A 72089-nucleotide genomic window follows, 5' to 3' on the forward strand; every position below is an offset into this window, starting at 1 on the left:
ATAACAGTAAAGTAAACCAAAATGGTTCCCATCAGATATCCTGCATTATGGTGTAATTGTGGTTCTCTACCCCAGTAAATGCCACATTGCAGCTTTGTGTAGAAGAGCTGACTCTCATTCAGATCACAGAATAATGTGTCTTAGCACCTGCACCCTAATGCACTGAAGCTCAGAGTTCAACACAAGAAGCCCTGTCTTCCATTTTCAGCTTATGTTTATTTGTATGATTCAACCTCCATCCATTTGTAAGAAGTGCAATTTCCTTTTAAAGTTTCCATATGTCTGTGGCACTTTGGATTATAGAATGCGTCTGTGTTAGTAAATCCAAAAGATTTTCATGTGCTGAGAATACATAAAAATCACTCCAAGTTCCAAATTGTCTCTCTCTAGGCTAATATGATATGGTTCATGTAGGACAACATAAACTTCCATGACAAAAGACATCCTTAGAAGTTATTTTCTTTTAATCATACAATCAAGGATGTCCTGACCATTACCTAATAACTTTGTGTAAAGGATTACCAATCTCCTCAAAGATCTGACCAACATGCTCCTTCCAAATACTCCAACATGTAACAAAAGGGACCTGTTCCATTATATCTCACCACATGCTCTTGACAGACTAAGCTTAAATTTGGTAGGATCACCCAAGCCCAAAGAGTTTAAACATATGAAACCATATCTTCAACAAGAAGTGAAATGCAAATTTGTAGTTTTATCAGCATATATAATCATCATTTTTAAATTTAGCACATACAGTATTCAGGTTGACTAATCATTATCTCAGTATAAACTAGATGAAATTTCTCCTGGAAGGCCAAAATGACTAAATCACCTCTTGCCGCCTTGACTATGGTGATGTGAGATGCTATCACCAATTTCTACATTTTAGATTAACCATCATGATATAAAGAGAATCTTTAGCCAAGTAATCTCTTGGATTGACCAACCTGACCTTCAACTACATGGATGGTTCTACTTCATTTTGGTTTTCCATATTAATTTATAATGTGCAATACTTAACAGGTTTGCTTCCTTCCACTGTTCACACAAGTAGTTAATTCTTGATAATATAACATGATGCCAGTAGTAAATATTTTAAATGAAAAGCATGAAATATTAGCCAAATACAGATCCAAAAAATAAAGCAGGCATTAAAGACATACCTTTCTACTACGGAGACTGCAACGTGGACCCTCAACTACGATTTGACTCCCTTCTATCTACCAAATGATTATGAGCAAGAAAAAATAAATAGAAATACCATGAAAATGTAAAATAGAAAAAAATAATGTCATATTCAGAAATGCAATCTCTACTGCTATGTCCTTTTCTTTGCTAAAACAGAAGGCCTTATAAGCATGAAACCAAGTATTAACGAAATTTCTTATATTTGAATATACGTTTGAACAATAAATGCACAGACATCTCCCTCAATGAGCAATCACACGCATGCCTATGCTACCCAGTTGCAGCAGGGCTGCAATTCGGGTATGGCACTTTAAGTTACTTGTTACTGGTTAACATACACATCAACATCACCCTGTAACCAGGAACTGAATATATTTTCGAATATGGAAAATAATAAGGTGGAATAGCAAGGTTTTAAAAGGATAAAGAAGTAGTTGAGCATAAGCCTCAAGGTGTGTTGAGGTGTCCCAACTATATTGAGATTGGCCATCATGAGTCCTGTTTCACCATTCAGTTCTGCTCAGAGCCATATCCATTGTCAAATTATGGGCACTTAAATCATTTCTTACTACTTCCACCCGAGTAGACACACTAAAAGATAATGCCAATACATGTGCAAATACAAATTAAATAAACATATAGAAACAAATGAAACATAATACAATATAAAGAAAAATGGAAACAGTAAATATTGATATATACAAATTGAATTTTTTTCGATAAGCATACAAATTGATAAATTATAAAACAATAATAGACAAGCAATAAAATGATAGGATATAAATTCATACATGCAAATTGAACAAGTATGTAGACACTGACAGATTATAATTTATAAAGAAAAACATAAATAAAAATAGAAGTATAGAAAATGACAAGATTTACAAGTTATACAGAAATAATTAACAAAAAATACATAATATACATTACAATTTAAAAAGGAAAATTACAAACTATAAGAGAAAATTGGTTTATATATTTATAAACACAGAGAAATGTTGAATAAATTATGTATAGCTATAGATACATAAACCAGTAAAACAACGACACAAATTGAAATACATTTGGACACTAGACATGTCTTTATGTAGTTGTTTGGCATTATTTAGTCAGTATTGTCAATTGACCAAAATAACCAATCCTATATATGTTGAGCTTTTAAAGAAATATAAAAAATTAGAAAAGACATCTAGGATCACTAACTTTGAGGCTTATGCCTCTTATAGGCTCATGCCTTGTGGCATGAGGCGTCCACCTTGTCTGAAAAGGGCCTAAGCCTCAAACAAGGACATTGAGGCTTAAGCCTCAAAGCAGCTTTTGTGTGCCTTGCTCAATGTGCACACACTGCACCTCAAGGTTTATGCCTTTTAAAACCATGTGGAGAAGATATCACTGCATCGTGAACATCCCACCATCCAGTGGTATAGTGCATGATGAACTCTACTATGCAGATCCCACCTAGATGGTAGGTTGTGCATGTTGCAGAATGTCCATGTTGCCCAAGTGCTCTCCTTCGGATATTCTAATAGAAAGTCTAACTATTTATGCAAGTTCTCCATACTTAAATAAATAAACCATATCTGTGATATGTTGAATACACAATCTGTTTACAATAGAATAATTCCATAGCCAATAATCAATTTACATACTTAAAAAAGGTAAATTGTCACCTTCTCAAAGGAGTGGATTCAAAACTTTTGAGAACCCACTGCTATTTTGATGCTTTTCAGCTAGCTTCCAACTAAGCTCATTAAATATTTAATAGCAGCTGTTGTAAATGAAATTAACACTGAACAAACCTTAAGTTTCAGCTTTAATTTGTCAAATTCTTCATCTGTCATAATTGGTTTTCCAGAAACATAAGCCATTGAAGCTTCCAAAAACTTCTGCTCATCTGAACCTGTAGTGCATATAAGCTAACAATGTCATGCAAAAGGAACTGTATGAAAATCTTCAACTATTAGTAGAAGAAATAACCTTACACAAGCAATTAGACTAAAAAACAGAATCATGATTAGATTTAGGCTCCATGAAATATAATTCATACTCAGCATGACAACGCTGCTTCCTTCCCACATTAGTTCTTCCTTGAGATTATCAAATTCCTCATTTGACATGGTAGCTTTTCCCTCGTAATAGAATGACTGAATTAGACAGAAAGAATAAAAGTTAATATTTCTTACATAGATGGATGTTAAAATAAATTTAGGAAGCATTATAATAAATAAATACAAGAAAGATTGAGCATCAATTTCAAACATTGTTGGCTAAGAGTGCTGACTGTGAGTTAGATTAAGTGTACAAGAAATTCTTCTCCTTTTGGAAATTACTTTGTTATTAAGAAAAAAAGGAATATCTTTTCAGTACTTGCAGTGCTTGAAGAAAGTCTTGTTCCATTTCCCCCAATGTCTTCTTTTCTTTTTTGTCTATGCTACAGTATGGCAAAATTTTACTGTCAACAACCTCATCTTCTGTGGCCTGGCCTGGAAAGAAATCCGGAGTCAGTGAATTAACTTCCATAAAATCCACCTAAAAGAATAGAAAAGATGCAAAGAAAATGAGGGCATGTGATGGAGCATACAAAGAAACCAAGAGACACAGAAGACCATCTACTAACTGTACAAGTTAGAAATAAAATGACTTTAAGATTCACTATACCGGTGCTACATCACTAAAACTAAAAAATGATAAGCAAGTTACATCCAATAATGTAACAATCTTAATTGGAAGATCCGGTACAGCTCTATGTGTGTATGTATAATACAGAAAATCAGAAATATATAACAGCTTTTAAGATGGAGACTGAAAAGAACTCTTCCAAGAAGCAGTATGGTATAGCACTTGTGGACTTAACTAACCAGATATGAAAACTTCCAGAATCTTTGGTTTGGATTGCACTTGGGGACCAATGGAGTAAGACAAGCTCACACTGGCGGAGTTATCTGAGCCTAGCCAGATACTATCACTTAATCACAAAATAGAAAGTGAATTTAATAACTGGCAGGCCAAACACTATCGATCCCTAAACATAATAAACAATAACTAATCAATGGAAAAAAGGCCACCACCCAATGTTGGTCTCAGTTATCTGTGATTCGGGAGGGGTGGATTGGATACAGAATTAACCATTGGCATTTTCTTGCACAAAGTGGCTGCTCAATCACCAATACTGGGGCTATAATAAAATTAAAAAAACCCTCTTCAGAAAGATAATGATATGCCTTAGAAGAAGGAGGTTGCCAATGTAAGAACCGTTAGCTGATTGTCATGGATCAATATTCCCTTGCCCCTCCATTATCATTATTTTTTAGTTTGTCTATGGATTTATCTTGATAGGTCATAACCACTGGTAGGGTAAGACTGATATTGGATTAATAGACAAATGGCTAAAATATCGTCAGTAGAAATCAAGGACGAGGTTTCTATGAATATCCAGGGGAAAACAAGGGCTTGTTGGCTAAATTAAGGTAGATATTTTAAGGCAGAAATTGCATGTGAAGTTTAACTTGGAGGAGTGATCCCTAGGAGGCATCCAATGATCTGAACGTTTTCCGATTGTTTTCTTTTTTCAAGTATCACACTACTTAAATTATCAAGCATCAAGATCGTTCCAGATAGAACTGCAATGACCTTGAATACATAACAGTGACAAGATTCAAATACACATCGGGAAGGGAAGTGACTCGTGTTAATGTTTTGAGTCCATAGCTACTAACCCCAGGTCATCAAGTTCTGTTGAGATTGGTGAGCGATACGTAAAATCCATATTTTCAATAGAACCAAGAAGCTAACCTTGCTGATCAGCGGCCTTAGGAGGAAGTATGAAAAGCCGGTGACGAGGCGACAACCGAAAGCTGGTAAATGGAATCGACGACCTATGATGCGCTGTGAACTGAGAAAAGTGATCTCGCGGAGAGGAAACGAAGGGTCGACGGAGCTGGGTAAAGAAGAGCCGAGGAGAAGTGAGAGTAAAGCCTAATGCGGTAACCATCTCTAACGACAACGACGATGAAAGAGTGGAGGAGGAGAGGAGGTAGTGGTGGTGGTGTGGAAGAAAAGAGTATTAGTAAGTAGTAGTACTGGATTTGGTGATTTGAGGCGGGAAAAGGGGTTAGATGGTGGCTGGGCTTCGACTGATGTGATGACTGCATTCTGGTGGGTTTGGGAGGGACTGGACACCGAAAGATAAGGCCCGGAGAATGTGTGGAGGGAAATTCTCAGTTAGCCGTTGGCCCCCCCACCTTCCCTTCCAGAGATCATCTCTCTACCTGTGGAAATCTGCCAAGTCACACTGTAGGATTTTCCTAAATGTATAATGTCCACGACAGCATTGGGTAATGGGCCCCTATGGACCTGGGCCTGACACTTGTCGTCGTATCACGATATCATCGTTGGACGATCCATGGACCATAGTGTCTCTTATATATGAAATCTCTGAATTGTTCAGACGCCGAATCATGGGCTTTGGACGAGTCACGCCACGCGATATCGTCGTCTAATATAATCTAGGCTGTAATCGGATCGGATTCGGACCGTGTTCCGTAAAGTTCGAATACCTAGGATTCGAATTCAAATCTTAATGGATTCAGGCCCCGTTTCGTTCGTGAGAATAGGGGTCTGGAATTGGAATCCGAATGGGCTATTTTGATTCTAACTGTTTGGTTGAATGGAATTAAAATTCTATTTTTATTCCTGTTGAAATGGCGCTCCTTACCCTCCCTTGAGAATGAAATCCCAATTCTACTGATTTTAATTTTCATTTACATTCTTGTTTGTACCAAATAGACTATAGAAATGGACCATTCCGATTCCAGAGGATTCCGATTCCGACTATGAACCAAATGAACTCTCAAATTTTATATAATTCCACTGTAATTTTTTAAAAATGCAAACTAAATTAAAAAGTTAATTACTTTTCAATTTTTATATATAATAAAGTAATCCAAATATAAATTTATATATAATATAATATAATATATAAATTTTAAATATAAATTCATTATCTTTTATAATTTTAAATATAATTATATAAATTTTATATATTAATCAATACCTATTATAATATAATTAGATTCAGATTTTAAATGTAATTTGTAAAAAGTTCAAGGATATGCTTGTACTACAGGTTGAATTGCCCAACAGAGTTTCAAATAGACTACTCATGTGAGAGTCGTTTAACAAGCTGAAAACTGAAAACTAATATGGGCTTTTCAGACTCTCACCAAATATGGCTTTAGGGGCTTTTATGTGGGGTCCACCTCTTAAAGCCAAAAGCCGTTGCCCGAAAACCCCAATTCAAATCTCCTACCCACATTATACTACAGCTGTACATTTAGAATGCCTACCCACACCCGAGAGGTGTTCTAAATGTACAATTGTGAGTACAGGTGGGTAGAGATTTTGTGAGTAGGAGATTCGGAACCCTGAAAACCCCTTCCAGATGGGCACTAAAATTAGCAAACCCTCCTACATAGGCCTCCCCTCCTTAAAAATAAAGGGGTTGTTTAAAAATAGATGAAGCAATAAAATAATAACTATCTCACTGGACTTCAGAAAAAAATAATAAGTTATTCGATTCAGCCACTTTAGCTATTAATAATTAAGCATGTGCATTACATGTGAAAAATTTTTTTATATTAATTACTTAAATTTTAGATATATTATAATTAAGATAAAAAATGAAAACTAACAAAAGTAAGAATATGATTAAAAATAAACTTAAATGCTTGTAGTAAATGTATACGCACATTGTATGTGAAAATTTTAAATTATAATAATAATTATTATTACTATTACTATTATTATTATTAGTTTTTTATTCCATTTTTTGCCATAAATAAAAATAAATTTTATTTTAACAAATATTTTTATTTATTATGATGAATATATAACATTGTAAATGTTCTCAAATGCGACAGAATTTTGTACTTTTTCATTGTTTGTGTTCTATCTTTTTTAAAATATTTATTATTCAATTATGGCATCATGAGTTTCTTTGAAAAATTGGCTCATTGACCTACCATCTAGGTAAGAAAATAACTTTACTTTCATCTATATCATATAAATAATTTTTACTTATCATACTTAATTTTTGTTCGACATAATTAATTAATTTCTTATATATTCTTTTGATTACTTGTACTTTTTTATTTTTTAAAGATTTATTATTTAACTATCATATCATTGGTTAATGCATTTGACCCAAACCACTAACCTACAACCCAAAAAGGAAAATAATTTGATTTCTAGGTACACTAAATTTTATATTACATTTTCATCATTGATAATGAATGCATAATAATAGAAATGTACCCAATATTTATTTTTATGAATATATAACATTAGGTATGTTCCCAAATTTTTTCTATTTTAATTTTTGTTATTATTTATATTTTCTATTTTTAAAAAAATTTATTATTTGACTATGACATCATTTCATTTATAGGTTGATTTTAACTTTGGCATTCCATTTTCAACATTAATAAAATTACTTCTTACATTTCATACGTATTTTTATTTAGTATAATGAAGATATATCCAATTCTTTTATTTTTTGTATTATATATTTTATATATTTTAATTTTTTTTTATTTAATTATGACATTATTTATTAACCCATTTGACCCAAAATGGTTGAATTGTTTACCCACCATTGGGAGGGAAGAAAATTATTTTGTTTTCAAATTATTTTTTCAAAATATTTATTTTCATAATATTAAAATTAATTTTGTGGATTTAATAAAAGAATATACCTTAACATGAGATTTAATGAGAGAGAATAGGAAAATAGTTTTATTTCTAATTGGTTTTAAATTTTACATTCCATTTCCCTCATTAATAAAATTATTTCTTATTTATCATACTTATTATTGTTTAACATGTTGAATATATGATGTTAAAAATGTTTTCAAATTTTTTAATTTCTATATTTTTTTTTCATTTTATCTATTTTATCTTTTTATTGTTTAATTGTGATAGCATGGATTGGCCCATTTGACTCGAAATGGTTTAATTTCCTACCACTGTCTAGATGAAAAAACTATTTTTTCAGGTAGATTATAAAAATATGTTTTTATGTTATTGGAATTATTAATTTATTATGTATGAATTTAATTAATAGAATTTAATGATGAGAAGAAATCAAAATGCCTTAAATATATGATTCAATGAAGGTGAATGCAAATTAATACCTTAAGTGTTTGATTTAATGAGAAGAAATTGAATATCTTATAATTGTATCTTTTCAACTCATTTAATATTATTAATCGATTAACCTTTTGCCCTCATTTTTATCAATAAATTTAAATATGGAAGGGTAAATTTTGTCCTAAAAAATTTCAGAAATATTACTGAGGCTATTCATGCGTTTTAAAGTAGTATAGATTATCAAAGGGCCCATAAATACAATTATTCCCATATAAAGTAGTATGGGTTCAATGCCTCACCTAGAGGTGCTTGGAATTGGAATGGTCAGTTATGATTCCTACTCTTTGTTTGGAAGGAAAGGGATTCTAATTCCCATACTTGGCAAGATGGGATTCCCCCAATGGCCAATCCAAACCCCCCCACCCCACCCCATTCTAGTCTTTTAAGAAGTCAAGAACTCATGACAAACCCCCCAAACCATAGTATTAAAATAATAGTACTATAATAAAAAATTAATAAATTAATAATAATAAACAAAAATATTATTTATTAAATATAATAATAATAAAGTACAAATAAAATATGAATACAATACAACTAAATTAATAATACAATAATAATAATACAATATTAATAAACAATTCATGAAATAAAAATAAAACATTAAAAATTAAATAATAAAATATTATGAAAGTGATAGTAAAGGCAAAGATATTATTTATTAGACAATAATCATAATAATAATAAAGTGCAAATCAAATATTATAATATTATAATTAAAGTAATAATAAAATACTAGCATCTTATTTATTGAATAATAACTAATTAATTTTAAATAATAAACACAAATAAAATATTATTGAAGTAATGATGAAGGGTGATTTGGCCCGACCTCATAATCAGGCGACACGTGTATGTGACTTAACATGAACAACTCGACATGAGCAGATCGGCACGTGGACATGACAACGTAGATGAAAACTCAGCAAGTATCAGCTCGCTATGGAGTGAGCTCGGGTACGATAATGTCCCAAGCTGAAGATACTTCGGGACGAATTCATCCCAGTTCGCGAATTAAAATGATCAAGTTCGCAGCAGTCTAGACCCAGGCAAGTGAGCCGCCTCAGAGACGGCTCACCTCGGGCAGAACCACCTCAGCACGTCACCAACAGTTCATCACAAGTAGCTTGCCACCAGGTAGCTCGCTACAAGGCTGCTCTTTATCAAGTAGCCCGGTGTCCCGCGAGAAGCTTCCTGTCTGACAATTGTACCTGCCAAACCCCGAAGGCTGCTCCCACGTCTCTTGTCTGACGGCGCAGTATCTGACAACTCTGAGGATTGCACTCATTGTCTCTCGTCTGGCGGCATCGTGCCTGCCAAACCCGGAGATTGTCTCCTGTCTGGCAGGACTGTACCCTACAATGGTCGCATTAACCCACCTGCTCCCCAGTCCTAACGATAACAGCCAATCACTCTGAGGCATTACCTAACAATAGATCGCCGTGGTAGAGATTTGGGATCAGCCCCTCCAAACCTGCCAGAATGTTAGTATATAAAGACTTCAACCCCCCAGGGGCCAAGGTATCACATATTCACCACTCTCTAGCTTTCTCATCTTCTTGCAAACTCGTTCTCTTCCAATTTGCAGCCGAGTACTAACTTAAGCATCGGAGTGTTCCCGCTGGGTAAGCAACCCTGGGTTCCTTCGTCTCTTTTCACGCTAGTATCTCCTGCCCGTTGCTAGCTAGAAGCACAGTCACTTCTAGCTAGGAGTGGTCGGATTGCGCATCATCAATTGGCGCCGTATGTGGGAACCGCTTCGAAAAGCCTTCTCTACCAAACTTTCACCAGCATTAATGGCGTCTTCTAGCAACGCCGGGCAGAACAACGAAATGAACACTTTTGGGGGGCACCTTCAGGCTCCCACCGTGCGTATCGGTCAGTTTACTATGCCTCTCAACACCTTCGGGGTCCCCACGCTGGACCTACCCCAGGTCGCCGAAGTAGTGAACGCCCCATTCCCTCCTGCGGTGAACACCACCTTTACAGAACCCTCCATGGTTCCTCCTGCCATGGGGCAAAACCAGTTGGGTGACCTAGTGCAGTGCGTGCAGGCCATTCAGGCCCAGATGCAGCAAGTCCAGTAGCTTCAACACCACCAACAACAAGTCCTATGACATTTCTATCAGCAGCAGTTCCCAACGCTGCAGCAAAGCCGGCAACCAGCTCAGTCGCGGTGCCCGATCACGTCGTAGAACCAGCAGCCACTCAATCGCCGCCGAAGTAGCCGCCCTCCTCGCAGAGGGGAAACCTCCCAAGCCTCATCTCGAAGCAGGAGAGAGCTAGTAGCTTCCACTGCCTCGCGGTTACAAGGCAGATCAGAAAGCGCTCGCCCCACCAAGGTCGGTCCATCCCAGCGCACTCAACCGGAAGCTTCGCTGACGGGCAACCGGTTTGAAGTCCTGGCCGCGAACTCTGAACGAGACCCCTCAGTTCACAAAAGCCAGTATCATCCGGATTCTCCCCAGGCCAAGACCTAGCCTGACAGTACCGAAGCAGACTCTGCCAAGAAGTAGCGAAGGCGACGTCCCAAGGCGCGCCGTGCGATAATCCCTGAACGACTCATGGAGCTCAGCCAACCCGAGCAAACCAAAGATAAGATGGGAGCAGGCCTAGGAGTCGCAAAGACCGCGCCTCTCCTCTCGGTACCATCTCCCCTCTCTCCAGACCTCTTAGCAACTCCTATGCCAAAAGACTTTAAAGTACCTCCTCTGGACAAGTACGACGGGTCGTTTGACCCGAGTGACCATGTGGACTCCTTCCAGTCCTAGATGCACCTCGCCAGATCCAGTGAAGCCTGCATGTGTGTCGCCTTCTCCACAACCTTCAGAGGAGTAGTGCGCACGTGGTATCAAAATCTCTCATTCGGAGCAATCCAGAGCTGGGCGCAATTCATACGAGCATTCACCTCGCACTTCGTTACCAACAAGAAATGTCCGAGGTCGCAGGAAAGCCTTCTTGGCATAGTCCAGAAAGAGGGAGAGTCCATCCGGAGCTATATCAAGCGCTTCAATGACACTTGCCTCTTGATCCTGAACTTGGACCCCGCGGTGAGACTCGCCGCAGCAAAGAGAGGAGTCACTCACCGGGAGTTCAAGTGGCACGTAGCGATGAACAAGCCCAAGGACATCACCGCTTTCCTCAAGCTCGCCGACCAATTCATCGAGACTGAAGAGGAAATGAACCAAAAGGCCGGAGCTCCAGCGGAGAAGAGGAGGGACGATGACAAGACGCACCATGGAAGCGATAAGAGGAAGAAGAGCAAGTCCCAGACCAGGGGAGACAGCAAGTCAGGATGGCACCCCCGAATTCCTCCAGTGGAAAGGACGAGCTACACCCCCCTCAACGCGAGGCGAGGGGAAATTTTAATGACGATTAAAGATGCTCCATTTGTAAGGTGGCCACCTCGGATGAAGGGGGACCCCGCCACCAGGAGTAAGAATGTATATTGTCATTTCCATAAGGATCACGGTCATAGCACAAAAAATTGTAAAAGCCTCCGCGACGAGATTGAAGAACTTATCCGTCGTGGATACTTAAAAAACTTTGTACAAAAGAGTAATAAAAGTCAAGCAAATCGATAAGGGGAGCAAAGGAGAGATGCTCCCGAGTCCAGTAGCAAACAGAATGAGCAGGGACCACCGCCTGAAGAAAGGCCAGTCCGTGAAGTGATCAACACAATTACTAGTGGATCCATCGTTGCGGGCTGCACCTCGGCAGCTGGTAAGACCTCGGTCCGCGAACTGGAGCGTGAAGGGCAGAATCCGCCGAAATGTCCACGGCCTGCGGACCCCATATCCTTTACTGAGGATGATGCACGAGGAGTCCAGTATCCCCACGATGACGCGCTGGTCATAAGGATGAAGATCAACGACTTTGAAGTTAGGCGCGTCTTGGTGGATTCAGGAAGCTCGGCCGACATCCTGTTCAGGAGCCCCTTTGACAAGCTGCAGCTCAAGGAGAGCGATCTCCAGCCCACAAGTACCCTCCTAGTGGGCTTCAGTGGAGAAGAGGTAAGGCCCCTTGGCCAGATCTCGTTGCCTGTGGAGATCGGAACATGGCCCAGCATTGCGAGGTTTGAGCACACCTTCCTAGTAGTTGTGACACCTTCCCCCTATAATGCCATCATAGGATGGCCCCGCCCTTAAAGGGAAGGCCAAGCTAGTGGAAAGTGTTGAGCTCGAACGGCCTGTAGAGTATCCTGAAGAGCGAGCTACACTAACCGAGGGAATGGCTCTCGTCCCGACTTCAGAAGAAGATCAGACCAGGACACTCCAGATCAGGGGAGCGGTCAGAGAACTCCTTGAACTCAACTGGTAAGTTTCCTACTAAAAAATTTAGACGTATTTGCATGGTCCGCAGCAGAAATGTCTGCCATAGACTCAAGAGTAATAACTCACAAGTTAAACACTGATCCCCTAGTTAGGCCCATTAGACAAAAGAAACGCAACCTCGCCCCAGAACGCTGGAGGATAGTCGACGAGGAGGTCGAGAAACTTCTTCTAGCTGACTTCATTAGGGAGGTCCATTACTCGAGCTGGGTGGCTAACCCCGTTCTGGTAAAGGAGGCCAAAGGTAAATGGCGCATGTAAGTCGACTATACCGACCTGAATCGGGCCTGCCCAAAGGACTGTTTTCCGCTCCCCAAGATTGATCGTCTAGTGGACGCGACCTCAGGGCATGAGTTGCTGAGTTTCTTGGATGCATACTCGGGCTACAACCAAATCAAGATGGACCCCGCCGATGAAGAAAAAATGGCTTTCGTTACCGAACTAGGCCTGTATTGCTATAAGGTCATGCCCTTCGGACTGAAAAATGCCGGGGCAACCTACCAAAGACTTGTGAATCGAATTTTTGAACCGTTGATTGGTGATAAAGTTGAATGTTATGTAGACGACATGGTCGTCAAAACCCAATTTTCGGACTGTTTAATAAGTGACTTGTAGCGTGTATTTGAAATCCTATGCAAGTATAATATGAAACTAAATCCTAACAAATGTGTCTTTGGTGTCACCTCAGGAAAATTTCTATGTTACATAGTTACCCAACGTGGCATCGAAGCTAACCCTGAAAAGATAAAGGCTATCTTGAACATGAAGCCCCCTTGCAAGCTAAAAGAGGTTCAAAGGTTGAATGGCCGCATGGCTGCCCTGAGCCGCTTCATGTCCAAGTCGACAAACCGCTGCCTACCCTTTTTCAAGGCAATCAAGAAAAGCAAAGACTTTGAATGGACTGAAGAATGCCAGTTCGCCTTCGACGAACTAAAGAAGTACCTAACCAACATCCTGGTTTTGACCCGACCCGAGGAGGGTGTTGTTTCAAAGCTGTACCTCTTCGCGAGCGATGAGGTGGTCAGCTCGGTACTGATAAAGTACGTAGATCGGGTCCAACGACCCATCTACTACGTGAGCAAAGTTTTGCAGGGAGACGAAACTAGGTACTCAAAGATCGAGAAGTTGGCATACGCGCTGATCACAGTAGCTCAAAAGCTTCGGCCATACTTTCAAGCCCACACAGTCATCGTTCTTACCAACCAATCCCTGAGGCAGGTCTTGCTCAAGCCTGAGGTATCCAAGAGACTGACAAAGTGGGCTATAGAACTAAGCGAGTACAACATCAGGTACGAGCCCCAAACAGCAATCAAGGTCCAAGCCTTGGCCGACTTCGTGGCAGAATGCACTTTCAACACTACAGCCTCTGAATCGATGGAGATTGAGCATGTGAAGGAAGCCTCAACCAGTGCGGAACCAGTCCCGATCATAACAAAGTCGACACGTCACCAATAGTTCATCACAAGTAGCTCGCCACCAGGAAGCTAGCTACAAGGCTGCTCGTTATCAAGTAGCCCGGTGTCCCGCGAGAAGCTTCCTGTCTGACAACCGTACCTACCAAACCCCGAAGGCTGCTCCCACGTCTCTTGTCTGACGGCGCAGTATCTGACAACTCTGAGGACTACACTCATTGTCTCTCGTCTGGCGGCGTCTTGCCTACCAACCCCGGAGGTTATCTCCTGCCTGGCGGGACCGTACACTACAACGATCGCATTAGCCCACCTGCTCCCCAGTCCTGACGATAACAGCCAATCACTCCGAGGCGTTACCTGACAACAGATCGCCGCGGCAAAGATTTGGGATCAGCCCCTCCAAACCTGCTAGAATGTTAGTATATAAAGACTTCAACCCCCCAGGGGCCAAGGTATCGCATATTCACCACTCTCTAGCTTTCTCATCTTCTTGCAAACTCGTTCTCTTCCAATTTGCAGCCGAGTACTAACTTAAGCATCGGAGTGTTTCTACCGGGTAAGCAACCCCGGGTTCCTTCGTCTCTTTTCATGCAGGTATCTCTTGCCCGTCGCCAGCTAGAAGCACAGTCACTTCCAGCTAGGAGTGGCCGGATTGTGCATCATCAAGTAACAATATAATAATATTATATTAATAAAAATTTATAAATTAATGATAAGTATTAAAATATTAACTATTAAATACTAATTTTTTACTTTAAAAGCTAACACTAATTTTTGAGACTTGTCATATGCAGCTATCTCTTGCCCGTCGCCAGCTAGAAGCACAGTCACTTCCAACTAGGAGTGGCCGGATTGTGCATCATCGAGTAACAATATAATAATATTATATTAATAAAAATTTATAAATTAATGATAAGTATTAAAATATTAACTATTAAATACTAAATTTTACTTTAAAACCTTACACTAATTTTTGAGACTTGTCATAGGCAGTGAATCTCACATATCAAAAAATACAGTTGCCCCATCTTGAGGGCCCCAAATATCCCTGAGAACTATGTATAACCAACAAGTTGCCCATTAAAGATTTGTTAAAAACAATTTTTTAAGTTTGGGATGATGCATCAACCTCCTAGTGGGCCCAAACTTTGGAGATGCCACTTCAATATATGAGCAATCTTGATTTGGCTTTAATTTGACTACATCATAAAACACGGATCATGACAAATTAAATAGGTCTCTTTCTAATTAAACTTAGTTAGTATGACTAATGACACAAAGCTTAAATATATAATAACTTATAGAAACATAACTAAACTTACACTTAGGGGGTGTTCATGCATGTTTTTATTTTTATTTGTTTTAGAGATTATATACTATCATAACAACAAAAACACAAAACAAAACAAAAACACATCTTGTTTTGAACAACAAAGTTAGTTTTGTTTAAAACAATACATGCTTTTTGAAACCATCACAATGATGTTTTTTCAAATCAAAACAAATTTGTAGTATTACATGTTGATGTAGGCACATCTGGGTGGGCCAATGGCGAGTCTACACGCATAAGGCAGCGAAGCACATAGCAGAACCAATCGGGTCGTGGGTAGAGCCGATGTCAGCACCTCGCACTGGACAAATAAGGGCGCATGCTAGGCTAGGCTTGGCAGGCCTCACGGAGCCAATCGCACGTCCTCACCTGGTGCTCCCAGATGATCGCCCCCTTGGTATGGACTGCATTCAGGTCGTCCATGGTCACCTGCCCCCTGGTGGCCTCAAGTATAAATAGGAGGCAACCCCCTCCAGATAAAAGGAGGAATACTCCAACTCTCTAGCTCACTCTTGAGATTACTTGCTTTCCTGTGACCTCATCTGTGTGTTTGCACCTTAGATCTCATTCATCTCGTACCCTCTTACTAACTTGATCATTGGAGTCCTCGCCTCAGGTCTTCACCCGAGGCTTCTGACATTTTCCTTCCCTATAGATCCGATATTGGGATCCTCATCCACCTCGAGTACCGGACATAGCAAATATCAGACCATGGGCCACGGATTTCCCTCATCTCGGACTCCACTCCTCGGCCATGCTTGTACTCGGACTTCTAGTACCTTGGGTCTACTTGGACTAGGGGTGAATTGACAGTGTTAACCTCGGCCAATCTGAGCATCAACAATTGGCATCGTCTGTGGGAACGTCGCTAAGACTTCCTTCAATCTATCTTACAATAAAGACTTCCTTCAACATGGTACGAAACACCAAGAATTCCCAAAACTTGGTCACCAACGAGCAATACCAAGCTGTCCTAGACCGATTGGACCACTTCACCCGACGTGTCGAGGAGGCATGCCCCCAAGTAGGAAGCCACCCTCAAGGTGGTCACCTTGCCCGGGCATCGGGCCAGTGGGGGCAGCGCGAGTTTGCGGACCCGCTAGCCCTCGGCTCCATTGACTCCCACCGGGCCAAGCTCTCCGAACTTGGTAGTAGCTGACGTGCGAGCCAACCCACTCGGCACACAAGACCTCCCAACTGAAGGGAGAACGAATCAGTACGGTCTTGCAACTGACGTCGAGGCCAAGGAAATCACAGCCGACAAGAAATAACACATCCACCTTGCACCTCGGACCTTCGAGACTACCTCGACAATAGACAGGCCAAAAGGAACTGAGACGTAGATAGCCCATCCCATCGCTGAGGAAAACGAGAGGAAGTTGAGGTACCTGCCAGCCAGTAGATTGCCAATATACATGCACAATTTGGTGCGGTGAAGGATGAACTTCGGCAAGTCAAGGAGAGCCGAGGTGACACCTCCATGCAACAACTCAAGGCCTCCTCCCCGAGTCGGCCCTCAAGTTTTCTGTCACCAAGATGCTACCCAGAACCAAGGCAGAATTTTTGAAGGCACAGACGTACATCACCACCGAGGAAACCTCAACTCAAACCCTCAACGTATACGTTCTCATCTCGATCAAGCGCCCTTTCATAGCATACAACTTTGGCCAAGGTTACACGCTCGAACTGGACCTCAGTCCAAGGAACACGACACTCGGAGGTCGTACGACTAGTCACCAAGTCCCCCACCTCGCTCGACAGCCTGGCCGCAGTATACAACCTTTGCCAAGGTTACACACCTGGAACAGATGACGACCCAAGTCATACAGCCCGCTGGAGGTCACACGCCTACTCATCTTTTCTGACAGGGAACCTATTGGAACTCGGTTGTAGCCGATGAGTCGACCCTTGATTTTGGCTTCAGCCTCAAAGAGACCCTCCAAACGATTGAGTCCTCATCCAGGCTCGAGAATTGGCACCGGCCCACCTGAGTGATTGAGCAGATGGGTTATTGAGTAATGAATTTTCACAACTTGTGACCTCCCGAAAGGGGGCATCGACCCCTACACAAGAAACAAGAAGAAATGCAACCGCAAAAAGGCACAAGATACACAACTTGGCGACCTCTTTAGCAGCAGGCAGCCACCTTGGCTCCATGACAGTGCAACAAGGGAAAGTGGATAGTAACCCTGACCGTCCCGACGGTTCAACTCGGCACGTGACCCCAATCACCTTGAAGGTCCACCTCGGTCTCACCTAAGGGAATAAGTGTGTCAGGCTAATTTCCTAAAGCGAACGTCTGACGAGCCACTTCAAGTTAATTTTTGTCTACTTGTGACCCTTTTAGACAAGCACAAAGTATACGGAAAAAATGCTCATCTCGTTTCACAATTCAGCTTACAAAATTTTTGGCCCTCAAGGTCGAGCACATTTATAACAGAGACAAAAAAAAAGAACTGAAGTCAGCTAGGCCTCGCCCTCAGTTGGAGAAATGGCAGGATCCTCAACGCTCGCGTCTGCAACCTCGGCCTTGTCCTCGGGGGTGAGAGAGTCAGGGAGCACCTGTAATTGCTCAAAGGGGAAGTCCGACACCATCTTCAAAAGAGCCTTCTTGGTGTTGCCAATCCCCTCTAAGTAGGCCACAGATCCATAGTGCACCAAGCACTATTGGTACTATGGCGTTTGCTACCAAACAGCGACAGCGTCCCGGTATTTTGCCTCAGCCTCAGCCTCTGACCTCCTCAACCGGTTCTCATCCCTGGTGTTGAGAGCCTTCTTGGCCCTTAAGTCATCCTCCAACATCTGTCAGAGTAGCTTCTCCTCCTTCAGCAACGTGAGGGTCTCATCTCGGCTGCTCTCCGCCGAAGTCACTCGCACCTAAAGGTGCTTATTCTTCTTCTCGAGCCAAGCCACACGCTCGAGAAGGAGGCGGACGCGGTCACCGAGGCTGACATAGTGACGGCAGACCTGCACTAAGCACAACATCAGTAAAGCCAATAGAATCTAGCAAGCAACAAGTCAAAAAGAGATGGAAACTCACCTCGGCCAAGAAGTCCATCCCCTTATCGACGATGGCAATGGGGTCCGTCTGCATCATGTCTAGGCAGTCCCCCGGAGGGACCATCCCCTTGACGAGGGCCCTGTTGATGCCCTTGGTATCAATGGAGTTCCCCTTGCGGACTTCCCGCTTTGGGTGGTAGAGATGGTTCAAGCGCTCCCCCCCCCTTGTAGGCTCGGAAGCGGAGGGAGGAGCAAATGAGGGCCTAGCGGCGGGCCCCTTCGCAGGCGGTCTCCTCGGAGCAGCAGGAGCCCCCTTCCTCGGCACACCGCCCTCGGTTGGGTTGTCTTTGTGCGTAGGCCTCTTCGTGGGAGGTGCTGGCGGCACCCCGACTGGTCTTTTCTGGATAGTCTTCCGTGGTCGATCTTCCTCGGCCTTCTTCCCTCTATCGCCCCTACCAGCGGGGGCCTGTGGACATGGGGTACCCTTGGTGGGTGCGAACAACCGCCTTTGCTACCTATTCGCTGACTGGCACACATGGCCTTCCTCGGGTAGACAAAATGATGCCTGGTGAACTAAAGCACCACCTCACTGCAACTCATTGGTCAGCCCAACTGTGTTGACTCAGCAGATGCGCTGTCCGATTCACCTGCATCCCATCCTCCCTATGGTGATGACTCAACAACCCGTTGAGGGCTCGGCTGCCAACTCACCGATTCGGGGACTTGCGACCAGTGTGACCCGTATCTGACTCCAGGAACCACTTCCTTCATGACCCACGACATTGCATAAAGAGACTCCCTCACAAAGCGACCAAATCACCAACTCGAGTACCCTTGCGCTTCCTCCTTGGCACCCTCAGCCGAAGTCGAGACCTCACGAGACGCACCCAACATTCATAAGACTAGGGGGCAACCTCCCTTTCGACCACCTCACGCCATGGCAAACTCGGAGCCAAAGCCAAGGGCCCCCCTGCAGGTACAGCCGACCTGAGGCCCTGCATGAGCCTCGGCCATCCTCGCATTTCAAAGGAAAGGCATATCGATGTCATCGCAAGCCACGATGCACACAGGTCCATCAATGCCCCCTAGTATGAGACAATGCACTCCCTTCGGCCGAAGTCGAGGCCCCTCCTATCTCGGACCCCCACCCCGGCCTCGGGAGTGGGGAGCAAATGATGTAGGCGCATCCAACTGGGTCAATGGTGAGCCTACACGCATCAAGCAGCGAAGCATAGAGCGGAAGGGTCGCAGGAAGAGTCGATGTCAGCATCTCATGTTGGACTAATCAGGGCGCATGCTAGGCTGGGCTTGGCAGGCCTCGCGGAGCCAATTGCGCGTCCTCACCTAGCGCTCCCAAATGATCGCGTCCTCTGTACGGACTGCATCCAAGCTGTTCAAGGTCACCTGCCCCTAGTGGCCTCAAGTATAAATAGGAGGCAACCCCCTCCAGGTAAAAGGAGGAATACTCCAACTCTCTAGCTCACTCTTGAGATTACTTGCTCTCTTGTGACCTCGTCCACCTCGTACCCTCTTACTAACTTGACCATTGGAGTCCTCGCCTTGAGTCTTCACCCAAGGCCTTTAACATTCTCCTTCCCTGTAGAACCGATACCGGGATCCTCATCCACCTCAGGTATCAGACAAAGTGGATATCGGACCACGGACCACGGATCTCCCTCATCTCGGACTCTACTCCTTGGCCACGCTTGTACTCGGACTTCTAGTACCTCGGGTCTACTTGGACTTGGGGGTGAATTGACAGTGTTGACCTCGACCAATTCGAGCATCAATAGATGTTATATGATTCATGAAACATGGTATTAAATAATCGAATGAAAACATGTTGTTTGAACCAGAAATTCAAGAACACATTTGTTTGTTTCAATTTTGGAAAAAAACATTTAAAATTAAAAACATATTTTTGTGTTTTTTGTTTTAAAAACCAATTTATTTTCAAAGAATATGATTTTGATTTATTTTTAAAGTTAACTAACAAAAAAAAAACAATTCACATTGGACAACACCTCTTGAATTTTAACTAATCAACCATCAAAATAAATCATTTGAATATTGTTTTATAACAAGTGAAACTGATGTGATTGTCCCTCTTTATAAACTGTTGTTCTTCTTAGTAAATCCTCTTTTATAAATATCAGAGATTCAAATGAAGTATTATACTATTAGGTGAGCTTTTATTGTTAATTTAACAGGAGCAATTCCAATGATACATGTCCATGTGATAGCCATAGTTCCCTCGTTCTCACCATTATTATTGTGGGAGAATGAGGGTGGAGTTTGGTCTTTTGAACAAAGATCGAGGAAGGATGGGAGTTGGAGTTTTTACAATCATTTCCACTTCCCCATCGGCCATCGCCACTTAAATCTTGAGGTTAAATGTTTTTAGCCCAATGTTGAGGTTAAATGTTTTACAATCATTTCCACTCCCAAAGCCACTTAAATCTTGAGGTTAAATGTTTTTAGCCCAATGTTTTGAATGTTTAAGGGAAAATTGGTATTATGAAAACTTTTGGAGTGAATTATTAATGGCTCTAAATGGTGCAATGACAAAGGTCTTATTTATGTTATGTGGAACTAGTTAATAATGCATATATAAGTTGTTTTTCAAAGTTCAAGGTGTATTAGTAGTTTCTCGAATGTACTAATTAACCCTAATTTAAATATAAGAATTAATGAGAGTGATTTGAATAAGGAAAACATTAGTTATTCAAATTACATTTTTATTCTTACAAGTAGAGAGGGATCAAATTCAAAAGTCAGGATATTTTAGTCAAATAAAAGTTTCACACTCTTATTCATACTTTTAATAGTAACTAGTAAGTGTGTCCATGCTTTGCACATGACAATTTTTTGATGATGAGGATGATAATAAATAATATATTTCCAATATTTTCTATAGTTTTTTTATATTTCTATGTCTATAAAGTTATTCTTATTTGTCACACTTAATTTTGGTTAATATGATAAATATACAATAATACAGATTTGCCCAAATGTTTTCTACAATTTGTTTTTGTATTTTTATACTTTTGTGTGTTTTCATCTTTTTAATACAATAATATAGATTTTCCCAAATGTTTTCTACAATTTGTTTTTTGTATTTTTATACTTTTGTGTGTTTTCATCTTTTTAATGTTTTTATTGTTTAATAAAATGTTGAACTACTTGTCAACAAACAAGAAAATAACTCCATTGTTGGGTTAATTTTATATTTATATTTTATTTTGGGCAAATTTCTTAAACTACCCTAAGGTTTAGGAAATTGACTAACTTACCCCTATTGTTTTAGTATTTTCTTAAAATACCCTTACTATTTTTGACAATTGACTAAAACTTCCTTACCATTAGTTTTTGTTAACAGAAGGATTAAAAAGACTATTTTTCCTATCATTCTTCTTTGAATTTTCAAAATTAAACTTTTGACACCTTTTTATGATTACCGAGGCTTATCTTCCTTGCCATCATTGTCTTAAAGTACTCCTCTAATTCTTCTTCGTCTTCCTCGGTCTGAGTAGAGGGCTACCTTGTACCTGTACTAGTTTCAATTTTCAAAGCCAACACAACATCGACCCCTTCTCTCTCTCTCTCTCTCTCTCTCTCTCTCTCTCTCTCTCTTTCTCTCGCCTCTGTTGCATCACCGCCACTGTTGCAATTTACAGTAGCGACAGACCCTGCCACATAGAGGTGTAAATGGATTGAATTCGAATCAGATCAGACAATATCTGAATTTGAATCCGATTAGAAAATCCAATATTCAAATTCGATTTCGTATCCGACGGATATTGAAAATTAATATTCGAATTTGAATCCTATTAAATATTTGAATATTTGATTCGATTCAAATTTGATTAATTAATTATTTTATATAATTAATAAATATATAAAATAAATATTTTATTGATATAAAGTATATAAATATATAAATTATTTATATAACTTAATTATTATATTACGCATCAACTATGCCTTTTGCCTTTTAAAACCTTGCTTTCTTGCACAGTAAAAGATCCAACAATGGAGTGGCTCATGCCCTTGCTCATAAGGGATTAACAAACCAGGGTGTTTTTGTTGGTGGTTGCCTTGATTGCTTCAGCAATTGGTGCAAGCAGACATTTAGTAGTATATGTCTTAGTCCTTGGTTGCCTAGCTTAGGCTTTTTTAGTGTTTTTTGTTGTTGTGGCTTCTTTCTTTGTTGGTTGTGTTTTGTATTACACACTTTTAATAGTAGTATATAGATTAAAGAAATTCAATTTTAACCGAAAACCAATTTCAATTTCAATTTCGATTTTCAGTTTCGGTTGGTTTATATGATTCGTTTTTTAACTGAATAAATCGATTGCTCACCCCTAATTATTCATTAGGTCATGGTTTTATTAATTAATTGACTAGGACCCAAAAAGTTCATTGGGTCAAAGCATAATCGATTCAACCATTCGAGTCGCAATTAATCACACAGAGCCACGAGTCTAACTTGAACTACTGTTGGAATCGGAATCGTCTCTGCGCCAAATTGTTACCCTCGCTTCATTTGGGAGAAACTGAGAAAGAAAAAAAACAAAAGAATCATCTAAGCAAAGTTTTAAAAACCAATCTGAAAATCAAACCGCTTTGGCCACTGATTTTTGAGTCAACAATTCGATCCTTCAGGTCAAGTGGGTCAAAATGGTGAAAGCAAATTTTAGGTGTTTATTGCATCTTGACCATTGAATTAGCATATTAGGTCATAAGGTTAGGAAGAAATATAAACAAAGAGAAGGAAGTTGTTATTCGCTGGGAAAGGAAAGGGAAGAAAGAAAAAAAAGAAGAAAGAAAGGAAGGAGAGGAGGAGGAGGTGGTGGTGATTCACCTGCGGTGGCGGTGTTGGCGACCGTAATAGACATCACAACAAGCCTACAAAGTGTTTCAGATGTGCGGTCTAAGATGTTTTTGTGAAACTTGCAAGTGTTCAGATATTTTTTAACAAAAAAAAACTTTTATTATTTTGTTTGTTCGACTTAAAAAAACGATAAAGATCCTCTACGGCTTTAACCAAATGCATTTCGTTACCAACTTACCATATCTTTCCGTAACATAGATTTTTTCTTGATTTATTATTAAAAAAGGTAAATTGCTGAAAACTGCTCTCAAGTTTTGGACCACTGTTAAAATTACCTTTAAAGTTTGATATTATTACCTTTCCTGAATTTTATTACATAGGTTTAGAAACTTTTTAAAAAAGACATTAAAATATCCAAAATACACATGTAGTTACTTTGTTCAAAATATTTATTTTCTAAGTTTTCTCTGCATAAAATGTACCCAAATCCTTTAGATCTCTTTTCTGAAATTAATTTATTTTCTAAATTTTCTCTCATATCAATTACTCAACTGTAAAGTTGTAACTTTAAGTTCTCTTTGTTTTAATAAAACTTATATTATTTTTTTTTCTTTAGAACCAACCTCAATAGTAATTATATAGATATTTTAGACATTTTCATTTAAATGATTCTAATAAAGGTGCATCTGTGTTAGAAAATTCAGAGGTTGTTATTACAATTACCAAACTTTAGGAGATGTTTAAGCAAAGATTCAAAACTTGAGGGGAGGTTTCAGAAATTTACCCTATTTTTTTCATCGTACTAAGGGTGTTCACGGGTCGGGTTGGGTTGGTTTGAGTCATTTTTTCAACCAATCCGATGTAGTCGGTTTACTCATTGACTAAATTGAAACCGATTGACCCTGAAGCAAAACCAACCCAAACATGAAGGGCCGGTTTATCGGTTTAGTCGGTTTTTATATATATTTTAAACTAAAATATCTATATCTAAATATCTATTTATATTTAAGTTTATTTCTTTTTAGTTTTTATGCAAAACAAAAATATATATTTAAATCGATTAACTTTTTATGCAAAATTGATTTTTTGTCAATATATATTTAAATTTATACACAACTGAACTAAATATTGTACCATTGTATTATATTTGTATTGGTTTTACGTTTTTAGTTTTTATTATAAATTACCATTTTTTTGAAAATTCAAACAAAACACAAATAAAATATATCAACATTTAACATATAGGGTAGGGACTAATTAATAATTACTTAGAAATATAGGATCGGTTCGATTCGATTTGGCTTATGAAAACCGAAACCAAACTAAATTATTGATTTATTTTTCATACAAACCAAAATCGACCAATTTGGGTTGGGCCGGGCCGGTTTGGTCGGTTTGATCGATGTGAACACCCCTAATCGTACCTTTTCATTATTTTATTTGCTAAAATAAAAAGTAATAAGTCATTCAGTTAATCCTGTTCAGCCGTTACCAAGTGGCTACTTTTTTTTTCTTTTCATTTCTTTTTGTTTTTGAACACTCTTCTGCACTTTTCTTTTTGTTCGGCGTCCTACATTTCCCTGCCCTTGCTTCCTATGCAATTCAGCTGTTACTTTCATTGAGAATTTCGATTCGCCTCCTTCGTCGCCATAGCAACTGCCATTTTTGGCGCCTCTGCTTTCGATATCTCCTTTTTCATTCTCACATTTTTCTTTTCTATTTCTCGTTTTTGAAAATTTCGATGTCTTCTGATGTCAACTAACGATTCCCATCACCTACTGCTAGGGTTGGACTACTAAAAAGAGAACATTTCGGTGCGGTTTCAAGAGATCTGTACTGTAATTCACCTGGGCTCCCTTTTGTGTAACATTCTTCAATGGTAATTATGAATTGAAGCTTTCTTCATTTTGATCTTTAGGTTTTGTGTTGACAATGGCTTTGAAGCGGGGTTCCTCCGGCGCCAGCTTCCAGTTCCAGAGAATCAGAGGCGGTGGTTCTTGCTTTCCAGTCGCAATTCTCCTCTTTTTTTCAGTTTTCGCGCCAATGCTTTTCCTTGTGGGACGAGGATTCCGCACGCCGATCCTCACTGGTTCGTCTAACTCTACTCTTGTTCTGCCATTTCCATTTTATAGATCTTGCAAAACGGGTTGCTCTTTCTATCTACTCTTGTTCGATCTTAGCTCACTTATGATTAATTTACCCCCTTCGACACTGGAAATTAGAAAACTAGAAGTCTACTTGTACGCATAGAAAAATGAAGCAATATTCTTCTAGTGCAAAGTGTTCCTTTCTCTAGGACTTCTAGTTGAAGCGACAAAGCAAACAGAGATGAAGGGATCTCTTATTTTTTATTACCAGTCACGAGTGTATGTGAAATTTTACATTTTTTTGCTACACATTCACATTCTACTTGTTCTTTAGAGTAACACTATATTGCTAATACGGAGAATTTGGTGCTGATTCTGCTGAAGGGAGGATTTTATTTTAAATGGGTGGAACGATGGATTGTAGAAAAAAAAGGAATATATCTTTATATAGGAAAACTACAAACATTTGTGAATACTAGGAGCTTTAGAGAAAGCCACGATGTTCTTACAAATCATTAAAGAAACTGTAGATGTTAAGTAATACCTTCAAAATGGCATTACTTATGATAAAACACAGATACAAGTACATACATGCATTACATGTATAAACATACAAAGTAGGCATCTCACGGTGTGAGGAATGTTTTTTTATACTTTCAGGCATGAGCCTTGAGATGCTTTCCTCGATCCTTTCATTGAGGCATTTTCCTTCAGCCTTGCCTTAAGGTGAGCCTCGAGGCATATGCCTCGTATGCTTTATAGAGTACTGGTTTATGAAGGACATTTTTGTTGCTTGAGTCATTTTTCTTTTATTATTATTGAAGTTTTGCTGAAACAAGCTAGAAATCCCATTAAGAAACGTGCCTCCTAATTGTTAACATCCCTATCAATTTTAGGCTTTTCCCCTCATTGGCTATTCAAACTTCAAAGCTGTGCCTAGGGTCCCTTGGGCCAACAGAAAACCTGTCTGGGCGTCATACTTTGTTACCAAAAGAATCTCCTTGGCTATTCTAAGCTAATACGAGGCAGAGACCCAACCATTGGCCCATAAACCATACAAAAACCTCACCTGATTGTTGTTGCCAGGTATAGACATGATGAACTTTCAACCCTTTTATTATGCCCTTTCATGCACTCAGCCCCTAGCATAATTGGGAAGGATTTATCTAACAATTAAAGTTGCTGGTCTGATATTAGTATTCACCTGTTTGCATAGCTTATTGCCTCCTTGATGTAACTTCTTAACCATTTACCTAGCAACTTGTTGATTGCTTTTTACAGGAGAGGACCTATTCAACCATGATCAACTTTTGTACACATCAGGGACCAATCATTCATGTCATATTATTTGTATTTTTCTTGGACCACCAATAGTCAATTTCTTTCCGCCCTTTTAACTGTCTTTGAAGTTCAAACCAGTAGTGAAATATATTAAAGACATATGGTAGATGGTTTGATTTGATTAAGATTGGGCCACCGGTAGGCAATTTCTGTCCATCCTTTTAAGTGTCTTTGAAGGTCAAACTAGTAGTAAAAATATATTAAGGACATATGGTAGATAGTTTGATTTGATAAAGTGTTTCAATATAATGTCAATTTACTCCATTTAGATAAATGACCTTTCCTAGAACTTTCTAGTTTTCTACTAAACCGTTCTCTGATCTGCTATTTTCTACTAAACTATTCTAGCACTAGACCCAAATAATATTGGATTTGTAATGACACCAAGTGGCAGATGTCAAAATCAAGAGGCCTCAAATCCCTATAAGCATCTCATTCTTTGGCTTAACTAGAGACTAGTTTGTCTTGGGTATGAAAGTGAACTTCACAAAGAGCAACTTGCTAGGTGTCATCAAAAGCAACTCCCTGAGGAAACTAGTTTTGAATTCAACCATTCAACATGAAAACTTGATCTTGTGGTTTCTTTGTATCCATTTTGGAGCACTAATTATAAGTGAAGTGGGTGGGGGGACTCCACTACAGTTGAACTAAAAACAATGGTTTTCGGAATACAAAAAACCAGGGAAATAGGTGTGAGAAAGTCGGTTGTTGAAGGCGACTCCAAAGTGATTATAAGCTGGCTAAAACATGATGGAAAGATTCCATGGATATTCAGAAATGAGATCAAGAAAATTAAGCACATCACAAAAGACATCCAGTTAATAGTTCAGTGGACTCCAAGAGTAGCAAATGGGCTTGCGGATCAGCTAGCAAAGCAAGGGGCTAACAGGGAACAATGTTTCTGGGCTCTATTGTAAGATTGTAAGGCAAATATTGGGTGGAATGTTATTGGGCATTTGGGGTAGCCGAGGCTACCCAATCTCTGTACTAATTCTCATATCTTTTCTTTAATAAATTTACTTTTACTGATAAAAAATAATAAAAGTGGGTGGCATCTGAATGTAGGCAAATTAGAAAAGACATTGTGGACATTCATCTTCCCTTTTTTATTTTCTTGCATCATTCACTTACCATAACATCTCAGGAATTAAGCATAGAACACCATTCATCATCTTCCCATATTCTTTCTCTTGAGCTAATACCAACAAGAATTTTGGTGGCCAAAGATAGATGGAATAACAAATTAGAAAAGACATTGTGGACATTCATCTTCCTTTTTTATTTTCTTACATCATTCCCTTTTTTATTTTCTGATGGAAAATGTAATTTTGGGGTAAGATGAAAGAATTAGATACTAGGGTGTCTGTTGTCATGTCATTAGCAATGTTTTAAAAACAGTCCGGGAATCAGAATTACTTTGGCCATTGGTTTGTGGGTCAATGGTTTGACTGTCCGGTCCGAATGGATCAGCCCGTTGCAATTAAAAAATAAAAAAAATGACCAAAAACTGTTGTTCAAGTCGGACGGGTTGATGGTTCGATCACCCAGGTCAATGGGTTGCTAACCAAGTCAACAATTTTTTGGCAAAATAATCGTTCAGGGGTGAAACGGAACCAGTTGCTTGACCACTTTTTGGGTTGAATGTTCCGAACTCTAGGTCAATGGTGGTTCAAAACCCGTGGTCATTAGTATTTCTTGGTCCATGGGTTAGAGATTATTTCTTAGCAAAGTGATGACTTAGGTTTGGTGACCCTTTTTCCCCCTTTTCTGTTCACTCTAATTATAGATTTTTTAGCATGTTGATATCAAGGGCAGAAGGGTTAGAGCTTATTTGAAGAAGATGGGGAGTGAGGAAGGATGAGACAGATATTACCCATCTACAATTTGCTGATGACATCATTTTATTTTACAAGGATAAGGGAGAGGTAGGAGCATGACCTCTCCAATTCTTGATTAAGTGTTTTAGACTGAAAGCCGATCTATAAAAAGCTGCATTGCAAGCATCAAGTTATGTTGAGTTACGCCTTGAATTCCAGTTTGCGCCCTGCTCCTTGATCTGACTTAAAGCTTAAGGGGAAGAACCCTATTGGGTGTATTTGTATTTGCCGCACATACAGAGAGCTTTGGGCATATTGGGTGCTAGGGTCTTGTGAGGCTACTCAATTCTGTACTTCATTTTTACTGATTTAGTAGATTTCTGCTCTTCCATCAAGACTTTTCTAAGAAACTTTAATCAACTAATTTGTGTGTTATGTTCTCCAGTAGTGCAGGGAATCCGGGCCCATCTGGTATTGGAGGGGTGTTTAGGGACAGTGAAGGCAAGATCATTGGTCTATATTCAGGTCCAATTTGGAATGGGTAATTCCCCAAGGGCTGAGGTTATGGCTGTCAAGGATTGCAAAAGGCAAAAGATCTGAATGTGAGAAAACTGATTGTAGAAGGTGGTTCAGAGTTAGTATTGGAGTGGTTGCGAAGGGAAGAAAATGGTTTCTGGACTTTCAATAACAAAAAAAAAAAAAAGAGATTCAAGTGAATGACTCAAGATATGGAAGTGCAGTTCAGTAGGGTTTAAAGGTCTGCAAATGATCTTGCTGATGTCTTAGCAAAACAAGGGGTGGGGAGAAAGTTTACTTCTCCCTATCTTGTAATTTTTAAATATTTCTAATGAAATTCTGTTATTGATAAAAAAAAAACTTGTAAGATCCTAAAACTAAAAATGAGAGAACCAAATCGGTATTTGTTGTCACATATTTGTTTTCTTTGTAAAGCTAGTGGTGAAGCTACATTTTATTTGCTAATCTTCTGTCCATTTATCTCTAAGGGAGTTCCCCCCCCCCCCCCCTTTTTGTTTTGTTTTTTGTCTTTCCGGTCGTAGGTGGACACCTCCTTTGGTCTATTTTGGAGGAGAGGAATGCAAGGATTTTTAAAGAAAAGACAAAACCGAAAACACACTGGTTGAAAATATTTGTGTAAAGGTAGCCCATTGTAGTTTCATCCTTGACTAGGCACATTTCCACTATCTGTTGCCCCACCCCCACTAAAAAATAAAATAAAAAAAAAGAAAAAAAAAACAATCAAATTATTGATTGATGCAGGTTGGGCTAGAGATGGTTGTGGGAACATCGTAGCCATATATTTTTTTTTTTTTTTGTATATGGAAACTCAAAAGGGCAGAATTATTAGAATTATTGCAGGGAATGAAACTTAGCAAATAAACTGCAGATGTATTGATGTAGAAGGCGACTCTAAGGTTGTACTGTCCAAAATAACAGCTTAGGGTCTTGACAACATTAGACATTGAGACATTTGGCGAGACAAGTGGGAGTGAGTTTTTGTTGGGTCCAGTGATCAACAAATAGTCTAGCTGACGAATTAGCTAAATAAGGGATGCAAAGGGAACAATTGTATTGGGGGTATATTCCCTTGGGTTCCTGATTGTTGTAAGCCAAAAAGGAGACAAAAAAAAAAACTTGAGCAGTAAAAACAGCTTATAAATTCATCCCTGGGCCAGATGCCCCCAAAATTAACTAATTTTTATTTACCCCATTTCTTGCTAAGGGTTTTAAACTTTGGAAATGTGATTTCTCTTGTGGTTCTTTGACAAGAAACAGAAAGATATTTAAAGTCAAGTAAAAGCCTTGATTATGTCGTTCTGTGAATGCTGCAACGTAATCCATTAGTTTTATGGTTTTGTCACTGAAGGGATTTAGGAATTTTAAACCAGAGGGACTTTATATTTTAGGCATCAGTGTAGATACTATGGAACACTATAAAGGCCTTATGGTAGCATTTCATCTTTTCTTGTGCATCTATAGATTCTATACTTGTATGTTGAATGAAAGCTTGTTCTTATCAGAAAAAATTCATAGATCTAGATGAGTCCTGCTGTGCTACCAAAAAGTATGATATATAAAAAAACCGATAATATGAGATTTTGTTTAGTTAAAGTGTTTTAGGTATGCCTTTTTGGTACCGTAGAAATTGCCTTAAAGGATATATAATTATCTATACACTTCATTCTGGTAACCTGCAAAACAAGAACAGGTTGTTGTGTCATATCTTCTTCAACCCACTAGCTAGCAGTACAGGCATAAAATCCTCTAGGTATCTGCACTTCAATCTTATCAACTTTTTCTCTAGCCTTTGAATAATTGGAATCCAGGCATTCTTTGGAGTTTGGAGCTTGGAGCCTTAGCTCCAATGCAAAGTACCAAATATGTAAATGGAATATTTTGCAATGACACATGATAAATAAACCATGTTCTTCTAGGGCTGCATTTTCCATCTTGCCAATGCCGATTGCTATTTTCTAATAATCTCTTCCAAATTAATCTTCAACCTTGAAACTGCTTAAAAGTTTTTTGGAATAACTCCAAGTTTGGAGCTTGATACCCATTACCACTTTCATACTGTAAATGTGAGATAGCTAGACCATGCAGCTTTCTGTTAATTTGTAATAAAGAACTTTTATTATAAATGATCAAAAAATGTACAATGTTCTCTTCTGCAAGTTCCTAGTGGGAAAACAGACCCCCCAAAAAATCAACACATTAAAGCCCAAACAACTATCCTAGAGGGCCAGTCCCCCAATACTCCATCCATGGTCATGCTATTTGCTAATGAGATAAGAATCTGGATTGGATATTTTTTATTCCCCAATTGAATTGTCTCATTTCAATCAATGGTGGTTTTGGTTTGATTAGAGGCATCTCACATGTCACATGTCTTGTGCTTAGAATGTATTGGCATGCCTATTTTATCCCTTTCAATTTTCCTAGCAAAACGACACCTCAAAACATGGTGGGTGCTTTTATCAATGTTGTTGTGTTCCTTTTTCACTTTTCCGTTGTACATTTTCCAGTTAAACTGATGGGAAATGACCATCTCTATCCATTATGCAGATGATAACAATGTTCAAAGTGGCTCTAGTATGCAGGTAGCTTTTTGAGCCTTTTCTGCTTCTTCTATTACATATGTTAGTTGGCCACAGTAATTTTTATTTTTTATATTTTCTGTTTCAACATTTTGGGTAAATGTGCAGAGCATTGATTGGAGAGAACAATCGGCTGTGCAAAATGTAAAATCCATTTTCTCGAAAGAGGCAAGTGGGAGTTCACAAATATCAAATGAAGTTTATTTCTATGATGCATAATCTGATTGTCCTTGCATTCACAATGGTGCCTGGTCAAAATGATTTTGTTAGATCTAGTAAGACTAACTAAATAGATATGACAGGTGATTGATACCATCAAAGCATACACAGATGACATGGGACTATGGAGTCTTGATTTCATTAGAAAAAACCATCAATCTTCTTCATGGAAAGTTGTTGGGTTGGAGAATTCTAGCCAGAACAATGCCACCTATATAGAGGTAAAGGCTGACTATCATTTTGCATATGTTTACAAGTGTTACCACTGGTTTCTATACATAGTTCCAGTTTTTTCATGCAAATCTTAGAATTGTCTGTTAATCTTTTGGTTGTTCTTATCTTCTGTTGCTGTCTTTAAAGCCAAACCAACCGGTTGTAGTTGTAGATCGAGAGACTCCACAAGTGAAGCAGGGAAGTGTTCCTATAGGTAGTTATTCTTTTATTGGTGATCATTTATTTGATCTTTTAGTTTGTTTAGTGATTCAAGCAGTTATTTTTAAGTAAGAATCTTCTATGGGTGCAGGTGACCGCTCTCAATTTGTTGATACACCTGCAAAATTAGCCCGCCGGGTAAATTTCCTGCTCCTTTCCTTTATTTGTCATCTATGGCCTTAGTTACTCTTTTTCATGACCTGGATGGTTTTATCATATCCCTAACATTTAAGAGAAGAAAGTCTGTCACATATTATTTGGTTTATCCACATTATCGGTGGTGCCTTATAGCTGCATCTATGTTTTGCTTTTTCTTAATCACCATGCATGTTTTGTTTAATGGATAACTGTATATACCATTTCTAATTAGTTTAAACATCATCTAGCAATTGAGAGAGAAGAGGCGTGAAAAGAGGGCAGCTGAATTGGTCCGCCTGGATGATGAAGTTAATGTAAAACTTGAAAATGCTGCCATTGAACGCTCAAAAGCAGTTGACACAGCAGTTTTGGGGAAATACAGTATATGGAGGCGAGATATTGAGAATGAGAATGCAGATACAACTGTTCGCTTGATGAGGGATCAAATGATCATGGCTAGGGTGTATTCCAGCATTGCAAAGATGAAGAACAAGCTTGAACTAGATCGTGAACTACTAGCTCGTCTTAAAGAGAGCCAGCATGCCTTGGGGGAGGCAACTACTGATGCAGATCTAAGTCGCAGGTAATTATAGTTTTAGGTACTCAAAATATTTTGACATTGACATTTCCTGAGTGTGCTTTCATCTTCATGCCCCCCTTAATGGCTCTGGAATTTGTATTCCTCACACATGATTAGTGCACCTGCTAAAATCAAAGCTATGGGTCAAGTCCTGGCAAAAGCAAGAGAAGAGATTTATGACTGCAACTTGGTAATCAAGAAGCTGAGAGCAATGCTTCAATCAGCAGATGAACAGGTACGGAGCTTGAAGAAGCAGAGTACATTCTTGAGCCAGTTAGCTGCAAAGACAATTCCAAATGGGATCCACTGCCTTTCCATGCGCTTAACAATAGCCTACTATCTCCTCCCTCCTGATAAAAGAAAGTTCCCTAAGAGTGAGAATTTAGAAAATCCAAATCTCTACCACTATGCCCTTTTCTCGGACAATGTCTTGGCTGCATCAGTCGTCGTCAACTCAACTGTCATGAATGCCAAGGTAGGAAGTCTTTCTTTGTCCTTCATAGATTGAAATATGGTTCATTTATTATGAGTCTTTCAATGTTATTGTTGCTGTGGCTAAATTAATTTCCCTCCGTTGATTTCAGGAGCCAGAGAAACATGTATTCCATTTAGTTACTGATAAATTAAACTTTGGAGCCATGAATATGTGGTTTCTGTTGAACCCACCTGGAAAGGCCACGATCCATGTTGAAAATGTTGATGACTTTAAATGGCTGAATTCATCCTACTGCCCAGTTCTACGTCAGCTTGAGTCTGCTGCCATGAAAGAGTACTATTTCAAGGCAGATCATCCCACAACTCTATCAGCTGGTTCTTCTCATCTGAAATACAGGAATCCAAAATATCTTTCAATGCTGAACCATTTGAGATTCTACCTTCCACAGGTTTACCCAAAGTTGGATAAGATCCTGTTTCTTGATGATGACATTGTGGTCCAGAAAGATTTGACAGGTCTGTGGTCTGTGAATCTTCGTGGAAAAGTAAATGGTGCAGTGGAGACCTGTGGAGAGAGTTTCCACAGGTTTGATAAGTATCTCAACTTCTCCAACCCCCATATAGCAAGGAACTTTGACCCAAATGCATGTGGCTGGGCATATGGGATGAATATTTTTGATCTTAAGGAGTGGAAAAAGAGAGATATAACTGGGATCTACCACAAGTGGCAGAACATGGTAAGTGAATGGTAGTTGCATTTTTATGGTTTTTATTTCTCTACAGTCACAACATGCATGCATGTATATAAACATGCAAGGAAGAATGCACAATCATCAGTTGTATTTGTTTTATTTCCTTTGCTTGCATTAGAATGAACAAAGGGTGCTGTGGAAGCTTGGAACATTGCCTCCTGGACTGATTACATTCTATGGACTAACACATCCGCTGCAAAAATCATGGCATGTGCTTGGGTTAGGATATAACCCGAGCATTGACCGGTCAGAGATTGAGAGCGCAGCTGTAATCCATTATAATGGAAACATGAAGCCGTGGCTGGAGATAGCAATGAACAAATACAGGTCATATTGGACTAAGTATATAAAGTATGACCACCCGTACCTTCGAAACTGCAACCTTAGTGAATGAACAGGTAGAAGGAGCCCGGATGGATACCACTAAATATGCAGCAAATACCCTATCTCCTCTTCCACCAAGAGATCATTCTGGTCTGATTTACTCTGCTTAAAGAGGTCGATATTCCTGTGCTACAATTCTTGGTAATCTTCCCAACTATTGGTTATTCTTATGCTTCTTTGATTCATTTTAATTCATTTCATATTGAGCATTAATGTGTTCCATTTCTTCCCTTTGGTGCAAGGGTACAAGCTCTTTATGCCTTGTCCATATATAAGAACGCCATTGTGTATTTGGTGGGGCTTGAGTTTGATTATGATTATGATTGAAAGGATAGTCATATCCTAGGGATTTGAGTTCAGTTGTTTTTAATTCATGGAAAATGGTTTAACTGCCTTGTAAAATGAATTAGCATCAAGTGGTTGTTCTGGACCTTGCCCCCTCCCCTCCAATTTTGTGCCTTTTTAAGCTTAGATGATAATCTGTTTTTTCTTGGTACAAGATGCATGACATTGTTTCCACCTGATAAGGATAGAATGGTCACAATGAGCAACTACTGTTATTGGTAACGTGTGTTATGCCCTCACCCTTTCTTTCCCTCCAAAGAAGAAAGGAATAAGAACGAATAGGAGCAGCAAAATTTGTTAGTTAAGTGGCTAGAGCAGAGGGGTTTCAAACGATTCACGGATCTTTCACACAGCACTATGACATGATTGTCAACTCTGAGTTCAACATGAATCTCCTCGGTTTGGTGCCATGAACTGCAGTTCATGTGGAAAAGTTTCCTTCTCTCGGTTGTGGTGGTGCCCGGAGGTGGTATTTGCACATATTTGGTTATTCCTTTTTCCTGTATTTGGTGTGATTCAATGCCTTTGACCATCAAATGTAGATTGTTTTTCTCCCCGAAGGAAACTGTTTTTGATTTTCAATGAAGTGATTGCAGGTGGTTAAGTTATCAATTAGTTTATTTATCCAGTTTTTTGGTGTAAACAAATCTTCAAGACAAGGTTGAAAGTATCGGAAAGCCAATTTTAAGAGATTATTGGGATACGTTTTAATCTTTTAGATATGCATGGATATGAACGAAAAATCAAGATACGAATCAATATGCCAAAAACTCAAATAGATCCTAAAAAATAGATTAATAACGATAATTACAAATTTTATGACTGTAAATAACTTATTTAAATGTAAACAAATATAATTTAATGGTTGATGTAAAATGTGAGATATTGGGACACAATTAATAACCATTGAAAAATAATGGAAAAACTATATATTAATTTTCAAATAATTGATATATTTTTAATACTTATTAATTTATAATTAATAATTAATTCTAGCATTTATCAATAAACATGGAACATCCATTAAGAAAAAAATAAAAATTTATATGACCATATCAAACAAAGTAGTGTGGTTTAGAACCTAATGACTAAGGTTCGAATCTTGTAATCACTAAAACTTGTAGTTTTTATCCTTACAATTATAAGAGCTAAAATTAGTGGCTAATATTACTGATGAGTAACAAACGTTAAAGAGAGAGAATCATTAATTAATGAGAGAAGATTTGAATTAGGTGCTGGAATTTAAATTCAAATTGTATAGTATTGACCCTGATACTATACAAATTATATCATTAACGAAAAATTAATGATAAAAAAAAACTTCCGAAATGAATCAAGTGTATTGGACTATTTCGGATGGGTCTGTATCGGTTGATACCTTACGAAATTTTGAATCTTGCTTCAAGATAGGACCTACTAATTCACAATGCTTTGGAATTTTAGAAAATACAACATTATGTATAGTATTGACCCTGATTTCTAAGTGTTACAGCAGTAGGGATACCTTATGCTTGCCCTCTTATATTACTAATGCGAAATTTCGAATCATACCATTTTTCCTTGAAAATGACGATGCTTTTCTTTCTTCTTTTTTTTTTAAACCAAACAATGCAAAGGAGGTTGATGATGCACAATCTGGCTGGTCTTAGCTGTCGATGATCTTGCCTCTGAACTGAGTAACAGGGACCTGAAACGGAAGGAGAAGAGAAGCTTTGGGGAGAACCCGGCGTAAGGGCTCTGAAGTTCAAGTTAGAATCTTTCAGAGGCAAGATAAACCAGATAGCACGAAAGTTAGCATACCTCGTTCCTGGGGGGTAGAAGCCTTTTATAACCACCTCGCGCACTCACTTCCAAGCCTCCGTCAGGTCGGGCATGATTACTTCTGAACTCCTGCCAGTTCGGGTGTCATTTCCTCTGGCCGGACAGAACCGCCACAGTTCCTTTTGTCGGAGCCGTCTCTGCGGCTAGTGACGACGGTTGCAGGTGGCGGTGGCAGGAAGCCATTTGAAATGCGGCTGCCAGGCGTCAGATCCCAAATCAGTCAGGTGCGTCGCCCTTGGATACGGACGTCCTTGGTGTCGGGTACGTTTGGCTGGCCTGGTGCTTTGGAAGTGAAGTGTTGGAGTGGTGAGCGAGGTGTCTTGAGTTCGGTTTGGAGTGTTCCGAGCTGCCATGGGCCAGATCGGGTCAGCTTTGTGAGGCTTGGGGCCCAGTATTGGTCGGGCTCCTTGCAGGGAGCTCGGGTTCTTAGTAGGGAGCTCGCTCTTACCGGGGAGCTCGGACTCCCAGTAGGGAGCTTGTTCTTAATAGGGAGCTCGGACTTAGGGAGCTCGAGTTCTTAGGGAGCTCGGACCTTTAATAGGGAGCTCGCTCTTAACAAAGAGCTCGGGCTCCTAGTAGGGAGCTCGGACTTAGGAAGCTCGGGTTCTTAGGAAGCTCGGACCTTTAACAGGGAGCTCGCTCTTAACAAGGAGCTTGGACTAAGTACAACGGTCTGGAGTTTGGGCTCGGTAGTGAGTTCGGACTTGCTTCCGATGTTCGCTTTGGGCACTCTACTGTTCCGAGCTGCTTGCCTTTGCCACGTGTCGGGCGATCGCGAGGTCGGGCCAAATTTCCCTTCATCAATTGCCCCCCACTCCCTGCGACAATGGTTCCGTCTTGGCGCGGGGAGTTTGCAAGGTAGCAGGAGGGTTTTGGTCCGTGCTGAGCGCGCTTGCTCTAATTTGATTTTCAAAAAAGGGCGCGCGTTTGGGAGTCGTGACGACAGTTGTTCGGGAGTTGCGCTGCAGACGCTTTTATTGTGAGGAGACGTGCGCCGATACCCCGTCAGTTTCGGGAAGACGCGTGCCGACACCTGCCCCCTGACAAGACGTGCGCGATGCTCCGTCAGTTTCGGAAAGACGTGCGCTGATTGGTCTTGGAAGACGTGCGGCTTAGCGCGGCTGTGGGCCGTTGGATTGGCTTCGATCTGGACCGTCGCTTTCCGGCCGCTGTGGATATAAATAGTGCGCGGGGGGGGGGGGGCGTCCTTGCTACTGTTGTACATCTTGAGCTCGCGCCTAAGTTTCAGCTCGCGTCCCAGGTTTCCTTACTTGTTCGAGCTCTCGCGGTCTGCTTCAGTCTTCTACCCGGGTGAGTGTTTTTGGAATCCCGTTCCGTTTCCCGATGTCTGGTTTGGGGGGTTCAGACTGTTCAAGCGGGTCTGATGTAGGTTCTACGAACCAGTTTGCGTCTCCCGGTAGTTCGAGTGAGCCCGATGTAGGTCCTGAGGAAGGGGTCGGGCCTACAGCCCGAGGTGCTTCGGGTAGGTCGGCATCCACCTCCCGTCGTGGCCGGGTTGTAGATCAGTTCGGCCCTTCGACTATGACGCCTGAGGAACTTCAAACCCTCGTAGACTACTACGACTTGCCTAGCGAGTACGGTTACTTTATCCCTACGGGCAGCTTCCCTTGAGAACACGGTCCTGATGAGATCGTGATTTTCCGAGAACAGCTCGCCGCGGGGCTGCGACTGCCCTTCCACCCTCTTCTTGTCGAGGTCGTAAACCACTTTGGTGTGTCGGTCGGCCAGCTTCACCCGAACTCCATTAGGAACTTAGTGGGAACGATCTCTTTATTTTGCGACGAGAACTTTCCTCTGGATCTGGAGATTTTCTCTTCCATTTTAATGCTGAAAAAGCAAGTGGGTCCCCTTCCTGGGCGTAGGCGGGCATACTACCTGTCCCCTCGCCCGGGCTTCAAGCTCTTACACAGACTCCCCAATAAGGTCCCGGCGTGGAAGCGGGACTACTTCGGGGTGCGAAGTGCGCTGGGGTGGCCGTTTCAGACCGGCTGGGGGATGGCCGCTCCTGATTCCGGCATCACACTTGATGAGGAGACGGCGAAGGGCCTCCGGCAATGGGCGCGGCTTGGGCTGGATTGCCAATGGTATCTGACGGAGGCCAAGCTTATTGCTGCGGGCCTGAGTTCGGGTAGGTTCTTTCCCCAATGATCCTGTCTTGCTCTTCTTTTACGTGTCTTACTGATGCCGAACTCCTTTTCGCAGGTACAATGGATTCTCGAGGGACCCGAGGTGGGCACTTGTTCGAGGGCATGAAGAGGAGAAAGCGGATGGCTAAGCGAGCTCGCGCCGAGCCATCCCGGGCTGCGGAGCCCGAGATGGTTCCTCCTATGCAGGAGCCGGCGGGGGCTCCTTATGCTGAAACAACACACACGGGGGCTCCCGCCTATTCCGAGTCCGCTCATATGCGAGCTGGGCCGTCGGGCTCGGAGGCCCTGGGGGACTTCAGGAGCGTGCTGTCGCCTGTTCATGCTCTTCAACGGAGTAAGGAGGCGATGTTTCCCGAGGAAGTTGCGGCGTGGACCGAGCTCCCTCTGCACCAAGTGGCCTGCCGTGCCGTTACTCATGCCATGGTGGTAAGTGATCCCTTCTTTAGAGCTCGGCTTTTAATCTTTTATTCATTTCTTTGATCCCGTTTTCCTTTGATAGGTGAATTCTTCCATTCACGCCTTGGCGAACCAGGTGGAGAAATGCTCGAGGCAGGCGCGAGCTGCCGAGGAGGCTGCTCGGACTGCCGAGGAGAATGCTCGTGCTGCTGATGCTGCTGCTCGCCTTGCGCGGTCTAGGCAGGCAAGGTCTCAGAGGGATGCCGAGGCCATGGGAGTGGTGGTGCAGCGTATGGCGGAAATGAAGCTGGACCTGGAGCACCAGGTCGAGTATCTTCAGGAGGATATCAGGGAGAGGACTCAGATCTTCTCTCAATGCATCGAAGACGCGAAGAAGAAGGCTGTCAGCGATTACATTGCTTCGCCGGATTTTGATGACCTGATGGTAGATTCCTATAGGAGGGGTTTCAAGCTAAGTCGGTGGATGATCCGGAATACGTACCCCGACCTCGATACCAGCGCCATATCCACTTCGCGCATCACTCGAGAGATGGCTAATGCTGCGGATGCCGAACCGGACTCCGAGGGGGAGGCAGGTCCTTCGGGCGCTGTCGAAGTGGCTTCTGATAATGACGAAGTGGCCCCTGGCTTGTGAAATGAAATGTACACCATTTTTTTTTTGAATGTACACATCTATTCTGAAATGAAATGGCTTTTTGTTCATGTACTGGTTGTCTTGTCATCGAGCTATATTTTTTGCCGAACTGACTATTTCGGTCCTTCAGTTCGTTTTCTGATATGAAATGTCTTTGGGGTACTTGGTGGCCTATAGGTAGTACCTTCTCAAGTTGACAACGTTCCATGCTCGGGGTACTTGTTTTCCTTCTAGGGTTCCGAGCTCGTATGCTCCCCCACTGAGTGCTTTCTTTACTCTGTAGGGACCTTCCCAGTTCGGTCCAAGTTTCCCTACACCGGGTTCGGGCACCATGACCTTACGGAGAACCAGGTCGCCGACGCGGAAGTTCCTCTTTTTTACTCGCGCGTTATAATACCGAGCTACCTTTTGTTGGTAGGCCGCAGTTCGGATGTGTGCGAGGTCTCTCACTTCGTCCAGTAGGTCGAGGTTGGTGCGTAACTTGCCCTCGTTTGTTTGTTGGTCGTATGCTTCTAGCCGCAACGTAGGTACTTCGATTTCCGCCGGGATTACTGCCTCGGTGCCGTATGTGAGGTTAAAGGGGGTCTCACCTGTGGTGGTTTTTTCCGTGGTTCGGTGTGCCCATAGAACACTTGGTAGTTCGTCTGCCCACAAACCTTTGGCTCGGTCCAATCGCGCTTTCAGTCCGCGGAGGATGGCTCTATTCATTACTTCTGTTTGGCCATTTGCCTGTGGGTGTGCGACCGATGTGAAGTTCAGACTAATTCCCATACTTCGGCACCATTCTTGGAACTTGATATCTTCGAACTGTTTGCCGTTGTCGGAGATCAGTACCCGAGGTAGCCCGAAACGACATACGATGTTCTTCCAGAAGAAGTTTTGTATGTTTCGGGCTGTAACTATTGCCAGGGGTTCGGCTTCTATCCACTTGGTGAAATAATCTACTGCCACCACTAGGAATTTTCTTCCGCCTGTCGCTGGTGGGAATGGCCCCAGGAGGTCGATCCCCCATTGGGCGAAGGGCCATGGGCTGGTGAGGTATTTGAGGTCGGCGGCGGGCTGATGGTGGATGCTGGCGTGCTTTTGACACTTATCGCATTTTCTGACGAGCTCGATTGCCTCTGTCTTCATCGTTGGCCAGTAGTATCCTTGTCGAAGTGCCTTTTGGGCGAGGGCTCTGCCCCCCAGGTGTCCGCCGCACAAGCCTTCATGGATGTCGCGGAGTACCAGCTCGGCTTCGGCTGGGCGCAAGCATCGCAGATAGGGGAGCGTGTAGGATCATCGGTACAACCGTTCGTCTATCATGACGTATTTGGCTGCCTGGCGCTGCACCCTCTTGGCTGCGTTGCGGTCCGCGGGGAGGGTTCCGTCTAACAGGAAGCTCGCGAGTGGGTCGATCCAGCTCGGCTCTGCTTCGGTGACGGGAGCGACCTCTTCTGCCCCACCGAGAATGCTGGGCCGAGGTAAGTCCTCTACGTACACGGTTCTCCTGGCGTTGTGGCTCGTGCTAGCCAGTCGGGACAGGGCATCGGCCTCAGCGTTCTCTGACCTCGGGATTTGCTTGATGAAGTGTGACTGGAAGTTGAGCAGAGCTTCCCTTACTTTGGCCAAGTACGCAATCATAGTGAGCTCGCGTGCTTCGTACTCGCCTGTAACTTGGTTGACCACGAGCTGGGAATCACTGCAGATAACCATGTGCTTTGCTCCGACCTCGTGCGCTAGGTTTAGCCCGGCGATCAGTGCCTCGTACTCCGCCTTGTTGTTGGATGCCGCGAACTCAAAGCGTAGTGCGTATTCCAGTTTTGTTCCGCTCGGTCCGCGTAGCACTATTCCAGCCCCGCTGCCTTGTTGGTTCGAGGAGCCATCTACGTGAAGGATCCAGGGCTCCTCCTCCCAGTTCGCGCTTGGTCTAGCCAGGAGGGATGCCACACTGGCTGCTACTTCACGGGGTTCGGACTCGTTTGGCTTGGGAGCTCCGAGTTCGCCCGAACTGGGGATCTCGGGCTCGACCGGCTCAGGGGCTTCGAGGCTAAACGTGCATTCTGCGATAAAATCTGCCAAGGCTTGGGTCTTGATGGCAGTTCTTGGCTTGTACTGGAGATCGTACTCGCTGAGTTCGATGGCCCACTTCATCAGCCGGCCGGAGACCTCGGGTCTGAGTAAAACTTGTCTCAGAGGTTTGTCGGTCAGGACGATGACGGTGTGGGCCTGGAAGTACGGGCGAAGTTTCCGTGCTGCTACCACCAGGGCATACGCTAGCTTTTCTATCTGCGGGTACCTTGTCTCTGCTCCCTACAAGATTTTACTAACATAATATATGGGTCGTTGGACCCGGTCTGCCTCCTTTACTAGTACCGAACTGACCACCTCGTCGCTAGCCGAGAGGTACAGCTCTAAGACTTCGCCTTCCTCGGCCCGAGCTAAGGTTGGCACACTGGCGAGGTAGCCTTTTAGCTCGTCAAATGCGAGCTGACAGTCTTGGGTCCATTCGAACCCTTTGCCTTTGATTGCTTTGAAGAAGGGTAGGTAGCGATCTGCCGACTTGGACATGAAGCGGCTTAGAGCGGCTATGCGGCCATTTAGCCTCTGGACTTCTTTTATTTTCCGAGGTGGTCTCATATCTAGGATGGCTTTTATTTTGTCTGGGTTGGCCTCGATGCCGCGTCGATTGACAACGTAGTCCAGGAAGTTGCCCGAGGTGACGCCAAAAACACATTTGTTGGGGTTCAATTTCATGTTATACTGACGTAGGATTTGGAAGACAGAATCTAAGTCTTGTATTAATTCTTGTGAAAACTGTGTTTTGGCGATCATGTCGTCTACATAGCACTCTATCTTTGTGCCGATCAGGGGCCGAAACAGCCTATTTACAAGTCTTTGGAAGGTCGCCCCGGCGTTTTTTAACCCGAAGGACATGACCTTGTAACAGTATAGACCGAACTCGGTTATGAAGTTGATTTTTTCCTCGTCGGATTGGTCCATCCGGATTTGGTTGTAGCCTGAGTAGGCATCTAGGAAGCTTAGCAATTCATGTCCCGAGGTCGCGTCCACTAGGCGGTCGATCCTAGGAAGGGGGAAGCAGTCTTTCGGGCAAGCTCGGTTCAGGTCGGTGTAGTCGACGCACATGCGTCACTTGCCGTTCGCCTTTTTCACCAGCACAGGGTTGGCCACCCAGCTCGAGTAATGGACTTCCCTTATGAAGTCTGCCGCGAGGAGCTTTTCGACTTCCTCGTCGACCGCTTTCCAGCGCTCCGGGGCTAAGTTCCGTTTCTTCTGTCTAACGGGTCTGACTAAAGGGTCAGTGTTAAGTTTGTGAGTTATAAGACTAGGGTCAATACCGGGCATATCGGCCGCGGACCATGCAAAAATATCTAAATTTTGGAGTAAAAAACTTACCAGTTCGGTCCGTAGAGGTTCCTTGACAGAAGCACCAATCTGGAGTGCACGAGCTGGGTCCGTAGGTGAGGTCGGGATCGCGACTGTTTCTTCTGTTGGCGAGGCTCGTTCTTCGCCTTACTCCGTAGGCCGCTCCAGATCGAGGTCGCCGGCCGGCTTGGACTTGCCCTTTAGGGCGGCAACGTAGCACTTGCGGGACTCGAGCTGGTCGCCCCGCACTACCCCCACATCGAAGTCCGTAGGGAACTTCATGGCCAAATAGTAGGTGGAGACCACCGCCCGCAGGATATGCGTGATTGGCCGTCTTATTATGGCATTGTATGGGGAGGGGGTCGCGACCACCAGGAAGTCGTGGTTGAGTCTGACCGCACAAGGCCACGTGCCGACTTCCACGGGCACCGTTATTTTTCCAAGGGGCCTGACTTCCTCCCCGCTGAAGCCCACCAGGGGAGTGCTTGCAGGTTTTAGTTCGCTCCTTGGAAGTTGTAGCCGATCAAACGCCGACTTGAAGAGGATGTCCGCCGAGCTGCCTGAATCTATGAGCACGCGCCTAACTTCGAAGTCGTTGATCCTGAGTTTAATGACAAGTGTGTTGTCGTGAGGGTAGCGAACTCCCCACGCGTCGTCTTCTGTGAAGAGGATCGGCTCCTCGGTCTTCGGCCTCTTCGGGGGGTTCCGCTCCTCGAGGACCGCTTCGCGAACTGAGGTCCGGGCTGCCGTTGATGTGCATCCCGCCACCACTGAACCTTCCACAATTACATGGATGGTTCCCTGAACTGGCCTTTCTGCCGGAGGCTGTTGCTGCATTGGTTCGGCAGGCCTGCTGCTAGTCTCCGGGGCGTCTTTTAAGTGTTCGCCCGGCTGATCCGCTTTATTGCTATTATTGTTGTGCTGTAAAAAGTTTCTTAAGTATCCGCGATGGATGAGCCCCTCTATCTCGTCTCGGAGGTTATTGCACTGTTCGGTACTGTGACCGTGGTCCCTATGGAAACTACAATACAAATTCTTGTTTCTTTCGTTCGGATTTCCCTTTAGGCGAGGTGGCCATTTCACGTATGGGGCGTCCTTGATCGTCATTAGGATCTCGGTCCGTCTCGTGTTCAGGGGCGTGTAATCCGTCCGAACTGGCAAGGGAGCTCGGAACGACTGGTTCGGTTTTGGGTCCCGGGCTGGGTTTCTTCGGTCGGCCGAGCTAGAGGGCTCGCCGTCCCTCTTTCTTTTCTCGTTTCCGCCCTCGGTTCGCTGGTTGATTTCCTCCTCCGTTCTCATGAACTTGTCCGCGAGCTTGAGGAACTCGGCCACGGTCGCAGGCTGGTTGGCTACCATGTGCCATTTGAACTCCTTGTGCGTCACCCCTCTTTTTGCTGCGGCGAGCTGCACCGCGGGATCTAACCGCGGTATCTGTAAGCATGCCTCGTTGAATCGCTTGATGTAGCCCCGTATGGGTTCTCCTTCCCTCTGGACTACCGCGAAGATGCTTTCCTCTGCTCTGGGGCACCTTTTGCTGGTGACAAAGTGTGCAGTGAAGACCTGCACGAACTGAGCCCAACACTTTATCGATCCGGGGGCCAGGTTCCTGTACCAAGTGCGGGCTACCCCCTTGAGGGTGGTGGTGAAGGCCACGCACATGCATGATTCGCTGGCTCTGGCGAGGTGCATTTGGGACTGGAAAGCGTCCACGTGGTCGTTGGGGTCGAAGGACCCGTCATACTTGTCTAGGGGCGGGAGCTTGGAATCTCTGGGCAAGGGGACTGCCAGGAGTTCTAAGGCGAGGGGGGAAGGAACTGAGAGAATCGGGGCGACTCCTACCTCGTCCGAGCTCGTATCGCCTTTGCCTCTAAGCTCAGATAAGACGCGGGTGGCGGTTCGTCGACTTCGACGGCGCCTTCGCTGCTGAGTGGGCCTTGTACTGGCACTGCTGGCCTCCGTGTTGCCGAGCTCGATGGGCTCGGAGTGCTGGTAGTCCGCTGCTGCCAGTGCGCCGAATCGGTTTTCCACCAGTGGGGACTCCGGTTTGGAGACCCGAGGTGCCGACCTTGCGGGCGAGGTTCCTGATCCGCCTGCGAGCCGCGAGGCGGGGATGACTTTTCTTTCTCTCCGGCCTGGGGACGAGGCCTGGCTGTTTGGGGGATTCTGGGGCCTAGAGGCCTTTCCTTGGTGGAGGTGCCCATCCTGCGGAGAGGCCTTGGCTGGCTTCGGGGCAGGGTGGCGAGGTGGAAGTAGTGGTTGGTTCGGTGTCAGTTGGGGGAATTGCTGTTGATAGTGGTATTGGGAGAGGTTGTGCAACACTTGGTGCTGGTGAAGCTGGTGTTGCTGGAACTACTGCATCTGGGCTTGCATTGCCCGCATGCACTGCATTAAGTCGTCCAACCGATTTTGGCTAGCTGCCAGGGGGACGGCGGTTGGTTCAGTGAAGGTAGTCTCGATGGGAAGAGGGAAGGGGATGTTTGTGGAAGGTAGGCTTACAGGCGCCACTGCTTGTGGCGTAGTCAGATTGGGGATTCCATCCACTGAGAGGGGGATGGTGAACTGCCCGACACACACCACGGGAACTTGGGGCTGTTCCCCGGTGGTGTTTGTCTCTGTGCCGTGTCCGGCGTTGCTGGATGAGGCCATGATTATTTGAGTTTCTTAGAGAAAAAGAAAAAGGTATGAACGTTTTGGAGGGAGGCCTTTTGAAGCGTTCCCACAGACGGCGCCAATTGATGATGCACAATCTGGCCGGTCTTAGCTGTCGATGATCTTGCCTCTGAACTGAGTAACAGGGACCTGAAATGGAAGGAGAAGAGAAGCTCCGGGGAGAACCCGGCGTAAGGGCTCCGAAGCTCAAGTTAGAATCCTTCAAAGGCAAGATAAACCAGATAGCGCGAAAGTTAGCATACCTCGTTCCTAGGGGGTAGAAGCCTTTTATAACCACCTCGCGCACTCACTTCCAGGCCTCCGTCAGGTCGGGCATGATTACTTCTGAATTCCTGCCAGTTCGGGTGTCATTTCCTCTGGCCGGACAGAACCGCCACTGTTCCTTTTGTCGGAGCCGTCTCTGCGGCTAGTGACGACGGTTGCAGGTGGCGGTGGCAGGAAGCCATTTGAAATGCGGCTGTCAGGCGTCAGATCCCAAATCAGTCAGGTGTGTCGCCCTTGGATACAGACGTCCTTGGTGTCGGGTACGTTTGGCTGGCCTGGTGCTTTGGAAGTGAAGTGTTGGAGTGGTGAGCGAGGTGTCTTGAGTTCGGTTTGGAGTGTTCCGAGCTGCCATGGGCCAGATCGGGTCAGCTTTGTGAGGCTTGGGGCCCAGTATTGTTCGGGCTCCTTGCAGGGAGCTCGGGTTCTCAGTAGGGAGCTCGCTCTTACCAGGGAGCTCGGACTCCCAGTAGGGAGCTTGTTCTTAATAGGGAGCTCGGACTTAGGGAGCTCGGGTTCTTAGGGAGCTCGGACCTTTAACAGGGAGCTCGCTCTTAACAAGGAGCTCGGGCTCCTAGTAGGGAGCTCGGACTTAGGGAGCTCGGGTTCTTAGGGAGCTCGGACCTTTAATAGGGAGCTCGCTCTTAACAAGGAGCTCGGACTAAGTACAACGGTCTGGAGTTCGGGCTCGGTAGTGAGTTCGGACTTGCTTCCGATGTTCGCTTTGGGCGCTCTACTGTTCCGAGCTGCTTGCCTTTGCCACATGTCGGGCGATCGCGAGGTCGGGCCAAATTTCCCTTCATCAGAGGTTAAACCAGAAAAAAATAGAACATCGCGAGATCGGGCCAAATTTCCCTTCATCAGAGGTTAAACCAGAAAAAAATAGGAACGCTGTTCTATTTTCCTCGCAAAATGGAGCCTAAATGATAATCTTATACTGTTTAGTTGAAAATATATAAAAAAGGTACAGAATAAAAATGAAAGTGTGGTGCCTGTGAACAAACTTATTTGTTACTTTATTACTAGTATTCTATGATAAACAATGTTCTGGGTTAAAAAAAGGATAAACAAACAATGTTTTATTGGAATTATGAAATAATGAAAATTTATTTTCAATTAAGTATGATTAGCATCATCTAGTAGATAATATTATACCACATGTATCATTATTAATAATAAAGTCATGTCTATTAAATAGAGCTGCAAATGAAGCGGATTTAATCTAATTGAAATTTGGAGATATCCATTTAATAATACTCAGATCACATTGTATGATTGTATCTGAAATTGTGATATGCATTTACTGAATTTTATAACCCTCTTTAGAATTTTAACTTGAAGTTCTTTAGGATTAAGTGAGACTTGGGGTTTGGGAAAACCTTTTTTGGTCTGTTTATGATGTATAATTTCTTGTTTCATACTCATAGGGACGTGTGAAGTATTGAGAAATGATTAAGGGCCGATGGTACTGAGTAGGAGGGAATGGGGAATGAGATTCATGTAACTGGCTCCATATGGTTGGAACAAGGTTTGAATGATGATGAGTTTCTTGCTTCATATTTAATTTTGTAGATTTATTCTAGTTTTCTATAAGTTGATTTTGAAATTGAACACAATGTGTATGGATATGTATCAGATAATGAATTGAATTCATATATTTCGGATTCTAAACTAATTGGATTTGGAGATATTACTGATTTTGATTATGTATGTGTTTGGTTTCATAGGTGTTTATCAGATAAACATTTATTTGATAAATACTATTTTAAATTTTTATTGCTTTTATTTGGTTGGGCATTTCAAATACCCCATTCCACCTCAGTTTAAAGTGTCAGATGGTCATTTCGTTTCAATAAATGCCCAGGCTTGGGGGAAATAAGAATTTGAATTTCCCCCCAACGCTTTATGCACATAAACCAAAACATTTTTGTTTTTAGTGTTTATTTGATAAATGATGGAACCAGACAGTGGTTTCATACACAATAAACACATGTGGCACTGATGTGATGGTGTTTTTCCAATAAACGCACATAGAACCAAACGTAGTCTATATCTGCTTGTAGCCCTAGTGTTAAAAGGAATTAGGATGTTTTGTAATATTCTTTATAAAACCAACACAGAAATGGATGATTTTTTTCCCTGGATTGTAAACAATTTAGACGTCTAAGATGGTGTTTGGCATCAATGGTGTTTTGCAGATAGTTGCCTTGGCATTAGGCGTATGATACCTTAAAACCTGTGGCCCGATTTGACATCGAATCGAATTCTGATTTTGCTGAATCTGATACAAATCTGATACCATAGAATTTCAAATCGTATTCGGATGCAAATTATCGATAACTAGATCGGATTCTGATTTTACTAATTACAGCCCTACTTGACTTCACGTTCAGGGTGTTCAAACCATGAAAGATAAATCAGAATATTCAAATAGTTTAACATTTAAATCTAATAAATGAGTTAAAATTACTTAAAAAAGTATAGTAAAACAATCCCTTAAATTTTTAAGTATTTTTGGATAAATTACAAAGACCCCCCTGTACTATGGGGTCTGTGACAAAGGTCCCAGTACTTTGTTTCGCGACAAAGACCCCTATACTATGACCGTGAGACAAAAACCCCCTTTCGTTAGTTTTTCCTTGAAATTCACCATTTTAATCCCCATACTATCATTCTAATAAATATTCAAACAATTTTGGAAAAAAAACACTGTTCATCTTCTTCGACCTTGCGAACAGCAGGAGCGACAAAGAAGGGGCATTGTCAGCTTTGGCCACCACCACATCCGGGAATTTCTTCCAGGCTTCTTTTGAGTTCTGACTGATGTAGATTGTATTTTTCTTTTATGTTTAGAAAAAAATGGATATTAATTTTCCTGTAAACTTCGACCTCCATGTATATATATTTATGGACAATCGACTCTTCTTCCCTTGGCCCTTAGTCCTTACCATTCTCTGTAAACGTTTACCTCACAGCTTTCTTCTATAAAATTCCATTTTTTTTTTCAAAAATTTTCTCCTTGCAATATCCTTTCTTCAATCCAAATTTGTTTGTGAAAAAGCAGAGCTATTCATGAATTCCTGCAAAAAAGACTGTAGATTGTCTCCTTAAATCCCCCTCTAGTCATCGTCTGCTTTTTATTTCTCTCTGCGGAAACTGAAGTTCTTGTTGTATTTTATGAGAACTAGGTATTGACCGTCTGTGAGGAGATAAAGAGAGACCGACTGCTCAGAAACCCACTTGATGCAATCTCCGTGATCTCATAGATTTACGAGATACAATGACCCTTCTTTGTCGCATCCAGATGCCCCCCAGATTCCCCCTTTTGGTTGGTCTATTTAAGGCGGTATTCCTGGGCCTTTCCTTGCATGCGTTGATCTTGATTGGACTCGGCTCTTCGTTTTCTGTCTATATACACCTATTTCATCTCTTCATTATTTTTTGTGCGTGTGTTGTACTAACCTGGATCTCCACATCCCATGGTCCCTAGTTTGATCAAAGGATCCACAAACCTTATTGGGGTCATTGACGATGGCCGGCCATCGTTGCTTACTTTCAATGGTTCGAATTTCATTGCCAACGTGTAACAAGTGTTCTCTTCGCCGCGCCATCAAGTGCCACCAACGTGCCTACAACCGCTACTCCAGTGTCCAAGTGTGTCATGGGTGGGCTATGCATGTACTTTTGTATGGGGGGATTGTCAATGGCATTATTGTAATACTATAGTATAATTTCCCACCTTTTTGATGTTTCTTATTGTCACTCCCCCAAAAGCTTAATGTACTCTTTGAGGGGAGGTAGATAGTCGAGTGAGCTCATAAGCATGTAAAGGTTAAGCACGAGATCCCCTCGACACTGTATTGTGTGCTTGTGCTTGCCACTGATTATTGCAATACAAATAGCCTTTTGCTAATTCGTGTTCCATCTTGTTGCCTTTTTGTGTGTGTTTGCTTTTTTGCGTAGGCTTACTCGCCCCTTTCGAGTGCCGCATGGGGCCCCAACAATTATCCTCGTGACAGTTGGTATCAGAGCAGGAGCTCCTTTTAAGCCATTCAACCCGTGACGTGAGTGACAACATGAAGCACAATAGGGACATCGTGGAGGAGATCGAGCATGGACTCTCCACAGCCCATGAGGCCGATGATGCACCCGTCGATGACATCGGAAAGGACAAGAAACCGAAGCCCAGCAAACGTGAGAAATCTTCCAACAAGCATACAGCTGTTGAGTTGCGCATGCTACGTTGCGAAGCCACCGTAGGTGAGATGCGATACTTGATAGACGAGCTGCATCAAAACATGGAAGCCATTGACAACACACTGGTCGAGATTGAAGGTCGCTTGAGTGGAGTCGTGGATGAGGTTCGAGACATAATCAATGGCACACTCAAGCAAATTTGCAGCACTGCGCGCCAACAAGAAGCAAGCTCCTCCAACTCGTAGGTCCAAGACAGGCTTAATAGTTTTCAAGCCCAGCTCGATGAGATGAAGAACGAGTGGGCAACGTGGAGAAGAAGCACCTCCACATCAATGGCCGTCCAAGCCCAACTAGATGAAATGAGAGTGGAGTGGGCCTCAATGAAGTCCGCCGCATGTGCCTCCTCTGACACCCAAGCTCAATTGAGGAGCTCAAAGCAGAATGTGCAATCCTGAAGAGGGCCGTCACTAATCCAGCCAGCACTTCCTTTACACATACTCCCTCCCACATCAAGATTAGGGAGCCAACCCCCTATTCGGGTACCCGCAATGCACGAGAGCTCGACAACTTCCTGTGGCAAATGGAATAGTACCTTGTCGCCGTCAATGTGATTGATGAAATGACTTAGGTACGTACTGCTACTATGTATTTGACTGATGTCGCTATGTTGTGGTGAAGCAGAAGGTGTGTTGATATAGAACGTGGTACGTGTGTTATCCGTACTTGGGCTGACTTTAAAAGAGAGCTGAAGAGACAGTTCTACTTAGAGAATGTGGAATACCTCGCTCGTCACAAGATGAAGACTCTCAAGCACGGCGACTCCCTCCATGACTATGTCAAAGAGTTTTCAGCCCTCACATTAGAAGTCACCGATATGTCAAACAAGGACTTATTGTTCAACTTCATGGATGGTCTAAAGCCTTGGTCCGACCTCGAGCTCTAGCGACGCAATGTTCAGGACCTTGCCTCCGCCATGGCCGTGGACGAACAACTTAGTGAATAGAGACTGTCGGATGACGAAGGAAGCAGACCAGCCAGCCCACGTACCACACATTCGAGTGGGGGAGATAGACAATCAAGTCCCCCGAAAAAGAAGCCACCCTTCAACCACAAACCAGTCGAGCACCACAAGGGGAAGCAACTACAAGGAAGTCAAAGCTACTACAACAACAGATATCAAGGGAGACCAAGCCATCCTCCCATTTGCTACATTTGTGGGGAGGAGCACTTCACCAGGAATTGCCCAAAGCGAGCAAAGCTGAATGCCCTCATTGCCAAGCTAAGTGATGATGAGCAAAGTGATGGGGAACGGAGTACCCAGGTGCCAAGAGTGGGCACCCTCCAACTTTTCAATGCCATGATGAAGAAAGGGGCTACCTCCAAACAACCCTCCTCAGTCAAGAGAGGATTGAGGTATGTTGATGTAACCATTGGCGGGAGGCCAACCAGGGCCCTAGTTGACACAGGGGCCACTCACAACTTCATATCCATTGCAGAGGCCAAGAGACTTAACTTGGCCGTTTCCAAAGAGCCTGGCTGGCTCAAAGCAGTTAACACAGGTGCCAAACCTACTGAAGGCATGGCTCGCCGAGTAAGACTACAACTCGGCACCTGGGATGGAGAGATTGACCTCTCCGTTGTCCACCTAGATGATTTTGATATTGTCCTTGGAATGAACTTCATGATACAAGCAAAAGCGGCACCGACGCCTCACCTCAACATCCTGATGATCTTGGACGAGCAGTCACCTTGCATGGTTAACATGATCGCCACCGCCAGCACTAAGAAGAAGCAAGTCTCTGCCTTGCAACTCCAACATCACCCTCAACCATTGATGGAAGAGAGATCTACAACCACCACCAGTGCAACCAGAAGTGATCGTAGCAACTCCAGGAAGAAGTCAGCGCCAGCACCAGCGTCAGTGCCAATGTCGCCACAACAACAGCAGTGGAAGCCACCTTTGCAGTAGAAGCCGCACACGCCCACAACTGGTAGGCCCAATAGAAGACCCAAGGCCATGTCAAACTTTGCCCACATCTACTACCACAACAACCGGGGAGAGCGAGTGCCACCCAAACCATTTAGGGACCACATTCACATCATCCCTCAAGCTAAATCTCGTAGTAGCCCTGTGGGTCACCCTTGGGGACAAATTTATGGGAACCAACACCCTAATAATCCAAAATACTATTTTGACCCAGCCTTGGCCACCAATTTTCCTACCACCATCGGGAACCATCCAAAATCCTACCTCGAAGCAGCCAGGCAGGGACTTAACTTAGGGACTAGCCATAGGTTTCTCCACCATCCGGAACATCCACTAGCCATCTACCCAACCTCCTATCTGGGCCTTGGAAGAAACCCTGTTCATGCAGCAGTCGAAGAACCTTCCATCACCAACAAGTTCAAGCCTCAAGCAGAAGCTAGTCTTCGAGGACGAAGACTGAATTGAGTGGGGGAGACTGTAACAAGTGTTCTCTTCGCCGCGCCATCAAGTGCCAATCAACGTGCCTACAACCGCCATTCCAGTGTCCAAGTGTGTCATGGGTGAGCTATGCATGTACTTTTGTATGGGGGGATTGCCAATGACATTATTATAATACTGTAGTATGATTTCCCACCTTTTTGATGTTTCTTATTGTCACTCCCCCAAAAGCTTAACGTACTCTTTGAGGGGAGGTAGGTAGTCGAGTGAGCTCATAAGCGTGTAAAGGTTAAGCATGAGATCCCCTTGACACTGTAGTGTGTGCTTGTGCTTGCCACTGATTATTGCAATACAAATAGTCTTTTGCTAATTTGTGTTCCATTTTGTTGCCTTTTTATGTGTGTTTGCTTTGTTGCGTAGGCTTACTCGCCCCTTTCGAGTGCTGCACGGGGCCCCAACGATTATTCCCGTGATAAATGGGCACCCCATCCTCACCGGTGTCCCTTTGGATATTGTAGCGATTCCATCTACGGACAAGGCAACAAACACGATCGGTTGTTATGTGGGTTTTGATTGAAGGGATGAGAGATCCATCTAGGGCTGTTCACAGGTCGGGTTGGGTCGGTTTATTGAGGTTTTTCCAACCGATCCGACCTGATCAGGTTACCTGAGATGGAAACCGAAACCAACCCAGTGTTAAGCAAAACCGACCTGGTCGGTTTGAGTCGGGTTGGGTCGGTTTCGGCTCTAAGTTCATCCATGCCCCCCATGGCCACCTAGTTTTTTTGGAAATATATTTAAAACTGAAATATGTATTTTAGAAATATATATATATATATATATATATATATATATATATATATATATATATATTGGAATATATATTTGACATATTTCATAATATATATATTTTTAGATATAGATATTGGAATATATCTTTGCAGATATTTCAGTTTTTAGTTAAGTAGGAACTAAGTCGGTTCGGTTCGGGTCGGTTTCGATTTTCTTAGAAAATCAAAACCGACCCGAACCATTGGTTTATGAATTTGTACAACCCGAAACTGACCGGTGCTGATGAAAACCCGGCCGACTCGGGTTGAGTCGGTCCGGGTTGGGCCTTCTTATGAACAACCCTAGATCCATCATATGGATGCCCTGCAGGTAGGTAGGGCAAAATTTCAAAAAATTTCTATCTCTCCCATCTGGGAATCATATTCCCTGTTTTAGAAAATCTGTATTTCCAAGGATCAATCTTGAACCAAGAACCAAACCAGATCTGAAACCAAAAGGTAGGAGAGGGAGGTACCTGATATGAAGAAACAATATCTCCCAATGAAGGTGTTCAGACCCAAGGAAAACTCCAAAAACTGCTCCCACTGAAGATGACACAGCATAGGGTGGAGTAGAATTAGCAGGTTCTTCACAAGAACCGAATCTTTCAGCAAGAATTCGATGGATAGAGTGTGAGCACGACTTCAAATTAGCCTTTCTCCAAAATCTGATATCAAGAACACTTCTTGATCACTCCTACGATGGAGATCGAAATAGCAAAGGCGGCAGTAGGAGGAGGGTGCAAGAGCAGAAGATGGCGCAATCTTACTGTAGCTGTCTTCTCTCTTTCTGTGATCTAAGATTTGATGTGATGAGATGAATGGAGGTTTGCCCTCCTCCTTTTATAGCCTTAAAGAGAGCTCCTAATCTCATTAGGAGTTTCCTAATCCAAATCTGTATTTGGATCAGGACTTCTCTTTAAGAGATAAGGATAAGCCCTTATCTTATATGCAGATTAGATCAGCCCTCCTAATCTCATTAGGAACTTCCTGATCCAAATCTCTATTTGGATCTGGACTCTCTGAGTGGATAGGGATAATCCCTTATCCTATCCGCTGATCCAAATCCCAGATCCGCCCCTTTCTTTAACTAATCAAATTAGACCAGTTCAAATCGGGCTTTAGGCCCATTAAGTCCATGTGCTCACTAACCTTCCAGATTGCTGCCCAGTTGGGTTTCCTTGTATGGTGTGGGACCCAAACATTGATCTATACATCATCCACATGGGTTCAGCCTAGCCTCTGTTACATGGCTTGGCCGAATTCACTATTATGGACAGTGAACCATTGAGCCCATCACCATGGGCTCTTAACAGGCCCAACACTTACACTAAGCGGTCCCTGGGCCAAGCCACCTTATAAAAACCCAGGGACTGTGGGCAGATGCAAGATTAGCCCATCAAGTATTACCCTCAATGTCTTACACTTAACCTCTCAGCCCATAGTGATCAAACACTGCCCGACAAGAGATGACCTCTCCCTCGGCTGCAAGCAACAGTGCTGCACTCTCTACTCACATGGATCCTGGGAATTAAAACCTTTTGCAAACATTTTGAAACAAATTTCAACAATTGAAATCGACTGCCGGTAGATTTGGTTTTCATCAGAGAGAGTGCATCTCTGATCATTACCTTTGTCCGACAAAGGGGCTGATCCTGTCACTATGATGACCCACTCAGATGAATTCTCGGACTGTCCCAACATACCCAGGTTTTGACCCCCTCTAAGGATCTCACTGATTGGCATATCAAAGATAGTCCAATCCGACACCTAGTGCAGTATCATAATCGAGTCTAGGGGTTAGGTGTAACATTCCAGTTTTTCCCATTAATCACCAAGGTCCAGGGCAATATTGGAATTCTGGTCCGGTTCAGGGTTTCAAGCAAACCTACACTGCATGTACCTCGGGTCTCACCCTGGCAGCTGAGACAGGCTACCCCAACCAACTTGGCGGCACATCAGTGTCAGCTTTATTAGGATAAATCTCCCTAGATCTATCCAACGGCTGTGAACATTCTAAACTAACACGAGTCTCATATGTGTCTAGTTTAAGGGTATTATACAGAAACACACCATAATAACATGAATCAAATATATACTTTATTCATTTACAATAAATGTCATAATGTACATCATTCTGATTGGAGCTAAGGGCATACACTGTCTAATAGCTCCCACTTGCACTTAGGTCCAATCTGGTACAAGCCAGAGTCCCAAACTTTCCATGTGTTTCATAAACACTTTCTATGTCAGTGGCTTAGTCAATGGGTCTGCCACATTCTCTGTTGATGCTACCTTTTAACATCAATCTCCCGTAGATCCAGTGTTGTCACACAACAGTGGAATGGGTGATGTTCTGAATTCCTAATTCAAGAATGAACACCTTCATTCATTAGGCAACCTCACTTACGACAATGTGTTCGGTTTGGGTTGTGGACTATTATTTTCGCTACTTAGGACCCCTGTTTGCTGACTTTCAGGAAATAACACACGATCCTATCGTGAAAACATACCTAGATGTAGACTTTCTATCATCTGGATCTGACTGAAAATCGGCATCAGTATACCCTTGGATCTGTATTGAGCTACCATCGAATACCAGACAAAACTCTTTTGTCCTTCGAAGGTACTTAAGTACATTTTTCACAGCAGTCCAGTGCTCCTGCCCTGGGTTGGCTTGGAATCTGCTTACCACACTCACTGCCCGATCAATGTTAGGACGAGTGCACAACATGGTATACATGATGCTCCCTATGGCAGAGGCATAGGGAACATCCTTAATGCCCTCAATCTCCTCAGGAGTCTTGGGAGACATCCCCTTGGAGAGTGTGACTCCATGCCTAAAAAGAACATTTCCATTCTTGGAGTTCTCCATGCTGTATCTCTTGACAATTTTGTCAATGCAAACAGATTGGGATAATCCTATTATCCTCTTCGATCTTTCTCTATAGAGTCGAAGACCCATTATATAGGAGGCTTCTCCAAGATCTTTCATGGAGAATTGTTGTGAAAGTCGTACTTTCACTGTAATCAACATTCCTACATCATTCCCAATGAGTAGAATGTCGTCTACATACAGAACCAGAAATGTAACCTTATCTCCACTGGATTTCCCGTAAACACAGGGCTCATCCGGGTTTTGCTCAAAGTCAAACTTTTTGACAGTAGAGTCAAACCGGATGTTCCAACTCCTAGAAGTTTGCTTAAGTCCATATATGGATCTATTTAATTTACATACCATGTGTTCCTGACCCGCAGCTATGAAACCTTGCGGTTGCTGCATATAGATATCTTCAACAAGATCTCCATTCAGGAACGCAGTTTTGACATCCATTTGCCAAATCTTGTAATCATGGTATGCTGCTACAACTAGCAGGATCCTAATGGATTTAAGCATGGCCACCGGTGAAAAGGTTTCTTCATAATTGATGCCCTCTTTTTGAGTATACCCTTTCGCCACTAGACGAGCTTTGTAGGTCTCAACCTTACCATCGGGTCCCTTCTTCCTCTTATAGATCCATTTGCAACCAATTGCTTTTACCCCGGGGGGCGGATCTACTAGAGTCTAGACTCCATTGGTCTCCGTTGAGTCCATCTCAGCTCTCATGGCATCTACCCAATTGAAGGAATCTATGTTCAACATAGCTTCCGTATAAGTCACGGGATCCTTCTCACTGGTCGTAGCTTCCACCAGGTAACTATCCTGGTCATAGCCGAAACGAACTGGAGGCCTGGATACCCAGGTAGATCTCCGATTGACCCTGAGCTCTCTTCATCAAGAACAACTTCCTGACGATGATTGTTCAGGATATAGTCTTCCTCCAAGAAATGGGCATTTTGGCTATAGAACACCTTCTCTTAACTTGGGTCATAGAATAGGTAACCCACAGAGCCCTTGGGGTAGCCTACGAATAGGCAACGACTAATCTTGGATTCCAATTTGTCCGCACTCGTTCTTTTAACGTGTGCTGGACAACCCCAAATCTTCAAGTGTCTCACATTTGGTTTCTTTCCGGTCCAAAGTTCATATGAAGTATTCGGAATTGATTTGGTTAAAACCCGATTCAGCACGTATATTGCAGTCTAATGCGAAACCCCAGAAGGATGTGGGCAACTTTGAGTGCACGAGAAGTGATCGGACCATATCCAATAAGGTCCTATTCCTCCTCTTTGAAACACCGTTAAGTTGTGGTGTAGCAGGAGGAGCTAATTGTGATACTATCCCGTTGACCTTTAAGTAGTCCCTGAATTCGTCAGAGAGATACTCGCCACCTCGATCCAATCGAAGGGTCTTAATTTCTCTCCCTAACTGTTTATCGACCTGCTATCTGAACTTTTTGAACTTTTCAAATGATTCAGACTTGTGTCTCATTAGGTACATGTAACCATACCGAGAATAATCATCGGTGAATGTAATGAAATACACGTGTTGGTTATGAGTCCTAACACTCAGGGAACCACATACATCAGTATGTATAAGGTCAAGCGTGCCTATACATCTTTCAGGCTTACCGTTAAATGGCCATTTTGTCATCTTACCCTGAAGGCAAGGTTCACAAGTGGGAAGATCTTCTATAGTTAGAAAATCCAAAGGGCCATCCTTTACCAACCTTGTGATACGATCTATGCTGATATGTCCAAGTTGGTAATGCCACAGGCACGTGGGACTAACTACATCACTGGTTCTTTTCTTGGGGTTATCAACCGACGTAGTTTCGACTATGTTAGTTTCCAGAGAAGGATGGAGAACATAGAGACCATTCTCAAGTTCTCCGTATGCGATGAATTTGTTATTTCTTTTAATAATAATTGTATTACCGAAAAGAATAGAATATCCATCCGGACACAATTTTGAAACAAAAATCAAATTTCTCTCAAATTCTGTACATAAAGACAATCTTTTAGTACAATCATTCTCTGAAAAATAACTCTACGGTTTCTATGGCCGTAGCTGCAACAATTGCAGAAGTCCCCAAGTAAAGAGTTACTTCTCCATCACTCGGTCTTCTACTTATCTTGAACCCTTGTAGTGAGTTACACGCATGAGTCGATGCCCCGGAGTCAATATACCAGGAAGTAGAAGTTACCAACAAATTGGTTTCTATATGACACATGATTCGAAATTACCTTTCTTGGATTCCAAGTACTAAGGGCAGTTCCTCTACCAGTGGCCGGTCTGTTTGCAGAAGTGACAAGCATCTGATGCTCTGTCATTCTTCTGCTTCTTGGACTTGGTGGCTTTCTTCTGGGGCTTCTTCTTTGCCTTCCTCTTTTTCTTTCCCGACTTGCGAGCTTCAACAAGCATAGCAAGAGGCTCATTCTTCTTAATCAGTTCTTCGGCCCTCTGCAACATATTGCTGAGTTCCTGAATGCTGACATTCAGCTTGTTCATGTTGTAATTCATGATGAACGGATTGAAGGAAGGAGGCAAAGAATTCAGGATGGCGTCTACCTTAGTGACATGGTCCAGCCCGGATCCAAGAGCCTCAAGTTCATTGATATAGTCCATCATCCGAAGACAATGGTCATGAACCTACTGGCCCTTGGACATTTGTGCGGTCATGAACTGTTTCAAGACCTTTTGCCGAGTAGAACGATTCTGCTCTTCGTACATTGTCTTTAGAATTTCCAATATGTCCTTGGCAAGATCGATTTGATCGAAGTGCCTCTGTATCGGATTGTTCAGGGAGGCAATGATATAGCACCGGGCCAGGGAATTTTTGTTTTTCCACTCAAGGTATTCCCTCCTACGGGCCTCAGAAGCCCTATCTCTCAGACACTCTGGGGCAGGGTTTTTAGCTACCTTGTCCAACTTCTCAGAAGTCAGGACCAACATAAGGTTACGGTACCAGTCAGCATAGTTTGGGCTCTTAAGTTTGTTGTCATCCAACAGCTTTGCAAATTGTCCGTTTGCCATTTCTAGTAAAAAGAAAACATCAGTCCACAACCTAATTTGATTCATGTTATCTACATAAATATGACTTTTAATCTATGTTCCATTTCCATTTATTCATCTCCGAGATTTCCCTCCTATCTCAGTGACGAATACTGCGAATTGTCTCTGGAAATGTGGGAAATCACATAGGGTGCATGGAGCCAACTGTTTCAGCTGCATAACTCCACCACCTTTCTGTGAAGGATCATATCCACTCATCATATGAGCTTTCCCTTTGGCCTCTGTCAGACAAGGTTCATTGCCATTTTAGGTTAAACCTTTATGTCCAATGAGTGCTCACCCATCATATTCGTGAACGCCAAGGTACCGTGAGAGAGTCTTCCATTTTAGGATAGGCCCCTCCCACATCGGTCTATGACGCCCCTATCATCTTATGAAACATTCCAACAGATCCAACAGCACTTGGATAGCCTAATTTTATGGTGCGTCTCCTTATAACTGAAAGACCCATCTTCATGCTAATGACGGAAGACCTTTAGAGAGTTCATCATATGAATCTCCCTATCACATGCACTCATATTTCAGGAGGGAACAAAAATTACGCTCTAGTTTAATTTAGGTCAAACCAAAGTGGCTCCCACTGACTTTCATAAAGCCAGATTTAGGTGGGCCCTAAACGGCTAGGGTTCTGTGCGGTTCTTTTTCAGGGTTGTGGGGCCCACCACTGAGGGAAGGTCATCCAATGACCCATAGGGACACCATGGAAATGATGTGCATTCAGCCATGGTGTGCACAAGAGCCACTATCGTATTTGCATGGGCCAAGTACTTATGGCCCATGTACGTTGCACATCACACATCCATACATCACATGCAATGATAGAATTGATCCAATCAATTAATATCTGTAAAGCCCATTATTAAAGCCTAATTTAATCCATAATATTACTGATTAATATTATCTAGGTATATGGGCTGAATAGTGGTTAGCAGTTCGGCCCATATAGCCTTTCTGTAGTTGGTGGGCTTTAGCAGTTTTAATTCCTTAAAACTGGGCCTTACAGGTGTGGGCCGAATTAAGTCTCACAATTAAATATCAAGCCCTTGACCCAAAAGTGGGAAACTAGGGATGAGAGCAGCCCCCATCGAACCACAGACTCGGTCCAACCAGTTTGGTTCAATCTGGTTCAAATGGGTCTAGGGTTTGATTTTTAATTCAAGAATTAATTCAAGAAAACAATATGAAATTAATTACTGATCAAAGACAATAAAAAATCAGTAACAGGGCTCTTCGCACATCTGAAACCTGCAAAACAAATGTTAGATCACAGTTTGCAGTTTCATAAACTACTAATTGCAGATAGCGATTTCTCCATCTACGAAATCTCCTTCTCTTGCGCATCCAGCTTCGATCTTGAAATAAAATAAATAGAAAACCTTAAATTTTCTATTAATATTACATCAGATCGAATTCCTATACATTCAGTCTAGAAATTAAAATAAATTAATTACAGACCAAAAAAATAGAACTGCAAATCGCAGATATACTGCGCCAATAAAGAATTCGATCTCCTTTGTACGAACAGCCCATAAATCAAGAAAATTATAAAGAAAAATTCTAAATAAAATTCAGATTTATAAAGAATTAATTTCAGATCATTCACCCTAGATCTGGGAAACAATTTTCCAGAAAAACCACACTTTGCGCAAATCGGGTAGAACACCTTCTCCCATTTGCGCAGGTTCAGATCTGATGATACCAATGAAGGGATGAGAGATCCATCATATGGATGGCCGAACCCTACAGGTAGGTAGGGCGAAATTTCAAAAAATTTCTCTCTCCCATCTGGGAATCACATTCCCTGTTTTAGAAAATCTACATTTTCAAGGATCAATCTTGAACAAAGAACTGAACCAGATCTGAAACCAAAAGGTAGGAGAGGGAGGTACCTGATACAAAGAAACAATATCTCCCAATGGAGGTGTTCACACCCAAGGAAAACTCCAAAAACTGCTCCCACTGAAGATGACACAGCGTAGGGTGGAGCAGAATCAGCAGGTTCTTCACAAGAACCAAATCCTTCAGCAAGAATTCGATGGATAGAGTGTGAGCATGACTTCAGATCAGCCTTTCTCCAAAGACTGATATCAAGAACACTTCTTGATCACTCCTACGATGGAGATCGAACTGGCAATGGCGGCAGCAGGAGGAGGGCGCAAGAGCAGAAGATGGCGCAGTCTTTATATAAATATATTTTGCAAAAAAAAATTTCAATGATTGAAATCGGGTGCCGACATTTTTGGTTTCCATCAAAGAGAGTGCATCCCCGATCATTACCTTTGTCCGACAAAGGGGTTGATCATGTCACTATGATTACCCACTTAGATGAATTCTCGGACTGTCCCAACATACCCAGGTTTTGACCCCCTCTAAGGATCTCACTGATTGGCATATCAAAGATAGCCCAATCCGACACATAGTGCAGTATCATAATCGAGTCTAGGGGTCAGGTGTAACATTCCAGTTTTGCCTACTAATCACCATGGTCCAGGGCAATACTGAAATTCTGGTCCGGTTCAGGGTTTTAAGAAAACCTACACTGCATGTACCTCAGGTCTCACCCTGGCAACTGAGACAGGCTACCCCAACCAACTTGGCGGCACATCAGTGTCAGCTTTATCAGGATAAATCTCTCCAGATCTATCCAACGGCTGTAAACATTTAAACTAACACGAGTCTCATATGTGTCTAGTTTATGGGTATTACACAGAAACACACCATAATAACATGAATCAAATATGTACTTTATTCATTTACAATAAATGTCATAATGTAGATCATTCTGAAAGGAACATGAAGGAAGAACAGAACCCGGACAGGCCCAATGCTGATTTCTAAATTCCCCTGCAGATTTATAAACATTCAACATGTCAAATACCCCATTCTATACATCAATGTCCACCTTTGAGTTGGCACCAATTCCGAGTCGACACCTATTCCCAACTTTGGGCCTAAAAATTCTGACTCCGGGCTGAACATTCATTCTCCAAAGTTGAATCCAATCCCCAATCCCCAACCGTGATTTACCTATGATTGTATGACACTGACATTCACAAGTATGACATCTCTCTGTCATTCGCGTCCTATATTCTATTGTATTCATGGTTTTTAAAAACGAATCGGTGATCGAACGGGTCAGGGGTCCAGTTACCGGTTTGAACGGTCCGATTGTTCGACCTGAACGGTCGGTCCATTTTTACAAAAAAATAAAAAACGGTCATAACCATTCAAACGGTTAATGAGCCGGTTCTGCAGTTTACTGACCAAAATTAACGGTTTTAGGAGAAAAAGCGAATTTGGGAGAAAACGGAACCGGTCAGGTGATCGATTCCCGATTTTTCCGGTCCAATCCGGTTTTGAAAACCATGACTGTATTGGTTATTTGGATAGTCCTTCAGAGTTTCACACTGTTACCCGCCATATCATTCCTTAACAAGCTAAACGATGCTAACCACCAATCCATTATCAACAGGTTTTTTGACTGGCCCCCTTCACCCCTTTTTTTCAAAGTATTGGCTGTGGATTCGATTCTGCATCAACGCTGGAACAAACTAGTTAATACATCAATGAACCAGCCTTCGATTGACTCGTGCATAGAATATTGGAATTCATTCTATCAAAAATAAAATTAATAAATGGGGGTTATTTTTGACTTTTAAGAATTATAATATCTGCTTTCATTATCGTGGTCAGAGAAGTCGGAATCTACTTGACTGGCAACTGCGATGGCTGTTGGGACCCTGGACCTAGTGTTGACCAGATCCGAAATGTAGGATTAGGGGTTCGGGTGAGAGTTTGGAATTTGGATCACCTACTAACAAAACACGTTTCAACCAAACGATTGGATCTCTTATAACCATCCAATTTCTCTCTTGTTTTGCCATCTATTTTTTTTCATCATCACATCAATATTCTTCAGAAATTTCCTCAATTATTCCTGGGGTATGAGTAGCCTATAAAACTTTTCGAAATATTTAATCTAAGGGGAGTTTTTTCGTCTCGAAATTCGAATATTCATTACTTGAAGTGGTTCTTTCGTGCATTCGTCCAAAAGATGTATTACTTCGAATTTGACCAATTGAGATATCCAGAAATAATATTTTTTTATTTCTTCATTCGAAGCGAAGCGGACCATTATTCTATTTTTATATTCTTTCTAGATCTAAAAACTAAGACTAACCAATTAAAGTGTAAGATCATATTGATAGAGGGTTGGAACGTGTTTTGTTGGCAGAAAATATAACTCTTGGGGTGGATGGTAGGGTTACTAGTGTAGTGTTGTGGTGGATGTGAGGACCTCTGGGCAAATGCTAGTGCGGGAAAAAGTTTTAGAATTGACATGTTTTTCACTTTATGACCTCATTTCTAATAGAGAGACTGAAAATTTTCCATTACCATAATAAAATTGTACACCCTAATCAAGGGTGACCATTTATTAAATAACAAAAATAAAAAATTGATTGGATGAACTCTGCATACAATCTTAAATCTAACTTGCACATTGGAAACATCGCCATAAAAGACCCAAGACCTTTGATCACTGGGGGGCAAGCATTATCATAATACCAACCTAACATTTGAGTAATTAAAAAGAAATGAAACTAAAATATTTTCACTCAAAACATTTTAAGAGAAATGGTTACACCTCAGAATTGAAAAAAAAAATATAGTAGAAATAGATAAAGCTCACCCCTTTAAGAAAAAAAAAACTACCACAGAATTAACAAATACCTTAATAATATCAATTTTTTAAGAAAAACAACCATTAAAAAGCAAATTATAAATGTAAAAATAATTTTAAATATATCATCAATGCAATGATTAAAATAGTAATAATAATATATTTAGAAATATAAAATAGATAAAATATTAAATATATGCAACAAAATGAGGGCATAATTATATGAAGAAAACTTCTAACAAATAAGAACTTATGTGAAAAATATTATTCCCAACAAATCCCGATCAAGGGAAAGAAATGAAGGTATCCAAAAAATAAGAATTATAACTTGTGAAGGAAAATTGTTTTGTTTGGGAAAAATAGAGCCAATAATAAGACAATAACAGTAAAGAATCAAAGTATCCAATCATATAAAATTTTCATTCACTAAAAAAATTGAAAATTTGGATGGGAATTTATAACAGACATCTTTTGCTTTTTGCTTGATAAAACAGAAAATAATTTCTTGTAATTTGTAAATGACTTCATAACAAAGAGCTTAGGTGGTGTCAAAACTAGCGCCTATATGCCTTGAAATGCTAAAACCCAAATGCGAAAACTTGAAAAAAGAATAGATGATTTTAATGAATACTTTAGCTTTTAGGGGTATTACTTGTCAATTATTATATTGGAAAAATAGATGAAGGTATGAGAGTCACTCCATTTCTCATTATTTAATTTTAGATTTTAAGTAAGTCATAGGACATGGATGTCATTATTAGATATTTAGATCCCCTTACTCATTATAAAAAAAAAAGGTTAAAGGTGCCCTACTATTTTTCTTTTGAGTTGGGGGGTATTGTAAAAATTTTCATTACCACGTTAAAAATTTTCAAATCTCTACTGAGATATACATAGATCGGCCTATGTCTTTCTATAAATTTAGTATACATGTATGAAACATATTCTCAAATACTTGGTTGGACAAAAAAGATTGCGCTGTTTGGGAGTTTTCTTCCCCATGGCATGTTATCTCAATTAATCCCTTATTTGTCTTTTTGACTAAAAGAATATGACTAAAGTTATTCTTTTACCTAAGGATCAAAATATCAGTATCGAGTATCATATCAGACAACTTGGATATGTATACAAATACGGATACACTTTGAAAATGCATGGATGCGGACGAAAGAAATGGAAACACTTAGATACGTTAGGGAAACACATACAAATTCCATAAATATATTAATAACACTAAATTTAAAAGCAAATAATCACAAACAATGTATAAATATAAAGGAAATATACATTTTAATGGTATATATGATAAAATATATTACAATTAATATAGCAGGATGCATAAATATCACACAATTTTATTGATAATGCATCAATTAAGAGTCAAGACACATAACATATGCACATATTATATTTTAATTATTATATCAATTATTTTTCTATTTTACCATTTTTAATTTTTTACATTAACAAAAAAGTAAACTAAATATTAAATTGTTAAATGTAAACTAAAATATCAATTAATAATTTATAAAATATATAATTTCAATTTAAAATATATCGAATTTGTTAAATTTTCTAAGATAGATAGATACATACATATGCAAATTTTTAATTACTAATATAATTATTACATTATTGATAGTTTTGTTTCTATAGTTTTTTCTAAAATTAAAAATCATTTTTGGTATAAATGTTGATTAGTGGAGTTGATAGATTTTATTTGATATCATACTCTCAAATATTTTCTAAACATTTTTTATTTTTATAAATATTTAATGTAATGTAAATTAAAATATTAATTAATAATTTAATATATATATATATATATTAATTTTAAGTATTAAAATAATTATTTTATTGTTAATATTTTATTTGCATAAATTTCATGAGATTAAAATCATCTTTTGATTTTATTGTAAATTTGATAGATTATTTATTCCATTGGTTTATAAAATATCAAATTTGAATATTGTTCTTTATAATTTTTAGTTAAAATTGTTGAACATAAATATATTATCTATTTGAATTACATGTAGATGCTATATGTAATAAAAGTTATTTTATTTCAAATATTTACACAAGTGCAAAGTTGCCTTAATGGTTTACTAGTTGCCTTAAGATAAAGGCACATGTCATCTTGGGAGACCCAGGTTCTAGTTGTGCATTTGTCTTTAACTTTTAATAAATAAGCTTGCACGTATCGGTCCATATCACATGGTATATGCACCGATACAGATATGATACACTCTGTATTGGATACGTATCGTGTTGATATTTGAATCCTTACTTTTACCTACACCCATTGGTAACGTGTCATGTACAAAAATCACTCAAACAACGTAGGTTGTTTATTTTTTTTCCAAACAATGGGCCTTGTTTGGTGTCTGCATTTTGGTCTTTTCCCATTTGATTTGGCTTAGACTCATATTTAAGTTTATTCTCACCGTAGACACTTTTTGTTAGCACTATCATTAACTTTGTATTTTTGTTCAGATTTGTCTTAATTTAACCTATGCATTGAAGTTCTTTTTGTGTGTGTGTTTTTTTTTTTAATTTTATTATTTCTAGTTCATTAGAACTTTTACCTTTGACTTTTAAACCTTCGATAAATTCTGCATAATAGAACATTTCATTCTTGAAACTTAGTATTTCTCGTTTTCTTATATCATGTGTGCAGATTTTATTAACAGTCCTAGTTAGCTAGCCATTTAATTCACCAGTGCTCTCATTAGGATCACTAGTTAAATTCAAGACATATGAGTAGGATTTCAAACCATTCACTTCATCCTACCAGATTTCTTTTGCATTTTCATAGATTAAGTCAGTTCACCATGTAGAGCCACTCCTGGAGTGTGTGTTGATTTCAATAAAAAAAAAATTAAAGATCAAAAGTTATGAATAATCCTTGGAAATTGGTGAAGTAGAGTTCGGTCTAACCGGGCACATGTGGGGTGCCTAACACCTTTCCACACCGTACCTTGGTCCTCGGACCCTAAGAATCTCATTCCCATTGGGCAACAAATCACCAAGAAAACTAAATTGTTTTTCTTGAAAAATTCTTGGGTATTCCTAAGTTCCCATTTCTGAAAAAATTTAGGCGGTGACTCCATTCCGTCCCCCCTTCAGGTTGGGTAGCCACATCCTTGATATTCAATATGTTACAAATCCAACTATAAATATTGATGTTGTTTCATTTAATCTCTCTCTTGCAATATATGTTAGATTTATGCCTTGAGAAAATTGCTAAATACAAGAAGTTGAAAAGTTACGCATGACAATGTATTTGTTCGTATTAATCTGATTAATGCTAGGCATTTACACAAAAGCTAAAGCAAATGGTTCTCGGTGGATTTGACTACCTTTCTAGAGTTTACAACTTCATTAAGCTTTCTTCTTCTTTGCTGGCTTCGTTTTTTCAGATGGACTCTACCTTATTTTGAAATAAACAAGAACATTTTTAATGTGCATTTTTAGGACCTCTCAGGTTTTTAGCTTCTTTTTTCATTTATGTATTTTATTTTTGCTTCAGTTTATTTTTGATTAACTATATCTAAGCAATAAAAACACTTGCATTACTTATAAGGTAGTCATTTTTGTGTTTTCTAACTTTGATTTTGATGGCTGAAAACTTATCCATCTTGGATGCTTGCAGGTATGACCATAACTTATTGGATTACAACTTTAGATACTTTGGAACCTTTTGCCCTGTAATGCTCACAAAGAAGCAATTCAATACACAAAGCATAAGCTTTTCCCTTAAAAGAAGTATAAAGGATAATATATATTTTTTTTGTTTTATATAATATATAAGGTAGAATAAAAGGTGAAATCGACTTTTGAAGAGTTTTAAATATCTTGTAAACACTCTCATTTGTAAAACTAAGGGTATTTTAATAGATGAATGGAATAATTGCCAACCTTAGAATTCATATTTCAACCAATCCCTCTAAACGCTAATATATGTACAAGACTATACTATAAAATATTTGAATATAAATATTTTTTGATTTTATTATTTCATATATTAATTCCTGAAACTTGGGAAGTTGAATGGCTGGCTAGACCATTCAACCCATGACCTACAAAGGTTAAATGAACGTGCATCTCAATCAACAACGAGTGTGCCAATGGGTAGATCCCAGGTAGTCCCTTACAAATCCTAGGAAGATAATACAGAAAATCTATTTCTCACAAGAACAACACTAGGGTTTATATTACAATTGGGGACCTGAGGTGTAGAACTTTTTTATTCTAATAGTCAAATATCAATAAAAGACCAAGTCATGATTATTCTAATAGTCAAGTAGCTAATAACAAGTTCAACTCTAATAAGGTGGGGATATGCCCTTTCTTTCATGGCGCTTAATTAATTTATTAGTTGTGGCTTTAACTCTTTATTTGATGTTAGGATTTATTCTTCACTTTTATTTAAACTAATTATTAAAAATCATTAATCAGTTTTGTCTTTGCTCTTTACCTAGGAAAGATAAGAAAATCTATACAAGATTTGTAAAGGTTTTATTACCTTTCCTTTCCTTTCCATACTTTATCCGTCAAACCAAACACAACCTTATAGTTCAGCAGTTTTAGCCTACTAGGGTTTGCTCATAAAAGGTAAACACAATCATTTAAAAAAAGTGAATAAAATGGCCCATTTGGATACCTGCAATACTTTACGAGAAAATTCTTATTTTCAGTTACTGAATGGGTAAAGTGGAAGATGGTGGAGGCCTCCATTTCAGTTTATATTATTTTGTTCTATTGTTATGCCATAGTTCATTGTTACCCTGTGAGGGTGTGTGTTGACTTGTTTGACTTTGAGTTGCACTTGATATTTGTTTGATGCTAAGTTATATTTAGTTGTAGGCGTGCAACATTATGTATTATGGTTTGTTGAATGGAAAACAAAGTTCTAGAAAGAAATGGTTTTCATGGAAATGTTGTTTCCCAGAAAATAATGTATCCTCTTTTCTAGTTATTGAGTTCAGAGTTGGAGTTATTTAATGAAGAAGCCCAGTCAATTGAAATTTCAATGCTTGAAAAGAGTTTGGAGTTATTGAGTTCAGAGTTGAACGCGGCTTAAGTCATCTACTGATAGTGAGTGCAAGAAGAATGCATTGCTTTTAAGTCAGTTGGAATTATCAATTAAACGAAACTCAGAATTGAAGAACAAACTTGTAGGGATGGAAGAGTTGAGCAAGGACATTGCATTTTTAATTGCTTTTGGTTATTTACCTTCTACTATCAGTGTTTTTATGTTGTTGCTAACATTTATTTCATTTTTATTATTCTGATTTCATCTTTGCTTTAGTACATTTATTTCATTTTTATTATTTTGATTTTATCTTTGCTTAAGTTCATAAATAGTGGAGTTCCCTCCTATTCCATTTAACCTTGCATATTTATTTATTCTTGTTTATTTCTTCAGTTATTTTTGCTTCTCTATTTCTACCAATGCTAGTTAGTTTTCTACCAAATGTATTAATTCATTCATTTATTTTATTTATTCTTATTTATTTTGTTATTTATTTGCTTTTATTTTCTATTCTAAACCCATTAACCTACTTTTGTTTTTTTTTGTTTTTTGTTTTTTTGTTCATAGCTTTATTTTGAATCTACTAATCTTATTGCACCAGTATAGCTAATAGGTATGATTATATTATATTGTTAATATAATATAATATAATTATTATATTATATTATATTAACAGTAACCAAAACCAAACCAAAATCGATCAGTTAATTGGTTGATCGGTTTTGCTCATTGGCTTTCAGCTTTTTATATTTACAATATATATTACAAAAAAATAATATAAATATATAATAAAAACTATAAATATATATAAAGTATTATATTTTCAATAATAAATAATATACTATATTATATAATGCATAGTTATAAATTTCTAATATATAGAAAATATACTATATATAAATATATTATACCAATCAGTTCAGTTAACCGTCAGTTTTCTATATTGGTTAATCAAAATTGAAATGATACCTTCGACTTTAAAAAATATCGAACTGACTGATTCGATTAACTAGATTCTTGGTTGGTTTTTACAGTTTGATTCTATTTTTTGGTTTTTCTTGCTCACCTCTATCAATAGCCCCTGCAAGGTCACACCTACTAGTATTATAGAAGAAAACTGAGATGTCCAGGATGTAACACAATTCCATATCAATGAAAGCTAGCCTGATTTTGAGTTTTTTATAGCAAAACAAAAAAAAAAGGACGAGACATGGAACCGTTTTGGCTGCCGGTTCCCAAGTTAAGCAGTCTGATCATCCGGTTCAAATAGATGGCCTGTTTTGATTTTAAAAAAATAAAAAAAATAATTAAAATAAAAATGACAAAATACTGTTGTCCGAATTAACATATCAGTAGTTAGTTGGGAACTGATCCAACCACCCGATTGAGTCTGGTTTTCAAATCAATAGTTAGTTGGGAACTCTTCCAGCCATAAAGCATACGTGACCAATAAACACTCAAATTTTCACTTTTAGGGTTATGGTTGGTGTAGAGAGTAATGTGAATGCATAAATATTTTGCTGTTGTCATAAGTTGTTTTCTCAGTTTAGTCATTTATATTGGAGCATTGAAGCATAAGTTACCGGTTTAGTTCCTAGGGCTGTGTTTGGTTGTAATACTAATTTACTTGCACTGATGTAAAATCATGATAGTGTAAATGATTTTGATGCAAATTATGATTGATTTCTATTTCAAAATTTATCTTATTTTTATTGATTGCAGTAGAAATAAAGTGAAATAAGACCTGAGGCAAAATAACATAAAATCCAAAACAAAGTTAAATCAGATTTTGCACTCTTTTCATTTGCATTCCTAGAGGTGTAAATCTGGCTATGCTGCCTACAGCCTGGCACGGCTCGGCACGACGGCACGTGGGCTGTGCCAGGCTTGGTACGATGGTTCGGGCCGTGCTAGGCCTAGGGTTTTAGGTTCACAAGCCGTGCTGCCCGCAGTCCAGCCCAACATGGCCCATATATATTATTTATAATATAAATTATAATTGTATAATAATATATAGTATATAATATATTAATAAAATAAACAATTCTTTTCAATTTTATTATACTAATTTATTTAATTATTGTATATATAAGTAATTGTATACATCAAAATTCATATAAAATTAAAATTTTAAGTTTTTTTTTCAATTTTTTTTTAAATAAATAACTTTGGCCCGGTCTACGACCCGGCCTGGCCCAAGGCTTGGCCCACAGACCAGTCCGACTTGCAACACAGCACGAAACGGGCCCGCATAAGCTTGGGCCATGGGCCATGCCGAGCTGATCCCTTAAGTTATCCTAAGGGAGGGCGGCACAGCCCGGGACCACCCGCACTTTGTGCATACAGCCTATAGGTTGTATCATGCGGGCCAGGCAAAATGGCTCGTTTTATACCTCTACGCACTCCCATGCATTTGAACTAATGCAAACAAAATTGTATTGCAATCAAACACGACCTAAAAATCATGGCTGCATTTGATTGCAAGATGAAGGAAAAGGAATGGTCAATTTGTTTGAATAATATCTATGAAAAAAAAGTATCACAAACCATATTGGTCCCATGATGAGAGAGACAAATTGGATTCAATCTTACCATTATAAATCACAATACATATAATTTTCCTGCTGTATGTTACTATAGGTTTAGCATGTAAATAGGGTTGGATAACAAAAATGGTG

General features: G+C 41.0%; 2 protein-coding genes across 13 annotated transcripts in view; one reads left to right on the top strand and one right to left on the bottom strand.

The window, feature by feature from the left end:
• The window catches only part of LOC104596298 (PGR5-like protein 1B, chloroplastic), a 19016-nt gene extending 13667 nt beyond the window's left edge, over positions 1-5349 (bottom strand). For both annotated transcript variants that reach the window (XM_088895687.1, XM_088895686.1), the window contains exons 1-5: positions 4984-5349; positions 3559-3674; positions 3239-3335; positions 2991-3091; positions 1167-1223 (exon numbers count right to left, since the gene is read on the bottom strand). In XM_088895687.1, the coding sequence (XP_088751813.1) occupies positions 1167-1223; positions 2991-3091; positions 3239-3335; positions 3559-3674; positions 4984-5182 (570 nt within the window). In that variant the 5' untranslated portion in view covers positions 5183-5349. The remainder of the gene's footprint in view (positions 1-1166; positions 1224-2990; positions 3092-3238; positions 3336-3558; positions 3675-4983) is intronic.
• A 19458-nt stretch (positions 5350-24807) lies between these two features.
• On the top strand, positions 24808-35101 carry LOC104596227 (polygalacturonate 4-alpha-galacturonosyltransferase-like). 11 transcript variants are annotated; one of them, XR_016080819.1, is made up of 12 exons: positions 24808-25142; positions 25223-25393; positions 31634-31668; positions 31774-31833; positions 31968-32105; positions 32245-32311; positions 32408-32454; positions 32703-33037; positions 33152-33509; positions 33619-34206; positions 34340-34746; positions 34848-35076. XR_016080819.1 is itself a non-coding variant. In XM_010257298.3 (11 exons), exons 2-11 carry the CDS (start codon positions 25237-25239, stop codon positions 34613-34615), a joined length of 2079 nt encoding a protein of 692 aa, XP_010255600.1. In that variant the 5' UTR covers positions 24808-25142; positions 25223-25236; the 3' UTR covers positions 34616-35101. The 11 variants fall into 11 exon arrangements, 9 of the variants coding, with proteins under 9 accessions (XP_010255600.1, XP_088751814.1, XP_010255602.1 ...); XR_016080820.1 differs by having other exon boundaries at positions 24843-25118; XM_010257298.3 differs by having other exon boundaries at positions 32390-32454; positions 34340-35101.
• The last annotated feature ends 36988 nt before the right edge of the window (positions 35102-72089 follow it).

This window comes from Nelumbo nucifera, chromosome 1 (genome assembly GCF_055504915.1).
Source record: "Nelumbo nucifera cultivar China Antique chromosome 1, China Antique-T2T, whole genome shotgun sequence".
NCBI lineage: Eukaryota > Viridiplantae > Streptophyta > Magnoliopsida > Proteales > Nelumbonaceae > Nelumbo > Nelumbo nucifera.

Coding starts and splice junctions, on each gene's coding strand:
- LOC104596227 (XM_010257298.3), top strand. CDS start 25,237: ATGGCTTTGAAGCGGGGTTCCTCCGGCGCCAGCTTCCAGTTCCAGAGA. Junction 25,394..31,633: donor CCGCACGCCGATCCTCACTG/GTTCGTCTAACT, acceptor TCCATTATGCAG/ATGATAACAATGTTCAAAGT. Junction 32,455..32,702: donor CTGCAAAATTAGCCCGCCGG/GTAAATTTCCTG, acceptor AACATCATCTAG/CAATTGAGAGAGAAGAGGCG.